The following is a 55,420-nucleotide window of genomic DNA, read 5'->3' as shown; positions in this document are numbered from 1 at the left end:
TGTTTGCAAAAAATGGCACTGAGGGGCGCCTGGGAGGCTCAGTCGGTTAAGCATCTGACTTCAGCTCAGGTCATGATCTCAAGATTCTTGAGTTTAAGCCCTGCATTGGGCTCTGTGCTGACAGCTCAGAGCCTGGAGCCTGCTACGGATTCTGTGTCTCCCTCTCTCTCTGCCCCTCCCTTGCTTGTGCTCTGTCTCTCCAAAAATAAACATTAAAAATTTTAAAATTAAAAAAAAAATGGCGCTGATAGACTTGTCCATCACAGAGTTGTCACAAACCTTCAGTTTGTAAAAAAGAAAAAAAAAAAAGCAGTATCTGTGACGTGCAATAAAGTGGCACACAATAAGATGAGGGGTGCCTCTAAATTTTAATTATAATGTATAAATCCTGGGATCCAAGGAATGATAGCAAAGCTGCAGCCTTTACCAGCATGACTCCATTCCCAGTAACTAACAGGTAGAAGGTTCAGCTGGCTCGGCCCTGAACTGGCCAGCCTCTGAGCCACCCTGGTGCCCTCACTCACTGGGCAAGGCTAAAGCAAAGCAGAGGGAAGAAGTGAGCTACTTTTACGGGCTACCTGCCTCAGCATGACCTGACTGACCCCTGGCTATCTGATGAAAATGTCTTCCCTATAAAAAAAAAAAAAAAAAATGGCAGAAATTTTTGGTGGCTGCATTGTTGTAAGATTCCTGGTAAAGCACATTCCTCAAAGCACACCTCAGAAAATTCTCACAGGAGTTAAAAACATTTTCACTTTTCCTCTATTGTTGTCTTCTCTTCATTCTTCTTGCAAAACATCCTACAGAGGACTTTACTCCTCAGGCCTGTAATCAGAGTAGGGGCACATGTCAAGACCAAGGTCTCTGGACAGAAAGATTAGACCAAAGAAAATAAGGCTGTAAATTTCATGGGATCTGACACTCGCAACAAACAGTAGCTATGGAGCTTTTGCATGAGGACTTCACCATCTGGTTTCAGAGACCTCAGTTTCCTATGCATGAAGGGAGGAAATTGTACTGCATGGCTTCCTATGACCCTTGCACCTTGAAAATCCTATGATTTTGATTCCTTATTCACAAAAGAGTAGGGTATGGGGTGCCCAGGTGACTCAGTCCGTTCAGCGTTCAACTCTTGATTTCAGCTTGGGTCATGATCTCACGGTTCATGAGCTAGAGCCCCAAATCAGGCTTCTCCACATTGACAGTGCAGAGCCTGCTTGGGATTCTCTCTCCCCACTCTCTGCCCCTCCCCACTCATGCTATCTCTCTCTCTGTCTCTCTCAAAATAAATAAACTTAAAAAAAAAAAAAGAGGAAGGTATGGATGCTGCAATTACCACGTCTTGGTAATCCTGGCAATATTTCAAATGTTTTCATTATTATCGTGTTTGTTATCATTATTCGTGATTAGCGATCTCATGCTTTAGACTAATTTTTAAAAGAAAAAAAGAAGCAGCGTCACTAAAAAGATGGAGACATTACCAAAGGAGAGTAGAAGGATTTTGTGGTAGATTCCTAAGGGAAGTGTTACAACATGAAATGATCCTGCAGGGAAATAGCTAAGACTTGCAAGTGCAAGAGACCAAGCCATTCCCAGGGAGTGGGTCCCACCGGGCAAGCAGAGACCTTCGTATCTCTCCCTGTTTCTGGCTCACTTTCCGCACTTCACATTCCCCCAGATTTGAGTGCAAAGCCCTGCTACAATGAGTGGAATATAGACTCCTTCCGTCTCTGTCTTTCTCTCTCACTCTCCAGATGAAACAAAACTCTTACTTCACACTGAAGATACCTCTTATAGTCTTGCATGAGATCAGGTGATGTATCAGTCTCCCAGGAAGCCAGAGATGGCTTGCCAAAATTACAATAATTCAAGGGGGCTTAATAAGGACGATAACAAGGATAGCGCAGGTAGCCCAGATTGGTTACAACAGAGCTTGTATCTGTGTTCCAAAGGAAGCAGTAGGGGAGGAATTGTGAACCCGGAAGGAAGAGTGGTTCAGCCCGGAGGCTGCCAGCCTGAACCAACAGTGAAGAGAGGGAGCCAAGGGAATAAATACGTTGGAAGCCAATATAGGCATGTTGAAAACATTTCAATTCTTGCCAGTTGAAGTACTTCCTGAAATAATTCTCTTAATGTCCCCAATCTGGTAAAAATGTATCCTTACTGAGGAAAAAGCCAGAGGTAGAAAATTTTTGTGCCAAAGCAATGCAGAATTTTTGGTATGGGATAGATATAAGTAGGCGAATCTGAAATGATTCCTTACTCCCAGAATAAGCTCTTCTACCTGAGATTAAAAACTCGTCAAAAAACAAAACAAAACAAAACAAAACAAAAAAAAAACAAGTTCTAAAAGTTTGCTACTTGTTATTCTTCGTAATTAAGTAAAAGAGAGACTGTTTTTTTTCCCTTTGGATACACTCAATCTGAATACAATTAACCAATGATTGATAACAGGGGGAAGTGACCCTTGAGCCTTCTCTTAAATATCCAACATTTGTTTCAGAAGGCCATTGGGATCCCACTTGTACAGTCTTAGCATAGAGCTAGTTCTGTCCAAGAATCTTCCTGTGTGTTGGATCTATGTTAATTGCATTTCAACCCCCCTCCCAGAGCATAAGCCAAATTCTCTGCAGTGTCTAACCTGGGGTAGCAAATATATGGCAAAGGGTTTCCACTTTTCACTCCCATACTCACAAGAGATGTGACTAATCAACCGTTTCTAGTTCCTGGAAACTGAAATATGATAGTGACTCTGTCAACAAATTCTCTTAACCAAAGGAATTAGCTTCTGCATCCTTCCTCTTTTAGTCCCTTCAGGCTTTTCAAAATGGTATTAGTACCTACTACAAAAGCCTTGTTACAGCCTATTGCAATGAGTCATTACTACATAATAATTGCTTACTCCCCTACAATTAACCTTCTGTTGACATGGCTCATAAATTATGCTTCTCTTTCTTATCTTCTCCTGTTAATCTTGTAACATCTCTGGGGGTAAGGAGTAATCCTAACTAATTAACATTTATTCTTCAGGTGAGCCATGCTATAAAGACTCCAGTAAACAATTTGTTTTCTTACCGGTTTGTCATTTACAACCCAAGCCAGAATTCTTCCACTTCAGAAAAAAACCAGAGTTTAATTAAAGCAAGGAGAACATCAGCTTAGGGGGATATAGCATTCCTTCTCTGTCTTATGCTTTAAGATCCATCAGATGAAATCCTGAAATACCAACGTTGGAGTGGGGGGATGAGGAAGCTTTCCTGATGCTGAAGACAGGTAATTTTTAAGGTAATGCAAGACACTTAAAAAACTTGTTATATACAATAAATAGGTAATAAATATAAACCAAGATTAGCTTCAAGGAAATGTAGATAATTACATGAGGATTTACTTTATGGTCCATTCATTTGTTCAACAAATGTTAATCATTACCAAGCCAAACACATGGCACTGCGTATAGGCTCTTCCTAAACTTTCGAAGTTGCCAGAAGGACAACTACCAGGTAACTTCACATACTACCCCTGGATCAGTCTGAAACAGGTGGGATTAGCGTGGCTAGATCATAGATCTGGCCCAATTTGGCCTTTCCTATAATCTTGCAGCATTTCTATTATAGATACTGATTTACTCAAACATATAAGAATAATACTACCTAATCCAAATCCTTTGATCTGAGGCATTATAAAGAATATGTATAAATAGACAAAAATAAACATTCCAACTGAACTCCTATCTGTTCATCTGATTAAAATTCTATTTTTTTGAAAGATGGATGCTTTGGTCAAATAGTTGACTTTTCTATCCTGTATAAAGGGCTAAATCAGTTTCTCTCATATCAAAAGTTTCCTTTTCCACCAACTTTATTCACTGTCCTGCTGCCCAAAGTCCTGGATCTAAAGATACCAGTCTGATACCACGCAATCCGATGATAATACACTGAATGCTTGCCAACAAGAAAGAATGCTCAAGGAATACAATGATTAGTGACTAAACCATTTTAAAATGCTATTGGTTTCCTTTGTCTCTAGAGGATATACACCCAGGAACAATAATAAAAGTTCAAAAAAGCCAAAATCCTTCTTCCCCCTTTCACCACATAAATTAACCTCCTCCTTTATAAACAAGTGATTATTTACAAAGTTGGTTAAAAGGAGTTTAGATTTAGGTTTCATTTAGAATTTCTCAGCCACACATTTCATTTTTCTCCTATTATTTAAAAATTATTTTATTGCACATGATATTCCAAGTACTTAAACTTTGGTGTGAGTTTTTAAAAACACAGTTAGAAAAACAACAGAGGGGAAAACATGGCACTGGTTATGAAAACGTTCTTGAAACCAAATTTATCTCAGGAAGAAAGGAAAACCAACAATGCAGCTTAAGCAAAAAGATTTTTCTAATATTGTACTTGTTGACTCTGGGGTGACTGACAGAAGAATAAACACATCCACCCTTTTCTACTATTCAAAACACCTTCCCTTTTAAACACATAATGCAGAATCTTACCTTACAGGGGATGATCACAGGCTACTATATTACAGCTCTTTTATTCAAACTAAAAACCATATCTTGGTGCATTTAAAAAGTTAAATCAAATCCAGACAGCCAGATAAGAGACAAATAGAGAAAAAAGAAGGAAACCAGATGTTTCTGAGGGCTTTTTTTTTTTTTTTTTTAAAAAAAAAAACCTCTTTGGCTCCAGCTAAGGTTGAGGTTAGCCTGAGCATTGCGTGCCATTCTTGAAGGACCCTAGGGCTGACTCATTTATTTTATCATTTCTTGTGAAAATGAGAGGTGGCAGCCATCACTGAAGAGTGAAGGGTGACTTGGTGACTGATCTCTTTACTAAAATGAGGAAAGCAATCACACGCGATGTTCAAAATCTCCCCACTCCCAGAGAAACCCAGCAGCTTTATAGAAAGGAAGTTATTTCTATCTAAGACAGGTGGCAACTGAAAATACAAATGAAGAAAAGAAGAATAAACATCTTTTTCAGATATGTATCAGCAGTTACAAATAATGAATATTATTCCAGTTTTCTTACCTGCATATTGCAAGTCAAAATAGACTTGATCACTGTGTTTTTAAAGTTCTATCTTTTTAAAGTTCCCTTTCTAAATGCATCACTTCACTCTTAACTGTCCAAAGGACCCGTTAGAGTCTACTTCCTCTAAAACAGGTGCAATTTTAATAGAATAGTGGGGGCAAAGGCCGCCCGCCCACCCAGAGTGTTGAGGAACAAGCATGGGCACAGTGAGCAGAGGAAGGTAGGAAGTGATAAGTGTCCCAAGAGAAGTCATGGCAAGGTCAAAGTTCCTTCTGTCCTGGGGCAGTGGGGCTGGACTTTTGATTGAGCTGAGCTGCAGGGACAGACACTAATGTGTTTCCCTGTGGATCTGGAAAGGAAACAGCAAGAACAACCTGGTTGAGCACTTAACTGGAGTGGGAGAGACAGACACTTTTTTTTTTAAGTTTATTTATTTGAGAGAGAGAGAGAGAGAGCACAAGCTGGAGAGGTCAGAGAGAAGGAGCAACAGAATCCCAAGCAGGCTCTGCACCATCAGCACAGAGCCCAAGGTGGGGCTTGAACTCACCAACCGTGAGATCGTTAGGGAGCTGAGATGAAGAGTTGGATGTTTAACAGGACTTCACCACACAGGCACCCCTGGGACAGACACTTTTCTGAATACTTTACAAGAATATCAATTTTAATCCTTAACACAACCTGGAGAAGTAAATATTGTTATCCCAGTTTTAGAGATGAGGAAGTTGAGACACCGAGTTGAAGGAGAAGGAGAGTAAAACTCCGACATCCAGGCAGACTCATCCCATCGCCATTCTGCAGTCTCGATGTTTCAAAACCACACCTGCGTTCTATGTGACTAATCAACATTTTTGTATTACTTCAACTAATGAAGCACATTCTCTTACATTATCTCAATTTATCTTCATTAAAGCACTGAAAAGATGCTCTTGTTAGTAAGCTTGTTACTCGGGTGAGAAAAATGAGTCTCAAGTTCATCCAGGAAATGGTAGAGCCCCGACCAGAAAACAAATTTTGTGCCCTCAATTCTTCTGCTCTTTCAGTCTAGCCTCTTGCCTTTCATCTCTGCTCCCCTCCTCTCCTTCTGATTCATGGGAAGGCTGTGATGTCTGTAAATTCCCACATCCACCTGCAGCCAAAATTGAAGCTTTAGCCCATCAGCTTTCCAGCTTCAATTCCTGTTAAAACATAAAGGCCCTTATGAGAAGGGGCACTTTAATCTTTCATCAGCCATTTGCACTTCAGTGAGACCAAGGGTCTGACCAGGGTGAGACCAAGGGTAAACATTTTAATGTTTATTAATTTTTGAGAGAGAGACAGAGCATGAGCAGAAGAGGGTCAGAGAAAGAGGGAGACACAGAATCAGAAGCAGGCTCCAGGCTCTGAGCCATCAGCACAGAGCTCATTGCAGGGCTCAAACTCATGAGCTGTGAGACCATGACCTGAGCTGAAGCCAGCTGCTTAACCGACTGAGCCACCCAAGTGCCCTTGAGATCAGGTTTTCTTTAATAAACGTTACTTCTTAGAGCAGTCTTGAATTCACAGCAAAATTGAAGGGGAGGTACAGAGATTTCCCATATGCCCCTTGCCCCTATACATGTACAGCCTCCCCCATCATTAATATCCCCTGCTAAAGCAGAACATTCATTAGAATTGATGGATGTACAGTAACACTTCATTATCACTCCAAACCCATAGTTCACATCAGGAATCACTCTTGGTGTTGCATATTTTATGGGTTTGGATGAATGCATGATGGCGTGTGTCCCCAACTACATTATCACACGGAATAGTCTCACTGCCCTAAAAATAGTTTGTGTTCTGCCTATTCATCCCTCCCTCCACCGTAATTCCTGGAAACCATTGATCTTATTTCTTTCTAAAATCAGTTTTTCATAGGAATAGATGAGCATAAAAACAACACAAAGGAACAAAAAACATAAAAATGAGGGCATTTAGTACCTAAGGTATACAGGGTGATGTGGGTCGGGAAATTGAAGATCTAAAGATTAACAAACTCTAGCAACCTTATAAGTGAGGTAGATACACACCTCTCTCTGCCTCACCCCTGCCCACATCTTACTGAGACTCGCCTCATTCAAACTTTTTAGCCATGAAAACCTACGTTGAAACAATATCTTACATTTATATACATAGAATATTAACTAAAAATGTGATTGTTAAGAGTTTGTTAGAATGAAAGTTTAACTATTTTAATAAAAGTTATATTGTTACATGTACCTCAGTATCAACTTCTGCTGGCAGCATTGGATCTATTCTTTTTAAATTTTTATTTATTGTATGGCATTGAAAAAATCCAATTCATAATAATAAATATCTGCAAATGGTTCTTTTTAAAAAAATTTTTACTGTTTATTTATTTTTGAAAGAGTGAGAGAGAGAGACAGAGCATGAGCAAGGGAGGGGCCAAGAGAGCAGGCGACAGAATCCAAAACAGACTCCAGGCTCAGGTCTGACAGCAGAGAGCCCAATGCAAGGCTTGAACTCATGAACCGTGAGATCATGACCTAGGCTGAAGTCTATGCTTAACCAACTGAGCCACCCAGGCAGCCCTGCAAGTGATTCTTTCAAAGAACTCAACTTGCAGTCTCGGACTATTTCCATTAAGCTGAATCAGAACTTTTAAAGAGCACTAATTTCTTGCATTCTTTAGTGTAAATACAAAAGTCTGACACATATCTAAAATGCACAGTTAGCATTAACACCATCTGTATAAAAATATCAAAATATGACCAAGTTATGTGCTCAATTGCTTCTATCTGAGTACTGATGTATGAGGAAAACAGTCACCAAAAGGCATTCCTGGGTATTGCCGGGACCACAATCATGTAAGCATTATCATGGTATACTTAGCGGTGTGCATTTATAGGCTTAAATCTTGCAAATGTGAAGCTATAAACTTTTTTAAACAAATCTCTTATCTGCAAGAGCAATGTATGAGCAGAGCCAGGGTAAACTCTGAAAGAAAAGACCATTGAAGAGGACTAGCCTTGCCAGATATTAGAAGATATTATAAAGCTCTAGTGATTAAACTGTGTGTTGAAATAGACAACCAATGAAAGAGAACAGGGTACAGAAATATATATATGAGATATGAATATGATAAAGTTGAGCACTTCAGTATAAAAAAGATGACTTTACCATTTCTTGGGGGAAAAAGCCATATGGAAAACAACAAAAAAAGAACCTGGATCTCTCTCCTCCCTTATGTCAAAATACATTTCTGGTGCAGTGATGTGCTAGACCTGGCATATACCAGCTGGCAGGAGCCCATTGCGCACATCTTTTCCTAACTAACTCTGTGTTCAGTTCACATTGATAGCTGATAATTGAGCAGGATGGGAATGTTTACACTTCAGTAATTGGCAAATACTACAGATCAGGGCTGCTGTTGTTTTTGTGTTTTGAGACCCAATTTTCCAGTCACCACTGCTGGTAGAAAAAAATCATACAAGATATGAACCAGAAGATAACATGAAGATTTTTCTTTTTACAACCTTAGAGGTGGTAGAGAAAGTTTTTTATACAATCCAAAATATTTTTTAAAAGATACACTGACAAAAAGCAAAAACCTACTCTGAAAAAATTCTATAAGTCATGTTAAAATTTAAATGTCAAAAGAGGGAAAAATAAACACACATATAAAAAAGGGCTCATTTTCTTATGCAGAGAGCTCTAACAAATTAATGGGGAAAAGCTGAGCAATTTAATATGAAGATGACAGACAGCAATTGACAGTTAACAGAAACATAAATATAAATGGCTAATAAGTACATGAAAAACATGCTCAACCTCATGCATAATGCGAAATCCAAAATGAAAAACATATATATATATTTTTTAATCTATAAAATGGCAAAAATCTAGTGTAGGCTGTGATGTTGAGGGTAGAAGTGATGTAGCCCATTCATTCACTGTGGGACATTGTTAAATTAAATTTAACGTTATTAAGTAAAATTTACAATTCACACTCTTTCCAACTCAGTAATTTTACATCTAGGAATTTGTTTTATAGGCTTTCACAGTCTCATAAAAATGAGCAGATGTGGATGACTGTTACGGTTCTGTGTGTGTAGTAGTTACCTATTACTACATAAGAAATGCCCCCAAGACTGAAAAGCTTGAAGTCATGTTAAACATTATTATCTTATACAATTTCTGTGTCTCGGGAGTTGGAAAGCCGCTTAGCTGGGTGAGTATTTTTCAGGAGATTGTAATCAAGGTGTGGGCGGAGGTGTCTGAAGGTCATTGACTGGGGCTGGAAGAGCCAGTTCCAGTGTGACTCACTCATATGGCTGACAAGTTGAAGGAAGCCTCAGTTCCTCACCCCCCAGACCTAAGTCGGATTGCTGGAGTGTCCCCATGACACAGTAACTGGCTTCTACCAGACTGAGTGACCCATGAGAGAACAAGGCAGAAGTCCCAATGCATTTTATAACCTACTCCCGGAAGTAATACATCACCATATCCATAATATCTTCTTGTTACACAGGTTAACCCAATCCAGTGAGGGATGAGAATATACCAAGGGCATGAATACCAGTGGATGAAAGTCACTGGAGGCCATCTTTTGAGGCTGATCTCAACAGCCACTAATAAGGTGCAGGTTAAATAAATTTCCTAACTTAATGAAATGTCGTAGAACCTTTGAAAAGAAGGAAGCGGGAGCAGCCTACATGCACTGCTATGGGGAAACTGCCCAAATTTGAAGCACACATTTATGTGTTTATAATACGAATCTCTGAGTATTCTTATAAATATAGGCATATATGCACAGTTGCATAATTATATGCATAAGGGTACACAATTTCTGCAACAATTTATAAGGAGTTTTATTAGTGGTTAGCGGTTAAAGATAGGTAACTTTTTTTATGCACTGGTAATGTTTGAAAAATGTTACTATGCACATATAATACATTCATAATTTTTAAAGCTAGTTTAAAAATATGCTTCACAGATATTCACAGGACAGATAAACAAAGGGAGATATCATTTTAGCCAAGGTCAGATGACAGACTTCCTCCTTACTCTAGCCCTTGCTCAGAGGAGCTGAGGGATAAGCAGGAAAAAACACAACAGGGTTTTCTGAATTGAGGGTTGAGTGCTATGAAGTCTCCCTGATCTCCAGGTCTCCAGACTCTGCAAAACTGGATTACATGAGACAGGAATTATCCCAAAGGAAAAATCTGCTGTGGTCGATTTCTCCCAATTCTGAGGCCACAGAGTCCAATGGAGGGTCTGGCAGCTGAGAACGTGCAGGAATGTCAAGGCTTGCAGTGGGTAGCAGTTACACAGGGTCATTCGACCATGGAAAGCCTCTCAACACCTTAGTGTTAGTGAAACTCAGTGCCCGTGGATTCCCTCATCATCTGCTGCTAGGAAAGCAGGGCATGTGAACCTGGGTCCTAGAAGATCCTCAGGGACTACCACTGCAAGAGTGATCACTCTTGGTGGATTATGATGATGGGGATGTGGACACAGAAAGCCCATGCTCAGTTTATTACGAGGTCAAGCTTGTGTTACAAGGTCAAGAAGAGCTCCGCTGGGTTGAGGGAGAAGACAGCTGAGAACTGTGTGCAGCAAGCATGAGCAAGATAGACTTATAGATTTTTAAGGAAGCTTCCTAATAGCTTGTATAAAAATGCCAAAAACACAATGATAATAATTATATTATCAGATGCAGCTGATATTTATTGAATGCTGATTATTCATTTACTAATTGTGCCCATTTTAAAGTTTAAAATGCTGAGAATAGGAGAAGCCAAGCAATCTTCCCAAGGATATTACATAACTTATTTTGGAATTTCAGTTTTAACAAATAATTCAAAAATGTAATTTAAAAACATTTTGAATCGAACATTTTAAAGTTTTATTTATTTATTTTGAGAGAGAGAGAGTGCATGCACAAGGGGGCAGGGGGCAGGCGGGGAGACAATTCCAAGCAGGCTCCACACTGCCAGTGCAGAGCCCAATGAGGGGCTCAAGCTCACAAACCATGAGATGATGACCTGAGCAGGGATCAAGAGTCAGATGCTTAACCAGCTGAGCCACCCAGGCACCCTTGAATCAAATATTTTAAAAGTAAGTACTCTCGCTCAAGAAATCTGAAAACTACTGCTTTGCTGATCCAACACTGAACCAGTGAGCAGAATTTACAGAAGGGTAAATTTCTGTTCAGTATAAACTTATTCATAATGGAAGTGTCAATCATGGAAGGACATTTCCTGAGATAGAAAGCTCCCCATGACTGGAAATGTTCAAGCAGAATCGCTACCACCACCTACCTGTTAGGTATCTTCTAGACAAGGGTGAGCAGCACCCCATTGGTTCCTTTCATAGCTAAGCTCTGATGTTACCACTGAGAATAGAGGCTTTACATCTGTTACCCTTCAGGTTGAACTGAGCTGAAGCTGCTGATTGCAGAAGACGTGATTAAATATATTTCCTAAGATTGGGGGGTTTTAGTGATAATAGCAAATACATACAAAGCACTTAATTATATGCCTGGCACTGTTTTAGGTGCTTTACATATATTAACATACGTGATCCTTTCTATCACCCTAATGAAGCATGTATTATTTACACAGAATTATCTAAGATCCTAACCTCAAAATCTGGCTACCAAATCCATGCTTTTCAACACTGTGATATTGCAGTGAGATAGTTGCAATTTATCCCTACAAAGGGAGAAGAGTTTAGCTAAAACACTGCAGATAAAAGAATAAACAGACACAGGAAGTGGTTTGTTATGTAATAGGGAGTTTCTGTCCATGTTTCTAGTTCTGTCTCCAAATCACAGGTTGATACTTCGAAAAAAATCAGTGCCTCGATATCAGTAACATTCCTTGTTTCTGAATTCAGTACAAGTCAGTTTAACCTAAAATTTTTAACTTAATGGAGAAAAAAAAAGATAAGGAGAAAATCATAAGAATAGCTTAGTAGAATAAGAGACTCTTAAAAACTGAGAACAAACTGAGGGTTGATGGGGGGTGGGAGGGAGGGGAGAGTGGGTGATGGGTATTGAGGAGGGCACCTTTTGGGATGAGCACTGGGTGTTGTATGGAAACCAATTTGACAATAAATTTTATATATTGAAAAATTAAAAAAAATTAAAAAAATAAAAAGAATAGCTTAGTAGAGTGTAAGTTCCCTAGCCTTTTTTTCTTTATCTTTTTGCATAACAATGGGATTTGTTTTCATAGATCAACAACCAGGCACATTTACAGGTCCCTTATTGAATGCAAACCATGGTTAAGTGCTGAAAGTGGCCCACTGTGAGGCAAAGTCTCTCCACTCCACTCGGAGGCGCTTTCCCACCTCAGTGATTCAGAGGCAGATGTGGCTCCACACAGGACTCCGTCCTGTGGGGCAAATACTCCCACCCCCCCCACCGCCCCACCCCCCCCACACCTCAGTTTTTCTCATACATGTAATGGGGATAATAGTACCTGTCTCATAGGAATATTTCTTTTCTTTTTTTAACGTTTATTCATTTTTGAGAGACAGAGCATGAGCTGGGGAGGGGCAGAGACAGGGAGACACAGAATCCGAAGCAGGCTCCAGGCTCTGAGCTGTCAGCACAGAGTCCGACGCAGGGCTCAAACTCACAAACTGTGAGATCATGACCTGAGCCGAAATCAGATGCCTAACTCACTGAGCCACCCAGGGACCCCCTCATAGGAATATTTTAATACTGAGTAACCTCATGTAATTTTAGAACAGTGCCTGGTACACGGTAAATTGCCAATTAGGTTAGCTATTAATGTTAGCTAGTGTGAGGAGAAATAGGGCATTTATTATTATTAATGTTTATTTACTTATTTATTTATTTATGAGAGAGAGAGAGAGACAGAGCATGAGCAGGGGAGGGGCAGAGAGAGAGGGTGAAGAATGTGAAGAAGACTCCAGGCTCTGAACTGTCATCACAGAGCCTGACGTGGGGCTCGAACTCACGAATGGTGAGGTCATGACCTGAGCTGAAGTTGGATGCTTAACTGACTGAGCCACCCAGGCGCCACAGAAATAGACCATTTAAATGTACATCTAGGTTTACGAAGACATAAATGATACTGCTGAGCAGTGTGTAAGAATCTGATGAGGTACAGATACTAAGTATGCCTGGGGTCAACATTGGGTGAGATGGATATGGAGAGAGGACTGGGGCTGGCTGTCAGGGTGGGGAGGCTCCTGCAGGGCCAGGAAATCAATTCTTTTGCCCACCTTTGATGTGGCATAGTTTCAAATGCTGTTAGGAGTCTGTGCTGCACACTGGACCATAAGGGAAAGAAACAAAATACAAAGAGAATTAGAAAGTTAAACAACAGATGGGAAACAGTGCTAAATAAAAGAAGACACACAGAGGTTAACATGTTATTTCCTTCTGCAATAAGTAAATAAATATATGTATGTATGTGTGTATATATTTGTATAGATATGTGTATATATACATATACAGTAAAACCTTGGTTTGCAAGCATCATTCGTTCAGAAAACACGCTTGTAATCCACAGCGCTTGTATATCAAAGCTGATTTCCCCATAAGAAATAACAGAAACTCAGATGATTTGCTCCACAACCCAGAAATATTCATATAAAAATGATTGCAATACTATAATATCATACAAAATAATAAAGAAAATACAAAATAGAAAGAAAAATAAACAAATGAACCTGCACTTACGTTTGAAAACCCTCCTGGCTGGTGTGTGGGAGACAAGAGAGAGGAGGGTTATTGTGTAGGATGACTTTCACTATCACTAAGAGAATCACTGCTAAATGGAATCTTTTTCTGCACGGGGGCCAGTATATACGCATACAGCCACACAGATGTTGACTACAGTACAGTATTGATAAACTCTTGTCATATACTGTATTTAATGTAACTGGCAATAAGGCAGCAGAGGAAAGGGTCTCTATCTGCAGGCAGCCTGAACTAAAATGAAGCAGAGCATTCCTAAGCTTACTCTTGTATGGAAAAGCAAAGGACTGTCCATAGGTGCTTTGAAGTGACAAAAAATACCCTAGTGCCAGTTGTGAACACCTTCCAATGTTCTGAAAATTCACTGATTTCTGCCAAACACCACAGGCTGAGACCAAGCATCTGATCATGGAAGACGATCATCCACAATCCCCAGAGAGAGAGAAAGAGAGAACTGTTGGGTCAGTTGTGATCATGTGATGTATGGCATCACATACCACTCGTATTGCAAGACACCACTCATTTATCAAGTTGAAATTTATTAGAAATGTTTGCTTGGCTTGCAGAACAAGTTACTCTCAATCCAAGGTTTTACTGTATATAAGTGTGTTTAATATTTTGATGTATGTGTAAATATATATTACTGAATTGTTTTTCACTTTTCCAGCTAAATTCCTCCTTCAGATGACTCAAATTTCTTAGTTTTAAAACTAACGATTATTTTTGACATTGACTAGAAAAAGTGAAAAGCAATTTACCAAAGCCTCTCTCTGTAAAATCTAAACACGTGTGGGCATTTATAGTTCCCACCTGGAGGGGATTCCTGATGAATCTCATCTACTCTTTCAAGTGTCAACTACTCATTCATCTACTTTTCTATCTCGTCACTTGTTTTAATGAGTTTGGTGTGGTTTTAACTGATTTTCTAGGTACCTAATAATGTTTGGACAATAACCAGGTTACTGAGCTCTTTCCCACACATTATGTCACAGTAATGTTGAGAGGGGCATATTACTCATTCTAGTCTACAGAGTAGGTAACTTGAGAAGACAGTCTATGTGACTTTCCCTAGATCACAAAGGGGTGACTGGTCTATGTGGGGCTGGATGGTATGGGAATCTTATAAAAGGTTTCAGAAATGGCATTTAAGGGTCCCCTGGTGTCTGGTTAAAAAAGGAAAAGTGGGGGCGATAATACAGAGTCTCTGCTTGTAATTTTGTTGTTGTTGCCATTTATTGGTCTTACTTTGATTTCGTTTTTGATCTGAAAGAAAGCTAAAGGGTTATTTTTTCCTCACAAGCTTCAGAACCCTGCCAGAGAGATGCAACTAATTTCCACAACCCCCTGACTGTGGTCTGGGGTCTCTATTCAGGGGAGCAAGAGGTGTAGTGATGGAACAGAATCCCCCTCCAGCAGCAGGGACACACTGTACTGCTGGGTCCAGGGAAACTCTTCCCAGAACTGCCCCATTGCCTCATCCTCATTAGGGATTAAAGTAAATTATTAAAGCCACAACCCTGTGAACTGGCTGCATTAGCACCTACAGCCTAGGTTGGTAAAGCTACTTCCTACTATGAAACACTTTGGCAGAAGTGGTGGTTCAAGACAGGCCTGTAACAATGTAAGGATTTTTACAAGAGCCTGGTGGGGTGGAGGGGTGGGAGGAGGGACATGGGAGGAGAGGTTGGCAGGAAGCCCAAGGTACCCCAGGAGCCTATTCATAAGCAGTCCTTGGCCACCAAAAAGGTGAGGAGCTTTACCCAATCCTGGAAATATGAACTTGTGGCCTGATGGCACTCTTGGAATTGAGTCTCTTTAGTGTAAGATGTCAGAAAATAAGGATTGAGAGAAGCTTCAAGGATTAGGGAAAATGGAAAGGGGGCATGTACAGAGGAAAACAAAGGCAGGTGGAGGGTAAAGGCAAGGAGCAGGCATTAGTGGTATGATGGTTAATTTTAAGTGTCTACTTGGCTGTGCCACAGTGCCCACATAGGTGGCCAAAAATTATTCTGGATGTTTCTGTGAGGGTGTTTTCAGTGAGATTGACATTTAAATCAGTGAACTTTGAGCAAAGCAGATTGCCCTCCATAAGGTGGGTGGGCCCCTACAGTCCTCTTGAGGAGGGACCATAAGGCAAGCTGAGGGCAAAGCACAAGCTAGCACAACTCCCCTTCCCCCAGATGGGATGTGTATGCTATTCCTCAGGCACTCCTGGATGCCCAAGAACAAAGGAAAGGGAAGAAAACAGATGGTTAACTGATAGAGATCACAGTCATGCAGGACAGGAGTCTTCACCAGTTTACAAATGTCTTAGTAAATTACAAGAAAAAGGCAATCTTATCAATAGCCTAATCTCTAGAAACCTATAGACTCAGTTTCCTGGAACCCCTAATATCACCCTCCCCGCCCCCCAGAGTGATGTGGAGAACAAAGGCAAGATGGAAATGACAGGTAAAATTAACTTTCTTTATAACTTGCAACCCATTGACAAATACTTGAGGCAAATACAGAGTATAACCCCCCTAGTGTCATCATGTTAATGGAGGGAAAACATTAAAGGAGGGAAAACAACCTTAACCTGACAATAGCAAGCCCCCTGGCATCTTATCAGTCCTCTTTAGCTTATGAAAGTCCTTCTAGAGGCCTCCCTTTTGTCTTTACTGCCTCCAACTCCATAGTATATAACCAGTCACTCCTCATAACCCCAGTGCAGCTCTTTCTGCCCACAGGTCCTGTCTCTTTGCTTTAATAAAATCACCTTTTTGCACCAAAGATATCTCAAGAATTCTTTCTTGGCTGTTGGCTCCAGACACCCACCACTCCAAAACCTGATCACTCTGAACGTTTGAAAAGAACAAAACACCCAACCCACCTCCCCTGAGCAAGAAGAAATTCTGCAGTACTTGGCCTTCATTTGGACTTGAACTGAGGCATCCACTCTTTCTTAGGTCTCCAGTCTGTGGGCCTTAAGAAGTGAACTGCAGGTTTTGGACTTGCCAGCCTCCATAACAGCATAATGCAATTCTTCAAAATAGGTCTCTTTAAGGGGCACCTAGGTGGCTCAGTTGGTTAGGTGGCTGACTTTGGCTCAGGTCATGATCTCGCGGTCTGTGGGTTTGAGCCCCAGGTCAGGCCCTGTTCTGGCAGCTCAGAGCCTGGAGCCTGCTTCCGATTCCGTGTCTCCCTCTCTCTGCCCCTCCCCTGCTTACTTTCTGTCTCTTTCTCAAATAATAAACATTAAAAAAATTTTTTTAAATAGATCTCTTTAATACATATATACATCTATATATTTCTAGATCTCTTTAATATATATATGTACCGATTTCGAATCCGAGAGACCACCAAGGAGCTGATACCGATGCAAACGCACGAGGGTTTTTATTTACAAGCTCGAGCTTGGGCCCAAGCTTGGGCCCAAGTATACCCGACACAGCGGAGCAGGGACTTGGACCCCTAGGTTAAGAGGCGTAGCAGTTTTATGGGGGCCAGTGGCCAATGAGATTGTAACACACACAGAAAGTTGCACATTCATGTCAGTCCACACGCAGGTGGCCAATTGAATTACAATTTACCCTATAGTAACTGTTTGAACTAGCCTATCACTCTGGTCAGAATTGGCGCGCAAGTTTGGCGGGCAAAAGGTGGGGTTTACATTCTTTGGCGGTTAGGGGTTCCGCCTTCCTAAATGAGCCGGTTTCCAGTAAGGGTGTGCTCAGAGGCTTGACTAGGGTGGGGGAGTGTCTTAAGCAATAAGTAGGTCATGTGGGGGTTATACATGAGATGGTGGGTGTAGCACAAAATGGAGTTAGTCTTGCTCTGCTTGTCCAGGGGTACGGGATTTTTGTTAAATTTCTTGAGTCCCACAATATATATACATCCTGTTGGTTTGACTTCTCTGGAGAACCCTGACTAATGCAAGTGAGTTGCAATCTTCAGGCTACAGGAAAGAAAATTGCAGCCGGTGAACAAAAACCAGGGATACAGCACCAAGAAGCCAAACTGTGGCTCTGTTTGGCAAGCATACAGATACTGACTACACTCTTGGCTTCTTAATTTCTCAACATCAGTTTCTCTTTGCTAACCTTTCTTATTTTTAATTGAATTGATCCCATCATATCTTATGTGTTATTATAAATTACCTTAATTCTTTTTTAGGATAAGTTAGAAGTATAAATAAATAAGTAGATTTCATCATTTGAAGTCATTATGTAAGGCTAGATTTATATTTCTACATATAAGGAAAGAACATATGAACTATCTAAATCGAAGAAGAAATGATGAGATATAGCTGATAAATTCCCAGAACTTAAAAAGATGTTCAATGAAGTCCTAGTGTGTGTGCAAGGAAAAATATTTTAGTAATAGAAAAGAAAGTGTTTTTTTAAGTTTATTTATCTTTGAGAGAGAGACAGAGAGAGACAGAGAGAGGGCGCACACCCTCACAAGCAGGGGAGGGGCAGAGAGAGAGGGACACAGAGAATCCCAAGCAGGCTCCGCACTGTCAGCAGCATGAGCCCAATGCAGGGCTCAAACTCACAAACCGGAGATCATGACCTGAGCCAAAATCAAGAATTGGATGCTTAACTGACTGAGTCACTCAGGTGCTCCCCAAAAAAGAAAGTATTGAAATTAATCCAGAGGACAAAACATCAAGCTACAGAGATGGGTTAAAGAACCAAAAACTCCACATTAAAAAAAATAAAGGACAGTTTACAAAAAGGGGAAAATGAGTTTGTGTGAGTTGATCTGCCTAAATTTTTATGAGATTTATGGAATTAAAAATATTTTATGGTGGGAGAAAATTAAAAGTTTCAAGGAAAAGACATATATATGAGTAATGAAACATTGTGCTATATTGTCTCTGTACATCTGTTTTTCAAATGTGTATACTTCTAACTATAAAATATTTTTCTAAGTTAATAATAATTCAGGTACAATTTCATGCTATGCCATCAGGAGGAGTCTGAGGCATTCATGAGTTTATGTAAGATTATAGCAAGGCACTGAAAAATTCTGAAGAGCAAGCAACTGTGAGAGACTGTCCCACCACAAAAGGGTAATAAGATAAGAGTGAGGACTCCAGCCCACCTGTCCACATGAGAACCTGGCCAGCATGCAAACCCAACCCTGTAACAGCATTGCAGGAAAGCCCAAAGGTTTCAGAAAGAAGCATTCTTCAGCTTATAACTCATTTCTCCTAAACAAAAAGTGTCCTTCAATCTCATCTCTCTGCTCACTTGTGTTGTATCTCATACCAATCCGACCACAAAGTAATGGCATTATGGTGGCTGCACATGAATTGTGTGACAGTCCAGGGAGGAAGCCAGATATTTTCTCTAAGACCTTGGGTTGGCTCATTTCCTCCATACAGCTTCCTCTGATTTGGTGGGAATCAAGGGGGAGCATGAGGAGTTGTGGGTTTTTGTTCTTTAATTGGGTAACTTTCCCTTCATTTCCCCATTCTAGTGATTGCCAAGGAAACCATGTGGAGGTTTTTCAACCATTGGTAGCCAGCCCTTCAAGTGTCATTAAAATATAGTTTGAAGAAAACATAAAGTAAAGCTATAAAAACTGAATATGAGGGGGTTTTTTAGGTTTCTTTCTTTACAAACACAAATATGCTCAAGTTCCTCTATAACTCATGACATGCCTTTGTGGTTGAGCCTGAAGGCTACTGCATTAAGAAAACATAACCCAGAAACTGTGGTCAAGTTGTTAGATGGTCATTGATTTCAATGTAACTTCTAATCTCCCAAGCTTAAACTTTAAAGAGGTCACGTATCTGGGGCATTGTCCAGCATTCAACCTCTGAAATACCTTCCCCACATACCTTCATGTGTATGAATCGTGTATGAAATCTGTGACTATACAGTTTGAATTTTATGAACAATAATTTTACTTAAAGCATATTAGCATATATAGAAAAGATACTTGAGTGCCAGACAGAAAGTTCTATGAATCCTGAAGAATTATTAGAACCTGTTAAATAATTCTTTTTTTTTTTCTAACCATATCTGATCTCTTAAAGTTAGAAATAGTTAGAACATAACATGCATTTAATTAATCTTAACAGTGAGGTTAAAAACAGGAAGAGGTCTTTCAAAAGCACCGATAATGACAAAAAAATTAATGTATCAGAATGGAAAGTTCTTTCTGATAAGAAAAACCTACATGATGGAAAAATATGCATAAAGAAATGATGGTTTGAGACGTTAAAAAAATCCATGGCTTTTACTGTTTAATATTTGTATTAATCTAATAAACAAATGTCTGCAGTTTAAAAAATTGAATATAAATAAAGGCTTATAATGAAAAACAGCCTTTTTCTATTCCATTTCTATCCACCCCTGGTCCTGCTCTCCAAAAGCAACCACTTTTATTTTTATGTTTTTTTATTAAAAAATTTTTTTAAACCATGAGAGAAGAGAGAAAAGAAAGAAAAGGGAGAAAACATGAGTGCTGGAGGGTCAGAGAGAAAGGGAGACACAGAATTTGAGGCATGCTCCAGGCTCTGAGCCCTCAGCACAGAGCCCGACACGGGGCTTGAACCCATGAACTGCAAGATCATGACCCAAGCCAAAGTTGGACGCTTAACCAACTGAACCACCCAGGTGCCCCCCTGAAGTAACGACTTTTAAATCTCTTACGTGTATTTTCTGTTTGCCTCCACATTTCTAAATAATAAATTTAAGCTCTTATCTATCTGAGGATATTTGCACTACAGGTATGTTTGTCTATTGTTTCTGCTTATTTTTCTCTCTCTTTCTCATATTTGGAGATTTCCCCCAAATATCTGATGATCCCTTCCTTTAAAGAGCACTAAAAACTGGATTGGAAGCTCTGGGAGTAGAGGGTTGGTGGTGGGAGGCAGGGCGGGGGCGGGGGGGAGGGAGACACAAAGGATAGAGCTAATCATTTTGTGATGAAAACACCAATGCTCCCAGTGGTGAAGTATTATTTTTTTCCTTAGAACTGCACTAGAAAATAGTTTTCTATAAAACAGCCCTTGAATCTTCTGCCCAGCTGGAAGCCAAATTCTCTGGGAGAAAGAGGGTGAGCCATGGCTTTGAGCCCCCTGCAAATAGCTCACTTTCAAGAAACCCATTTTCATCTCAGCCTATCCTCTGCCCTTGAAAGTCTAAAATAACAGCGGGAAATACTTAAGACATAAAGGGGAAAAATCAGGATACAAAATTATATACACATTATGATTTAACTATATTCAAATGTGTGTGAGATAGCTAAAAAGAAATACACCAGAATATTGAGTGGTTATGACTATTTCTGAGGAGTGCTATAAAATGTGATTGCTATTCCCTTCTTGCTATTTTTGCTTATTTTACAAAATTTTTCTACAAAGCATTGGCATTCATTTAAATATTAGGGAAAAAATTTGGTTTTTAAAGAACACGTATCAAGATGTCAACAAGAAAACCCACAGAGGTGTATGTTGATATCAGAGAAAAAAAGTTTCTTGGCTCCTAGCTTAAAAGATTTACGAGTAAATATTTAATATGTATTAACATTAAGAAATACGAGTAAGATGCTAAGAAATTTCCTATCGATATGCTGATATATTAAAATGGCCACTTGAGAACTTGGAAGCCCTGCATAAACCCTGACTCAATCCTTCACCTGAATTTGTGTTTATCATTGGTTTTTCATTAGTTTTACCATTTAAAAACAGTCTATGTGAAAATTACAGCGTGGGACATATAGTCTGTAGTATTCTAATAATGTTATATGATGGCAGATGATGACCACATTTACTGTGGTGGGCAATGAGTAACATATAGAATTATTCAATCGAATTGCTATGTTTTACACTTGAAACTAACACTGTATGTCAACTAAACTTCAATAATAAGAAAAAAAGTCTGTGGTCTAGCTTTGTATCTTTTGAATTTTATGCAAATGAAATCATACTGTATGCCTTATTCTACAGGGATTTTTTTCGTTCCATGTTTATGAGTTTTGTGAATAATTGTGGTATTTATATTTCTATTCTAGTGAATACCTCCATTATCACATCTTTATTGAACATCTTAGCTCTCCATTTCTTTATTTTTATTTATTTATTTATTTATTTATTTATTTATTTATTTATTTATTTAGAGAGAATGAGTGAGCAGGGGAGGGGCAGAGAGAGAGGAGAGAGAGAGAATCTGCACTGCCAGTGGAGAGCCCGATGTGGGGGCTCGCACTCACGAACTGTGAGATCATGACCTGAGCTGAAATCCAGAATCAGACACTTAACTGACCGAGCCAGTCAGGTTCCCCTTCATTTCTTTGGACAGTATCCATTAGTTCCCTTTAAAATCAATGAGAAATTAGCATATTTACATTTTCTCCCCTGTAACTCCAACCGGAAGTCAAGATGCATTGTTATTGTTTTCTTTCTTTGATTTATCAATATATTCTGCTGATTTCTCCACTTTCATGTTTAGTCCTTAAAAATGTAAAAATACACACCATTTATATGCATAAGCGAATTTTGAAATTTTTTAATTATGTGCCACTAATTTTATACCCCTAAAATATTCTTGCTTATTTATAAATTAAATATATGCATTAATGTACTAATTTATTGTGGACAAATCATTAAGTCACACACAAAAATAGAACTTTTGAAGGGATAAAAAAATGTTTTCTTACCTCTCTTCACTGAATATCATGCACTTCCCCTGAGGTATAGGTGCTTTCCTGATTTAGATGAACTGTCCTCAGTCTTTTCAGGATCATGTATCCTTTTGAACATCAAATTAGCATTATGGACTCTCAGAAAAATGCACACATTTCACATGGTTTCAGGCAAACCACAACTCAGGAGCTCCCTAGGAATTCAACCTTGTTGGGTTTATAGACATTGCCGACTCCAGAATCTGTAATAAAGAGAAAAATGAAACATAGTGGAGCCATTTGACAAGACACAAGCATCCTAGTTAAACTAACCCTCTGTGATTAAATATGTAATACAACTTGTTTAAGATAATCTCTCCAATAGTCCCATAGTTGAATGAAGTAGAGATCTCACAGTTCTCTTATCTTCTCTCCTGTCTCCCTCTTCTTTCCTGTTATCCCTCTCTCACCTTCCTCCTCTCCCTCTCTCCTTCTCTCTCTCTTCTTGTTTACTTCCCTTTACTTTTTCTTCCTTCTCCTCCCACCCCAAAATAAACCCTCCAAAACCCAGGATTAGATTTTCTTCAACAAATGTGCTCCACCTACTGGTACTTTAAAGAATTTCGTATTTAAATACAATTTGGGGGCGCCTGGTTGGCTCAGTCGGTTGAGCGTCAGACTTCAACTCAGGTCACAATCTCACGGTCCGTGGGTTCGAGCCCCGCGTCGGGCTCTGGGCTGATGGCTCAGAGCCTGGAGCCTGCTTCGGATTCTGTGTCTCCCTCTCTCTCTGCCCCTCCCCCGTTCATGCTCTGTCTCTCTCTGTCTCAAAAATAAACTTTAAAAAAAATTAAAAAAAAATACAATTTGGGAAACTGGAAACACTATCTGACACGTTAATGGAAATTATTTTATCACCTAAATTTTAGTACCTTAGAAGATCTTGGTAATTTAGGGTCTTAGATCATTTTTAAAAATCTAAACTTAATATGTGATTTATCAAACTTATTTACATAGAACATGTATTATTTTAATGTCTTCTCATATGTGGAAACATAGTCACTGTATAATGTTTTAAACCTCATTACAATCACATCCAACTTGTCCCTTTTGATTTCCTTCTTCCCTGTTCCATTTGCTCCAGGAGCTGCTTCTCTTCCTCCTTCCCTGACCCCTCTTCTCAAGCTCATTTCTCTGTCCCCAGTTCAGTCTCTGACTTTGCTTTCTTATGACACTGCATGCACTTCCTTGGATGACTCCCCTTCTTCCACTTTTTCAATTATCAATACAAATAATTGGTAAATATTTGTTTCTAGACTGGACTTCTCTACTGAGCCTTAGACCTGCATCTCTAAATACTGGCTTGAAGGCACGTCAAGACCATCAAAACTGCTCTCCTCTTTTGTTAATGGCATCTAACCCGTTCCAGTGTCCACTGCACTTGAAGAAGCCACCCCAAATTTAATGACATAAAACAGCAACCATTGTATATGTTCACAGATTCCATGAGTCAAGAGTTCTGACGCAGCATGTCTCTGCTCCACAAGCCTGGGCGTTCTCTGAGAAGACTGTCTTGCCTTACAAGGAAGATACCATATTTCCTTCACATTACTACAAAGGAGAGAGAGAGGTAATGATGAAAAGTGGGTCCTTATTCTTTGTTTCCTCGAAATATTCACATTATTTAAGTAGTACACTGTTAAATGGCATAGAAGATCAAGTTCATAATAAAGAATAAAAACTACTCCCAGCAAAAGTTAATTTGTAATGATACAACTTAAACGTTCTTTGAGACTATCTACTGAAATTTTTAAATAAACTGCAACTTTAACTGCAAGAAATTGATAAGCTGGGTTGAAATTGTGTATATTAAACTTATTAGAAGGATGTCAAACAGCAGGCATGGAACATTCTGAAAGTCTCAGGCTGCCTCACCAAATCAGCAAAAGGGAAGCAACTTTGACCAAACCTGCATTTTATCTACAGATGCATTATTCCCTTGTTGTTAAATACAGGCATCCAACTGGTGCAAATTTATTTATAAACTTGAATTTGATACCTCCCTAACCATTTCATAAGCAAACGTGTCCATGATGGAGTCAATGTTGCAACTCTAAACAACTGCAAAGCCTAAATGACTTTCCTAAATGACCCTGTTTGTGTCAGCTCATTGAAACCAACGAGGATTGAACTGTGCCAACTTCTGTGCAAGCATGTTTTGAAGTACGGACTGAATTAATAGGTGAAGCATTCTTTATAATACTGATTACTGATGAATGAGTTTAACTTCTAGAATAAAAACCAAGTACATTGATTGGAAGGTGAAAGGCAGTTTAATTACCTTACTCAGCTGGTATGCTAGTGTGTATCTGGTATTAACGACCTGTAGAAACAGGTCTGTGAGGTTTTATGCTGTATGGCCTGACTTGGTTTCAGGCAACAATACCAAATCTACTCAGCTATTTGTAAATATCTAAGCTTCTCTACTTAAATGTGCTAATTTAGGTTTCTTATGAAATTGGAATTTTACACGAGTGTTTCTTTAGGAAGAAGGATCAATTTTTTTAAATATGGGATTTCAAATACATAGTACTTGTGGCAGGGATAATAGAATACATCCCTGAGAACCATTTTTTTTTAATATGAAATTTATTGTCACATTGGTTTCCATACAACACCCAGTGCTCATCCCAAAGGGTGCCCTCCTCCATGCCCATCACCCACCCTCCCCTCCCTCCCACCCCCCATCAATCCTCACCTGAGAACCATTTCTAAATGGGTTCTAAGAGATGCATACAGGGAACTTCTGTCTTCACAGACTAGGAATAAGACAATTACATAGAAAGCCAAGCAATACCAAGCCTGATTACACAATATGTTGCAAAACAGCGTTGGAAGGGTTAACAAATCACCCACAACGTAGTAGGCAGGCATTATAAATAAGGGAAGAGCCACCTTAAATATTTTCTGTGGTGAAAGCAATGCTAAAGATAAAATGTGCTGAAGGGGTGGAGATTGATTCCAAGGAAAGTTCTTGGAAGTCTGAACTGGCTATGGAAGGATGGACAGAGCATAAGAGATTGCAAACAGGGGTTGTAGCAGCCTGACTAAAGGCCAGATGGGAGAGATTTAGAAACTGTTCAGAATAATGAGTAGGGTGCATGAAGGCTGAGGCTGAAGGGCAGGGGAGAACTGCAGAGGAAAAGGCAGAAAGGAAGGACTGGGGTCAAATGAATAGCCTTGAATATCAGGTTTTTCGCATCTTTTCTGTAGAAGTGGAGGATGACTAGAATATTTGAGGAAAGCAACAGTCTTGGGATTTGGGGAAGTTATTGTGAAGGGAAAGAATGGAGGTCCAAGTGTCCAGAGACAGGTAGGGTGTTGGAAAAAGTTCAAGTGAAAGAGAAGAGTAGAGTGCTGACAGCAGACAGATTAGGAAACCAAGAAATATTTCAAAGGGATACTCAACAGGATTTAATTAGGGCAATAAAAGAGGGAAAGCCAAATCTACTTTGTGGTTTGGGATCTAATGCCCTTCCCCCTTGAATCTGAAGCTGGCCTTAATGATACACTGTAACCAGTGCACTTTAGAGGACGTGATACTACATAACCTCTGGGACTAGATGAGAAAGAAGAAACCACGCTGCCTCTGCCTTGTTTGGTGGAATACCTGTTCTCAACCACCTGTACGTTACAGACCGAGCTGAACCTAGTCTTTGAAGTTGTCCCAGCCTAGGCATACAGGTGTCAGATGATTCCTGTCTGGATGAACTGTAACAGCAATAGACACATGGAAGGATAGATTGTAAGGGAACAGTGTTTGACCTAATATGATGCTCTTTAGCATGCAGAAGTTTTTCTCTCATTGAACATTCAGTTGAATATGTGGGTAAGCAGAATTTAGTGATGGATATAAAATAGTGGTTAGAAATTTGCTCCAAAGCATTTACACGCCATTCCTCAAATTTCCACCCCTTATGACCACTAATATGCATGTATAAGACACCAGCAGTTAGGTGTTCTGGCCATTTGGAGGTACACCCTGGGCCTCTAGGAGACTCAGAATAGACATCAATATGGATTTAAAAGAGAAATTCATTTTGAGGAACAGCAGAATGATCTATTTTCCAATAGTTATGCAATTCTGCCTTTTCTCCCATAGTCTCATCTGTAAGAGGAATACATGCTTATTGAAGAGTATGAAGAACTGATGCCCTGAAATTTTGAAATTTCATCTTAGTCGAATGCCCAGACCCCAACAGCCCTAAACACAACTAAACAGACTAGCAGATCTTTATAAGGCAATTTTTATCGTACAAGGTAAACTGAGGTTTATTTGAACATTTGTTCCTATATGCCTGTATATTTTTTTTCACTGAATCAGCTTTATTGAAGTATAAATCATATACACAATAAAAGTCCATGTTTTTCAGTGCCCCAGTCAATAAGTTTTGATAAATGTAAACAGTCTGGTAACCACTGCCACCATCAATAGGTAGACCATTTCCATCCCCTCAAAATACTCCTTGGTTCCCTTCCACAATCAATTCCCCAGCTCTAGCCCCAGCAACTACTGATGTGCTTTCCCTTGTTCATATTTTGGCTTTTCTCGGTTTTCACATACTGTAGTCATACAGTGAGTCTTCTTCTGTGTCTGGCTTCATTCCCTTGGCACAATGCTGTTCTGCTATTCACCAGAGTGGTTGTTCGTTTTCACTGATGAGTAGTATTTTCACATACTGGTAAATCATCCTTTGTTTATCCAGTCATCTGTTGATGGGTATCAGTGTTGTTTCTAAGTTTGGGCTATTGCGAAAAAAGCTGCTATGGAAATCTGAGTGCAAAACTTCTATTTTTCTTGGGTAAAATACCTAGGGCTGAGGAATGATGGCTTTAGTGCTAAAAAATATTTATCTTCCCTATATCAATTACCCCTAAAAAAATGAAAAATAGAAACATCTCTTAGTCATATTTCATAAAATTTATCAGCAGATCTGTTGTAAGATAGTTGAAGAGTCCATACATTTCCCAGCCCTAAAGAGTCACATACACAATCACATACATTTAACATATTCCAAGATAATGCTCAATAATATGAAGATACTATTCCTTACAAACTTCAACATATTATGAGTAAAATACACTCACATTATTATATGAACAAAGAAGACACACTATTCTATTGTGATTTACTACACAACCTCTAATTTAAAAAGAGGGCAACTTTAGTCCATCTTACAAAGAAATATATTTATAAAATGCCTACATGCTTTTCACACTAGTTATGTTGACTTTAATTAAGGAAGGAAAGTATTTCTCATTTCCCAAATGAGAAACATTTCCTAACTCAAACATGCCCAGTTCTTAATCTAAATTTGCATATAGAAATGTCTGGAATAGAAAATTTTAAATATCAGACTCCAGGGTTATAAGCTTTCACATTCAAAAGTGCAGAGAATCCAACATTAACAAATTATAGCTCTACAAAAATCAGAATTACATCTCAGATGTCCCTTATTTAAATAACAGTGATGTCACTTTAGAGTTAACAACTACAGGGAATTATTGAATTGTTAACACATGCGGATATTTAGGAAATTTCAAGTGTTCCTAAATGTCATTATAAAAATGAACATTTTACAATATTATTATCTCTAGAGAAAGATATATAAAGGTTATGATCAACGAAACTTCTGTCATGACAAAGTAAATGTTTTACCTTCATTTCAAATTGCTTTCTGAAATTGTTATGAAGTTGCAACCTCACTGAATTAATGAAAATAAAATTTATCCCACCACCGATTTTTGGTGGCAGAAGCTAAAACTTTAAAAAATACATAAAACAAAAAGAGCATGAAAAGTTTCCTGATGCAAGTTATATTTAGATTCCCTTAACTCAACACTTGGAAACTCAATTTTGTATTTTGTAAACTAGTCATATAAAATGATTCGGAAAGTATAAATGAGGTTTTTATCAACCAATTGACTCTGACAAGCTGCCATATCACCACCTGTCACTGGCAGCATCCTATGGAAACTTGTAGTACTTAAAACACACTCTGTGTCTGCCAAGGAAGCAGACTGCAGAGTGGAGAAGACTGGAGCTTAACACACAGGTTATTCACTGCCACACAGTGGCAACGCTGCGGGCCGGTGGAATGGGGCACTCATTCTGTGTCCCCCAAGCCCCAGGCAGGCCACTCCGCCTGCATTAATGCACCCAGTCTCTCGGATGGCGCAGAACTTCCAGAATTTCCGCTTCTTTGGAGTTCTCTGGGGGTGAATGCATGTACTCCCATCTATACAGGTCCAAAACAAAAGCAAAACATGCAATAATAATAAAAATAATAATAAACAACACACATACCTCTTAAAATAAATGAAAATTAAAATTCTAAGAGTAAAAAATTTCTTGTATCTCCTTGTCTCCAATGTACTTAATATGCCTTTTACCCACTAGGCTTTTAAAAAATATTTGCTGCTAAAGAAATAAAATATTTTAATAATTCCTGAGCATCCTTTGGCTAATATTAATATCTCAGAGCTAAAATACACTTTTACTAGAAACCAGGTTTCACAAAATGTAGAACCACAGAGGATCCACAGGCAAACTTTTTTTAGCTTGGCATTTATGCATTTATTTTAATGTGTTACTTTCTATTTATAGCAATAATATCGGTTTGCCTTTTTAAACAAATTCTCTCTCAGAAAAAATAAGAGTATAAAATGTAAGTGAATACCTCAGATAATATACAAATATAGTCAAAATGGTTAAGCTGTAGTATGAAGTCTGGCAAAACCTCGTTTAGACCAGGGGTTAGCAAACCTTTCCTACAAAGGGTCACATTAATAAATACTCTATTTTTACTTTTTTTATTAAAAAACTTTCTTTTAATGTTTATTTATTTTTGAGAGAGAGAGAGAGACAGAGTGCGAGCAGGGGAGGGCAGAGGGAGAGGGAGACACTGGATCCGAAGCAGGCTCCAGGCTCTGAGCTGTGAGCACAGAGCCCGATGTGGGGCTTGAACTCACAAATTGCAAGATCATCACCTGAGCTGAAGTTGGATGCTTAACTGACTGAGCCACCCAGGTGTCCCATATAAATACTTTAATTTAGGCTTTGTGGGGCCACATACAATAAAAAAAAAAAAATACAACATTCTTTTTTGTTTTTAATAATCCTTTAAAAATGTAAAATTCATTCTTAGCTCAAGGGCTGTACAAAAACACATCACAGGCGGACTTGGATTCATCTTGCAGCCTCAAGTTTGCACGCACTTGGTATAGACTAGAAGAAGCTAAAAGTGACCTGTTATGTGAACTATGCAAATGAGCAAGGGATTGATTTATAATCCACCCATATCTGCAGCTTACAATGTACCTTATAATCAGGGGCCAGCAGTAATCAGGAGGACTACCTGAAGCCCTTAACTTATCTCTAGTTTTGGGGCACCTGGGCAGTTCAGTTGGCTCAGCTCCTGACTCTTGATTTTGGCTTAGGTCATGATCTCACCGTTCATGAGTTCAAGCCCCATGTCAGGCTCCACACTGACAGTGCAGAGCCTGTTTGAGATTCTCTCTGCCCTGCCCCTACTCATGCGCATGCACGCATAGGCTCTCTCAAAAATAAGTTAAAAAAAAAAAAAAAAAAGAACTTATCTCTACATCTTATTCACATCTCACCTCTAGGGTGTCAGGAACACCTAACAGCGACATATATGAGCTTTTGCTACAGACATGAGATCCCAAGAACAACAGTTATACAAGGACAGAGACAATGCCATTTTGAAGACAGTGACAACTATATGGGCTACTAATCTCACCAGGCTAGATCTGGATGGCAGAATGAGGCAAGGCAGACCTTTAGTGCCATCCAGCAGTCCATTCTTTTTTTTTTTTTTTTTTTAATGTTTATTTATTTTTGAGACAGAGAGAGAGAGCATGAATGGGGGAGGGTCAGAGAGAGAGGGAGGCACAGAGTCTAAAGCAGGCTCCAGGCTCTGAGCTGTCAGCACAGAGCCCGACGCGGGGCTCAAACTCACAGACCATGAGATCACGACCTGAGCCAAAGTCGGCAGTCCATTCTTATTTGGACATCTACCCTCAAGGAGAAATGAAGATTCTAGTGCTTATAAAACAAGCAATGGTAATTTTTTTTTAATCTTTTCTATTTAGTCTGGACACACATCATTCTCACTTTCTTATACACAAAAAGTCAATTGTAGATCTTTATTAACCTAATAGCACCAACAGAAATTTCTTTCTTTCTTTCTTCCTTTCTTTCTTCCTTTCTTTCTTTCTCTTTCTTTTTCTTTCCCTTTCTTCCTTTCTTTCTTCCTTCCTTCTTTTCTTTTCTTTTCTTTTCTTTTCTTTTCTTTTCCTTCCTTCCTTTCTTTTTCTCTTTCTTTCTTTCTTTCTTTCTTTCTTTCTTTCTTTCTTTCTTTCTTTCTTTCTTTCTTTCTGTCTTTCTGTCTTTCTTTCTTATATATCTGTCTTTAAAATCCCCCTCCACCCCATTTTCAAGTAACCTTTCTGGAAGCTCACCACAGCATCATGTAAAGCACAGAGAGAACATGGAGCATGTGCAACAATCCCTCATACTTTCACACATGTTTGATATTTCATAGTGGAGAGGAAGACTTCCTCACAGGTGTAAAAATTACTAACAAAATTAAGTTGAAAAACCTGACATACGCCAACAAATTTGCTTCGCCCACAGCTCTTCCTAGAAAATCACTGAGTGGGCAAGGTCATTCTGGGCCCCTACACACCATCATCCACCCTATCTTCTTATTCCCTCTATACTTTCTCACCCTTCCCCCACAGAGCCATATCATTCATCCTGCCATTCATTCGTTAAAAAAAATAATAATTTTCCGGGGTGCCTGCATGGCTCGGTCAGTTAAGTGTCCAACTCTTGATCTCGGCTCAGATCATGAACTTATGGTTCGTGAGATTGAGCCCCATGTCGGGCTCTGCACTAGCAGCACAGAGCCTGCTTGGGATTCTCTCTTCCCTTTCTCTTTCTGCTACTCCCCAGCTCGCTCGCTCTCTCTCTCTCTCAAAATACATAAACAAACATGAAAAAAAAATTTAATAAAATTAATTTTCCTTAATTATTTGACTGTGATTTTATTATAAAATCAGCAATATCAAAACCATTGAAGTCGTTAGGTAAGACACTGGAGTGTTCATATTTTCACATTTTGTACGGGTTAGCAGATTGGGAGTGGAGGAATAATTACTATAATGAGTTATTCTTACCGAGCAGTTAGAGGTAAAGACATCAAGATGCTTTCAATCCTGGATCCTGGAGTGAAGAGGCCAAACTTTGTACCTCGATCATACACAAGGTTAAATTCTACATACCTGACGTCAAGACAACAAATAACATTAAGGGCCAGTTGAGTAAAATGTTTCTTGGCCCATAACAAGTACCTCAAGGGCTTGGGGTGGGGAGGGGCCTCTTTCTGCCCATTGCCCCTCTCCCTCCCAATCAGCTGAACTGGCACAGGGAACACCAATCTACAGTCAGTTCAGTCTTGCCCATCTGGACAGGCATAAATAAAAGGGTATCCTACCCAACAAACAACAGGATATAGATTTGGCCCCAACATGGCACAGTTACAAAACAAGAAGATTATGTTTTCCAATAAGAAAACAGAATGGACACAAAAATGAGAACTTCAAGGCAAAAAAACAAGAAAAAGAAACGACATCCTGTATTAGGATAGAACAGCTCTTTCTGGTATTCCCCCATGAACTGAGATGTTTCAGAAGACCTCATTTCACTACCTAACTTCCATTTACTAAGATAGTGCAAAACGTTCGTAATTGAAAGGCCAGGCACAGCTAACAGCAGTCTATTAATAATTACTAATATATCCTAGATATTCCCTTTTCTTAAAGTAGTTGATAGCACTGAAACACAGTCATATAATCCAGTCTTCCTGCAGATTAATGGCAATCAAAATAAAAAGCATTGGTTGGGTTGCAGGGCTAAATTTTATGTTTCTAAGAAGACCATCCTTAGCATCAACTGAAATTTGGTTTGATAAATTTGTTTTCCACTAACTGCCACATGGTGTCAGATCTAAACTCTGTCTAGCTGAAAAAATCTGTGATTGGCTTTAACATCATGGGATCTCTTGTAAAAGGTCATTTAAACTCCAAAGATAATTTTTACTACTCCTAAGAATTTAGAACAAAGCTGAAAATTCAATGAATAGACACCCTTTCAGATCATTTCTCAACTTATTCAGAAACTACTTTCTTGGTCTAAACTTCCCTCAGGGGGCACCTGGGTGGCTCAGTCAGTTAAGCGTCTGACTTCGGCTCAGGTCATGATCTCATGGTACGTGAGTTCAAGCCCCGTGTTGGGCTCTGTGCTGACAGCTCAGAGCCTGAAGCCTGCTCATTTGTTTACCCACTGGTTAGTCTTTAATCACACCTGGAGGAAGATATTCTCTAGAATTCCACAGTGCATCAATTTTTAGAAAACACCCTTCTGTGTGCAAACTTGCCAAAGGCCTTGAAAAAATTTAAATATATCCATGAATCCCTTTTTAGTCCTCAGCATTCATTTATCATGGATTGAATTTTATGCATTAATAACTATTTAACACCTTCTTATAAGCCTGTTTCAAAAGATAATGTAAGTGAAACTTCTTAATTTCTTCCTCGCTAAGAGCACGGAAAAGAATTTGTCTCTCAGCCACCTTTTTCACCCCAATGCTGACTTTCTAAAACATGGTATTTAAGGGATGGCTGGGATTCTCTAGTTTGTACTAATGTCTCTTTCAAAGACTCCTGTATGGAACTCCCTATATGAATTTGTTGTAAGAATCCTTGAACTGCTTTCTTTTTTTGAGTGAAGGATGCCCCTTTCCTGACATTAGGCTGACTCCTGTAAGGTTTCACTTAGTTCTGATCTTTCTTTTTTTAAAAAAAATTTTTTTTAACATTTATTTTTGAGACAGAGAGAGACAGAGCATGAACGGGGGAGGGTCAGAGAGAGGGAGACACAGAATCTGAAACGGGCTCCAGGCTCTGAGCTGTCAGCACAGAGCCCGACGCGGGGCTTGAACTCACGGACCGCGAGATCATGACCTGAGCCAAAGTCGGCCGCTTAACCGACTGAGCCACCCAGGCGCCCCAGTTCTGATCTTTCTGATCCTTCCCATACATTTATCCTCTCTGAAGTGCCTGTAAACCATGAATGAACTTTAGCCATTCCCTTCAATTTAACAGATGCCTAAATTTTATCTTGTTTCCCTTCCCTAAAATACAGCAAAACAACAGTAAGTTAAAGATCTTTTGTTTCCTGGGCACCTAGCTGGCTCAGTCGGAAGAGCATGTGACTGTTGACCTTGGGGTTGAGAGTTTGAGTCCCATGTTGGGTGTAGAGATTAATACATACATACATAAACTTTTTTTTAAAAAATTCTAATAAAAAAAAAAGATCTTTAGTTTCTGTTCTCCTGTGAAAAAGAAGACTGCAAGAGTGAAGTTCAAGGTCTGGGGAGAGAATAGAAGTAGGTAAGAGACTAAAGGAAATTCCCAAGTAAGGGACTCAAGTCGAAAAGGAAGCAGCCTGACCACAGCAAGGGAAACTCCTACTTGGAGGGGAAGGAAAGGAGCGAGGTATAACGTGTGAAGGATGCAGATAGGGCTGTGAGTGCAGTGTGTAAAAAGGGGAAGACAATGCTGACAACTGTAGTCAGGACCTGTGGTTATCTGAAGGCTCAGAGTTTACTGCCATCTTAAGGCCCAGAGATACAGGGGGTAGGAGGTTCTCAGTGAGAAACGCTCCCATGTCGCATCACAGAAAATTCATCTAACACCCCACACTTATACGTAACTCAAAAAATACCTGATGTGCAAGGATTCACACAAATGGAATTTTCAAAATGTCTTGTCATTACATAATGAAAAAGCAGAAAACAAAAGAACGCAAAACATTGTTCCTATGTCTAAGAAGTTTTAAGGCTTCACCTCATTAGTATTCACAAAATCTGCCAGCTTACACATCAAATCCTGGGCAAAACTAGAATATTGTACTTTCCAGAGGGTTTTTTGCAAATTTTCATTGGCTATTTAATGTATAATCAACAGTGCTATGTTGGTTTCAGGTGTACAATATAGTGATTTAACGATTCTATACATTACTCAGTGCTCACCACCACAAGTGTGCTCTTAATCCCCTTCCCCTATTTCAGCCATGCCCCCATCACCTCCCTTACAGTAACCCCTAGTTCGTTCTCCGTATGTGTTTTTCTTGTTTGTTTCTTTTTGACTTTGTTCGTTTGTTTTATTTCTTAAATTGTACATGTTATTCAGCCATAAAAAAAGAACGTGTCTTGCCACATGCAACCACATGGATGGAGCTGGTGGGTATCATACTCCATGAGTTAAGTCGGTCAGAGAAGGACAAATACCATATGATTTCACTCAAACGTGGAATTTAAGAAATAAAACCGCACGGAGTTTTAAATCATCCTCTTAGGTATACCTTCCCCACTAAACCATGAGCTTCTTTTCACAGATGCATGTTATACTCACCACTGTAGCCGGGACAGTGCCTAGCCATAAGGGTTGCATAATAAATATCAAGGAAATGAAAAAAGGAAGGAATAGTAAAAGTATTATTTGAGAAATCATGGGACCAAAGAAAGAGTCCCAAAACAGATGCACTAAGAAACTTCTAACAAGAAAACTTAATCAACTTCCATTTTCCCAAATTTCTGAATTAAAGGACCAGATAACACAGGCAGCCACAAGAAAGAATAAACACAGATATTTCTCTTTAAACTTGAAACATTATTTAAGTTGACCTCTTCAGGGACTAACTTTGCCTCCTCAAATACTAAAAGTTTTATTTGCCTGAGACAGAATTGACATGAATGAGAAAATCCATGTTACAGCCATGGACCAGTACTACAAATGAAATTAAGACAGCAGTGAGAAATTGATGTGAGCTGGCAGGGTGGATCATTGGAGCTGATCTGCAAATATACCTCGTGTGAAGACGACCTCAATGTGGTCACCCAACTGGGCTCTAAGCTCAATGCACAGAACAGGGTGGCTGAGGTTGAGTATCTAGTAAGAAATCCAAACCTGCTTCAACTACTTAACTTCCTTTGTGTATGGGAAAGACTACCAGTTTTGAGGTCACGGTGACCTGCTTCTACATCTGGGATCTTTTATTTACTAATTGTAATCCTGGGCAAGAGACTTACTTTTTGGGGAGGAAGTTTTATCACCTGTAAAATAATGATAATTACACCAGTCTCACAGGTTTGTAAAGAAAACTAGATGCAATCTGTCTAACACTGGCTGGCACACAGTAAAGACTCCATCATTAATAAGTATTACCATTAAGTGTAAATAATTTCTGAAATGGTTATTTCCATTATAACAACTTCCATGAAACCTTAAAATGGATGGAAAAGTGTGGGCTTCCAAATCTACAAAGCAGCAAAAACATTAAGTGATGCCCATATCTTGGCGTAAGGCTGCAAGGAACTGCTAGAAGACTAAAAGAAATCAGCTGAATTAAATTCAGCAAGTACTAATACATGGCTCCTACGAATCTCTCACATACAGACAAATGAGGTAACCTCTGCTGTTTTTACAACGCTATTTCAGACAACTCTTAATATTCATTTGATATTCACCTAGTTACCAAAAGAAGTTCCAGTTAGTACTAATACAACTCTAACAAAGTACCTGCCCAAGGCAACACATCACCCTCCATTCATTCACCCACCACAGCTGCTCCACCCTCCCCCGCCCCAAGTCTTGCAATGAGATGGTCTATTCTCCTGTCGCTCGCTCACTCGTTCACTCACCGTCCTCTCCGCAGCTGCTGCCACAGCTTCTCCTGGGGGGTGAATGAATCATCACAGTGCTTCTTCACAAGAGGAATGTATGAAGGAACCACAGCCTGGGCGCAGCTCTGCACGAAGCGAAACACTTCTTCCTTGGATGGAGAGTCAAGGTCATCAAAAAAGATGCCCCCGATGCCCCTCCGCTCCCCACGATGGACTATAAAAAAGTAATCATCACACCTGGAAGACACAGCAAGGCCATGTCAGGGATCAAAGGGGGAACAAAAGGCATGAACATCAATGTGAGCATTTCAGCTTATCCTTGACTAATGCCAAAGCAATGTCCTTACTTTTCTGCCCAACTATGAAAATGAAACTAGGGCTTTAGACACATTTCCTGTAAGTAGCACCCATGTAGAAAATGCTTATGCTTTCATCTGCAAAGCAAGGAATAGAACACATATCTAAAGGATGTGGAACTGTAAGAACTTTAGTGAAAAACAAACAGAGTCCAGTATTAAGAGTGTGTTTTTTATTTACTTATTTTGAGAGAGAGAAAGAGAGTGCATGTGCTCTCGAGCATGAGTCGGGGAGGGGCAGAGAGAGAGAGGGAGAGAGAATCTTAAGCAGGCTCCACGCTCAGCATGGAGCTGGATGCAGGGCTCGATCCCATGACCCTGGGATCACGACCTGAGCTGGAATCAAGAGTTGGATGCTTAACTGACTGAGCACTCCCAGGCGCCCCAACAGTGTATTTCTTAAAACAAGTGATGCTGCTGCCTTCAGCAGCACTGGGGCTTTTGCAAGAGGCAGGGCAGGAATCCTCCACCAACAACACCAACCAGGTCTGACTGGGTGCCAACCCTTCGGCTCTCAAGTCAGGTCCTTTATTCACCAAAGGAAGGCACAGCAAATAATCTCTAAGGTTCCTTTCATCAATACAATACAGAGTCTCCATAGCGGGCATGACTGAGGGAAGGGCTGGTGGAAGGAGACGTTCAGAGAACGTCTAGGGACGTATGAAAGCTTACCCCTGTGAGCCAGCACATGAAACTATCCATCTGCTCCTGAGGCTTTCCCCTCTGTGCCCACTAGAACAGCTTTCCTAAAAAGTCATTTCCTAAATGCTCAATTTGTAGAAAATAGTTTACATTGTGGAAACAACTTTTTAGATGATCTCTATAAACAGAAAAACCTGTACAAACAAAAACTAAAAGCTATTTAAAAGGTTCCATTAAAAATAGCCTTAATAGCTTAAACCAACGAAACAAAACAACAAAAAACAAAACCAGTAGCAGATGCAAATCCCTAGAACTGATGCAATGGTATAATTCACCTTGACTTGTGACTTGTTGGCTGTCCTTTACAGGCACATTTTATTAACATAGTTGAAGACCATCCTGGGCAAGGCTGTGAAGTCAGCTTTAACCAAATCACACTATTTCAAAATCACCAGAAAATTAAGAAGTTTGCTAAATGCTTATACTAAAAACTTCTTTTTTAACTAGCCTGCATCCTAGATGTCTTAGTAACTAATATCACTCAGATAAAGTCATCTCAATAATGGCAATAAGAGGAAACCAAAAAAAGAGAATGTCACCCAAACCAGTCCTCTTCCTGGAAGGAGGATGATTTGTGTGTGTGTGTGTGTGTGTGTGTGTGTGTGTGTGTGTGTGAGAGAGAGAGAGAGACAGAGAGAGAGAGAGGGAAAATCCCTCCATCTTACATTCATGCTTCCATAGCTGTGCAATTTTCATTGGTAATATCAATCAAAAGGAGAATATATCTTTTCTGAGAATTTTAAAGCTGAACTCCATACCCTTACATAAATAATATCAACATCCCACAATTATTAGCTCTAAAAACAATGCAAAACAACAACAACAACAAAAACACCAAAACCTTTCCTGTTCTTCCTTTTTCAAGAATGTCAATTAGCTCTAGGCAGAGTTGAGTACTTTATTCTTATTCCAAACAATTTATGCTTATACTCCATTTCACTTCTGCCAAATATCCTGGATCTCCTCACAACTCATTTGTTTCCCTTTTCTTTACCATTAGAGTTTCCTTAACCAAAGTTTCCAATCCCAGTCTTCTTCTTGTCCAAATCTCTGGTATATCTGTATCTTTCCTAACAGTTCTCTGACTCTTCCCATGTCTGAATATTCCCATGGCAACAAACATTCTCATCTGGGATGAGAAGTTAAAAGCCTACCCCAGGATTAAAAAGCCTCTGATTCTCAGGCATAGATCACCTTAAAATTTATATTCTAAATCATTTGGGATCAAAAAATACACTGCTACCCAATTATTCAAATATTCCTAAATAAACAACATAATAAAACCACTTCAGACTAGCATTCTACTTCTGGTGCCAAAAAAAACCCAGATCAATCTTCATAAGCTGAAAAACATATTCAGTGACATAATATTGCCTTCAGGATCTACAGGAGGAAGCAACAGAATATATTTTAGGTGTTATGACATCTTTACCTACCATTTTTTAAATTTAGGGTAGAGATCAGGACCATGCTGGTCACAAGCCTCCTTTAGGGTTCTGTGGAAATGGACAGCATCTTCTTGGTTCAAGTATGTTGGAGTGAGGTCACATCCACCACCAAACCACCACAGCTTGTTACCTACAAAATCGAGACGTGTGATTTTCATGCAGACTTCGGACTTTGAGATGTAGCACACTACTCACTGTATTAGCAAACTTAATTTATCAGCTTAGTTTAACATGAAGTGGGTGACAATCAAAAAATATTTAGGGGCATCTGGGTGGCTCAGTAGGTTAAGCATCCAACTTTGGCTCAGGTCATGATCTCATGGTTCATGCGTTCAAGCCCCGCATCGGACTCTGTGCTGACAGCTCAGAGCCTGGAGCCTGCATCTCCCTCCCTCTGTCCCTCTCCTGCTCATGCTCTGTCTCTCTCTCTCAAATGTAAATAAACATTAATATATATATATATATATATATATATATATATATATAAATATATATATTATATAAATTTATATAACATTTATATATATAATTCAACTAAATTTAGCTCTGAATGGCCAGTAAAGCCTAGGCAGGAAAGAAAAGGTAAAAGAAGTATGAAATCAAAAAGGGACAGAGTAGATCCAGGCAGGAAAATGATATGCAAGGCAGAGAATGATGAAACACCACATGGGTGGACCAGGAAGTAGATCTCAACTCTGGCTGCATATCAGAATCACACGAGGAGCATAAAATGCCTCTGCTGGGTCACAATTAAAAAACAAACAAGCAAACAAAAAACAAACAACAAGCAAATCTCTGGCCCAGGTATCTGCAGTTTATAAAAATTCCCCAGGAGATTCTGATGTTCCCTGTATTAAAAACCACTGCCCGTCCCACCTTAAGCCCAGAAAGGGCAAAAACACAGAGGGACACAACTTACCATTTGAGAATAACTATTACATGTGTTTAGTCGGGTCTATAGGCTGTCAGTACCAGTTACCAACTTCTAACATTAAAAGGTTGAACCAAACTAAATGTCTTCAAAATGAAAGTTAAATACATCGACTTTAAATACCACCACCTCCAGAGAGACCACCAGCCACAGAGCGGCACTGCACAGACGCTCCACAGGGTGGTAACAGTAGGTCCGGCTAATTTGGAGACATGGGCTGAACTACACGTCCTTAATGAGGCATGATCAACTCCACCCTATCTTAAACCCACTGATAACACGCTGGTGACTAGCAGAGCAATACACTTGGAAGATATTTTCACATAAGCAAGTTCTCCATTTCGACTTAACCTTATACGTGAGGTTTTCCTTTGGATTTTCTTTCCTGTGCAAAGAACCCTGTGTGCACTTTGAAGCTGAGATTCATTAAATCATTCCTTCTGCGTTGGAGGAAATATGGGGAAGTTCAGAGCCCAGCCAATGCTATTTCCACTTTTCACCTCTCGTGCATAATCCATTGCACCTGCCAAGGAATAAGGCTTAATACGCCTCCTGAAAACCTTGTTAAGATTTATATATTCTTTCTCGCATTCTTAAATTATGCCCCCTGGCTTGTTTTAAAATTCATATTTGCACAATAATATTTTGCAAGCTCCAGGGATGCTTACCATCAGCTTCTTCTACTTCAAAGTATCTGTAGTTGAAATGGATAGTAGGAGCATGAGGATTCTTGGGGTGGATAACAGAGCTCACGCCCATAGCAGAAAACGGCAATTTACCTGGAAAGCAAAACACGTGGTGAGCTCCACTTAATCATCGGGCTTAAATCACTCCAACTTGGTTTCGGGACCAATTTTCAAAAGCTCCTTTTTGTCTCTTAAAATACAATTTTTAAAAAGTAAATGTGAACATGCTTCTTTGGCATGTGCACCCTAAATTTTTTTTTTCCACAGAAGCAATATTTATTGTACAAATAGAACTCATGGGGAATAAAGGTTTGCAGGGACTTTTAAAGGCTGTCGAGACTGCCTGATTTACCATCTTTCGTCTTCAGAATTTTCCCTCTGCTTCTCATTTGTTTCGCTGCTTCCTCAGAAAGATTTCCATGAACAACAGAAACGCTCACCCCGGCCTTTTCAAAAACATGCCCATCTTGAAGTACGCAGCTGATGCCACCACCTCCTGTTTAGAGAAATACAACATGAGGAGAGAAGGTAAGGGTGTATGCAAAATCGAAAACAACCCTTGCATGAAGGTGGTGGGATTGGGAGTGACTTTCCTCCTCTACTGTCCAAATCTTCTAGACCATCAGGATATTTAGCATTTTAAAGTACGATAAAATTAGATAACTAGCGTAGCTTGATGACACTGCGACTGCCTAGTGGGCAAATATTCTATCTTTCCCACAGCACTAAACTGCGTATTTCTTCTACATCTAAAATAAATCACTGGACGGGCGCCTGGGTGGCTCAGTCAGTTAAGCATCCGACTTGATTTCTGCTCAGGTCATGATCTCAAGGTTTGTGAGATGGAGCCCCCACCCAAAGGGCTCCGTGCTAATAGCTCAGAACCTGCTTGGGACTCTCTCACTGCCTTTCTATCTGCTCCTCCCCTGGGCAAGTTTGCTCGCTCAAAATAAATAAATAAACTTTAAAAATAAAATAAATCACTGGAATATTTTCCCTTCAAATACTACTGTTCACAATGGCATCCATTGGTTATGATACATGAGAGAAGTCCAAAGTTAAAAACAGGTATGGGTGGGGCGCCTGGGTGGCGCAGTCGGTTAAGCGTCCGACTTCAGCCAGGTCAGGATCTCGCGGTCCGTGAGTTCGAGCCCCGCGTCAGGCTCTGCGCTGATGGCTCGGAGCCTGGAGCCTGTTTCCGATTCTGTGTCTCCCTCTCTCTCTGCCCCTCCCCCGTTCATGCTCTGTCTCTCTCTGTCCCAAAAATAAATAAAAAAAAAAAAAAAAAAAAAAAACAAACAGGTATGGGTATGTTTGAGGAATGTTCTGCTATTACCAAGTTTAAGAGCTCTGTATTAATTGTTTTTTCTGTGTGCTGTGTACCATTTAATTTTGTTTATAGGCACTTAAAAAACAGTAGACATTTGAACTCTTCAGGGATTTGGGACTTTAAACTGAATAAGATACACATTAATATTTAGGTAGATGAGATTTACTACTAATAGGTTTTTTTTTTCTTAAGACACTAGAGTTACCACAAAGGCAACCGTTCATAGAGGTACTTGTTTGTCTTTATTTCTAAGAATTTTTAGAGCTGGATGGGACGTAAGACTATCCAGTGCAACCCCTGTACATTTCGAGTGAGAAAATGAGGCCCAGAAAGACAAAACACTTTATCCAACATCACACAGCTGGCAAGTGGTCCAATTTGTTTTAGTGCTTTCTATGCATCAGACAATATTTTAAGCACTTCATATATCATCATCCCTACAATCCCCTCATATAGTATCTAATCTCATTTCAGAGAAGAGGACACAGAGGCACATCAAAAATTAAGTAACTTCTGAAGGCCACACAGTTACTCTAGTACTTGTGGTTGGGTCCTTGTTCAATGGTCTTCACTTGAAAACATTATAAGATAGATAACACTGCAAAAGATCAGATTTAACCTCACTTAATAGAGATGAGGCAGCATCACAGCTCAAAAGCTGCTGAGGAGAAGGATGCTGTAGTATTCCTAGCTAAGAAGCCAAGAATTCTTCAAGTTTATGACCAAGATGTGGGCTTTCCCTACATAGGCAATAACAAGGTCATAAATACATGATTCTATAAAAACTAGATTTTTCTTTACTGAAGTACAATCGACACATAACATTATATTAGTTTCGGGTGTACAACACAATGATTCTATATTTGTATACATTGCAAAATAAGTCTAGTTACCATCCAACACCACAGAGAGTTACAAATTTTTTTTTTCTCACGATGAGAATTTTCAAGATCTACTCTCTCAGCAATATATGCAATACGATATTTTTGGCTGTAGTCACCATGCAGTACATTACATACTTATGACTTATTTATTTTATAACTGGAAGTTTGTACCTTCACCCATTTTGCCCATTCTCCTCACCCCCCTCCTATCTGGTAACTACTAATCTGAAGAACTGGGTTTTGCCACTGGAAGGGAAGATTGTCCTAGCAGGAAGTCTGAGGGGTGCTTTTGGTAGAACTACTGACAAGCCAAATATTTCTTGTGCAACTTGGGAAAAAGACATAAGGACACAATGACAGCCTCAGGAGGAGTCTGGCCAACACTTAACAAATAGGAGGCAAGTTAATCTTTCCATCTCTAAAGAAGGAGGAGAAGGGGGAAATGCACCCAGAGAAGCGGATGAAATGTGAAGAAAATCGATGCTCAATTACAAATATGGACACCCAAGCCTGTTGGCCGAAAATAACCCTAAAACTATTACGAAAAGCGCCATTAAAAAATCGCATAGACTTTGAAACGTCCAGGATTAGAGTAACAGATCTGCATCAAGAGGTCTGCAAACATAAGCCTGATGACCCTTACAGTCTCAATCTTCCTGAAGGTGTCCCTTCTAACCTAGCAGCCGCTCTGTAGGTACCCCTTTCCTACTCCCAGCCCCTATTCTCCGTCATCTGCTGCCAGCAACCTAAATCTCGATGTCTAACCACCAACCCCCCCCACCCGCCCCCGTCTCCACCTCCCGCTAGGCGCTGGCCTCCTCACCTTCCTTCCTCTCCCACCGGTCCACGGAGAAGCGGGCGCCCCCGTCTACCTGTGCCAGAGCCTGGCACACCTGGGCCTGGGTCTCCAGGATCAGCAGCTCCATCTTGGTCTTCATGTCGCTCGGTCTCCCACGCAGCTCGCGCAGGTCGGTCACAGGCAAGGCCATGAAGCAGCTGCAGCGACGGGCCAGCTCGTCCTCCTCCTCAGGCTTCCCCGATGAAGAGCTCCGCGCCCCCGAGCTCTTCGGCACCATCTCCGCCCGCTGTACGTGCCCGAAGGCGGCGGCGGCCAGCCCCGCCAGCCCGGCCAGCCCCGCCAGCGCCGTGGTCAGCCCGGTCCCCAACCGGGAGGCTCCTCCCGCGGTCCGGCCGTGCCCCAGCCCGCGGCACTGCTCGGTGCCAGCGGAGCCCGGGGGCCGGCAGATGCGTCCCGCGGAGCAGCGCCCCGGCCAGGCGCACAGCGCTCCGCGGCCGCCCCGCGCAGCTTGCCAGCAGGAGCCCGCGCTCAGCCTGCCCAGGTGCAAGGCCATACTGCCGCGCTGTCACCTCTAGCAATGCCCTCGTCCCGGAGATCGGTCCCTGAGCTTCTGGATGTCCCAAGCTGGGGAGCAGCTCTGGGAGTGGAAACCTTGGCGGGGAAGAGCTACTACCGGGTCGGCTCTCGGGCGGCGGGCGGAGGGGCGGGGGATGCTGGGAGCTGTAGTCCGGCTCCTGTCGCCGCCTGCAGGGGCGCGCCGGGGAGATAAAGAATCCAGTCCCCAGAAGGGCGGGTGCCAAGACATGGGACCTGGATGCCGAACGTGCGAGAGGGCTGTGTAAGTAATGAGATAAGAGGCTTTCTGGTCACGTACAACCTCTGGTCTGCTATCCAATCAACCACAGGGTGTAGACAAAGTACACTGAGGACGCTGAGGACCAATGGAGCAGAAAATATGGCCCGAGTCCTTCCCCATTTACATTTACAATTTACAAGTTACATTTTCAAACAGAGTTGCAAATCCTGGCTCTGAGTGTATAGGAGGCCCCTTCGTGCCCCGTTTCCAGTCCAGGAGACCTTCTAGAATTTGTAGGAGGGGCTTGGGGCGGAGCCTGAGAGACTCCTTCGGTGCCAACAGTTTTTAAAGCGAGTCCGCAAGGTAGTAAAGGGATGCTAAGAAAATCCTAGTAAAAGACTTTAGGAGAGTTCATCATTGCAGTCTTTCCAGTTCTTGATCCTGCACTAACCAGTTGATTCTTTTAGAAATAGGAAAAGCAAAGTGATCATTTTACTAAACACGAGTAAAAGTAATGCCCTGGTGTGTTTGGGTGATCAAGGAATAACATTAGACTTAAAAATACACATCACCCTACAATTGTGGCGTGCTGCCAAGTATTTCTCACCTTTTAGTACTTTCAACAACTCATGTAAGCTAGGCGGGGCAAACATTTGCCCTGCTTTCTCCCTGCTACTACCAACACACACACACACACACACACACACACACACACACACACACACTTCAAAAAAGATGTAAGAAGCTAACATAGATTTGACAGATTTTTGTTCTTATTGTTCCTGTAACATACCACAGTTTTGTGTTGTCTGAACATGAAAGTGTTAGAAAGACTGTCATGGAATGATTTTAATTTCCAGTAGTAGATAATAATTTAAGCCACTTGTGGTGGTCTCTACAAGTTTTTAGTGGCTAGATGCAGTGATGGAACTTCATGGCTATGGGTCAGACAAGCTGTTCAAACCAGTGTATCTTATCCATCCACAATTGCATCTGGCAACTCTCAAAGTGGGACACAACATTAGCTGGGTAGGTATGCTTGACTCACTAGCAGATTCAATAAAAGGTAAAGGTTTGGATTGAGAAGTGAATAGACTACTTTGGGGGAAGAATACCATTGGATTTTAGCCATAGTGTAACATGCTGGGAGGCTGAGTTGCAGGAGGAAAGGGAAGATAAGAACTATCACTGCAGTAAGAGTTGTTTGCCTCTCCTAGATGCCTGTGATAGGGTTTGGCTGGGCCTGGGGATAGCAATTGAACCTCATTAATGGAAAGAACCTCTCTAGCGCATTTTTCTATAAGAACCCCATTCATTTTTGCTCTGATTCTGAGAATACTCATAAAGCTAGGGAAAGATAAGCAGACACAGGCCGCTTTGAACATATGCACAGTCAGATAGTCTGCTCTTGAGCTAACTGTGTACTAATTTGCAGGTTTCCATCCCTCCCCATTCTTGGCCTCTCTTTGCAAAGAGCTTGCTCTCCTTTCTTCTGGTTTCCAGAGACTTCCATACCCTTACCTTATTATGCTATGCTAAAGAAAGGCCTTTATAACTTTCAAACTTAAAAATAAAATAGCTAGTTATTTAATCAGCAAAAATGAGTTTATCTGGGCATAGCGGAAGAATTGTAACTCCAGACATGCAAACTACACCACACCATAGGCAAGAACAACAATACAGAGGAACAAAGAAAAGGAGCTTCCTTTTATAGAAGAGAGAGTTGGGAAGGGTTGTTTGGAAGAAAATTTCATAGGAGGAGAAAGAGAGTTCAGAGTTGTGGTGGCTTCCCATTGGCTGAGTTGTGACAGTTTCTCATTGGCTGGGTTGTTGCTGGGTGAAGAGTAAATCTTCCTCCTTCCTGAAGGGGTATGCAAAGTAAGATGTAACTGATACTGAATGAGAACCATCCCTTAATTTTTTCCTGACCTGATTTTGAATTGGGTTTCATTTATTCATTTTCACACTGGTTAGTGTGAATGTAAATTACCTTCCTGTGGCTACAAATAGTCTCCAAGAGATGTAAGACCTATTTGTCAGCATGGAATAAAAAAACATCCCCTATTCAAGCAATTTCAAGCTTTTTAAAGCTAGTGAGGACAAATAATAAGTTTATAATAAGGTACAAAACATAAAATGTAAGGCTTCTCATCCTTTTTTGAGCCTGGTTTCCTGCACTGCTTTATGTTCTATATGATCCTGCAAAACAAAAAGATTTTGAATAGCCTTGTACAAACTCATGAGGCATATATATATATATACATATATACATACATGTATATACATGTATATATGTATATATATATAGTGGTTATGTATATATGTATATACCACTATATATATAGTGGTAGTGAGATAGCAAAGAAGTGGACTTTTTGATATTTTTACTCAATTTTTTAGAATTTATATTTTAAATGTTTAGGTCTTTATATAATTTTATTTTAGAGGGAGATCGTGTGTGTGAGTTGGGGAGAGGGGCAGAGGTAGAGAGAGACAAAGAATCTTAAGCAGGCTCCATGCTCAGTGTGGAGCCCAGTGCAGGGCTCAGTCTCACAAACCATAAGATCATGACCTGAGTGGAAATCAATATTTGGATGCTTAACCCAACTGAGCCACCCAGGTGTCCAGAAATGTTTAGGTCTTTAGAGGCAAATATTTACATATTTCATTAAAGTAATTGGTTCTTATAGTTAAATGTAGGTTAAATATCCAATGCAATTTGTTGTTACTGACTTGCTTTTTCTTTATCTGAAGTAATTTTAAGATTAGTTTCTCATAGAGGTATAGATACCACCCAAATAGTCAAGAAAAGTTTTATGAAAGGGAGGAATCATGGTGCCTGCTCCTTAGTCCTTCACCTTTTGCCTTTAGCCCCTCCATATTTCTTCTCTATAGTAATATGCATGTGATATCTGGAGTTGCAGCAACCATTTGTGATGAAGACTATAAAAATGACATGAAAAAATTTGCAGAGCAGTAAGATAGAAGGAGCCTGGATCCTGATACTTCCTTGAGCAAATGGAACTCCTGGGCTAGAGTTCTTGTTATATGAGAAAAATAAATAAATTAAGGTACTATTTGTCAGATTTTCAGTACCTTCAGCTTAAGTCTTTCTAATATCCTAATTATCCCATCTTGATTCGATGTCTACCCTGGAGCCAACCAACAATGGCCAGGGGGAGAGGATGGAATCATGTTACAACATGATGACCTCCAGAGATGCCTGGGTGGCTCAGTCGGTTAAGTGTCCAACTCTTGATTTTGGCTCAGGTCATGATTTCATGGTTCGTGGATTTGAGCCCTGTGAGGGGATCCATGCTGGCAGTGCGGAACCTGCTTGGGATTCTCTGTCTCCCTCTCTCTGCCCCTCCCCTGCGCTCTCTCTCTCTCTCTCTCTCTCAAAATAAATAAACAAACATTAAAAAAAAAAAAAAGAACATGATGACCTCCCACTATAATTGAGGGGAATGGTCAGTATGGGATATCGTTTCCAGAAAAAAGGGAAATATGGTAAGCAGATAATACAGTTGATGCCCAGGATAGAGATAAATTTTTGAAGATAATTCCGGGTATTGAGCTTATGAATCTAAGATGAACACAAATATGGAATTCAGAAAGAACTAACAAGTTAGGTGTGACAGAAGGTAATAGGTTTAACCTAGACAGTTATTAAAAGTTATTTCTACCGGTTCAGCCAAAGCTATCCAGCTGTTCCATTTGCCTTAGGTACAATAGTTTCCTGACCACCCTGCCCCTTCACCATATAATGCTCTCAGCAACCATTCTAGGAGGCTTTAGAACACTATGGGTCAACTGAAAGGGAGAGTCGTTTGGGAAGATGTTGGGGACAGCGTGTTTGGGTATATGCAGGTATCTCTTCTGTTTAGGCAATCAAGGGACAATGGGCATGGGGCAATAAAGACATCAGACAGCAGTAAGAAAGACATTTAACCAATGTCATGTGTATCTGCCTCCTTGGTGTTTTCGTGGCACTTTCAACTAATATTATTTGCTCAAGAGATGCAAAGCTGCTTTCACTCACATCATGGCAAATTCATCTCATCTGGTGAACTAGAATGCTTTCTTGGAAAACACACATCTAAGGCTTTTTAACTTAAGCCCATATGAACATCTTTTTAAACTTAGGAGTCAAGAATTATTTCCCTTTGTTCTCTACGTCTATCTAAACATTTTCTTCCATGTCTAACAGTTTAGCAAAGAGCAGGACCTGCTTCTAGAGGTTGAATGAGTACAGAGGGAGAAAAAGGCACTTTTGAAATATTTTCTTTTATTGCAAGACATGCTGAGATGCTGGTGGGTTACAAATGGAAATATGAATCCTGAGGAGTGAGGGCTGGAAGGGTAAAGATTTGTGAGATACCCACCATGCTGGAATGATGGAAAGTTCATAGAGGAACCTTTAGAAGAAAAGGATAAAGGGTTCAAAGTCAGAACACAGCGCATAAGACACATTTAGGGACAAGGGAAACAAGAAGTCGTAGGGCCTTTGGTGCCATGTCACAGAAGTATGAAGGGGAGAAGTCATCAAAGAGGAGAGTGTGGTCCGTGGGCAGAGATCTGCACTCTCTGCTCAGAGAACACAAGGGCTGAGTACCAGATTATTAAAATTATAAAGTCATTGGCTGCCTTTGAGACAGAGCTTCAGAGAACTGGATGAGGTGGATGCTAAATTGAAAGGATATATAGAACAATAGTAACTCAGAGTGGGTAGTTATAAGATTGATCTTTAGTTTGAGGTGGAAAACTTGAGCATGTTTTTTGCTGAAAGGAGTGAAGCAACTGAGCAAGACTAAAAATTCAAGAATATGCACCACTAGGAGACCTTATGGCCAGAACCAAGCTTTGTTTTCTCTGCTACTTTCCCCAAACTGAACCATTTAATCTCCATTCAGATAGCACAAAGATTAGGGGGCATGGGAATGAGGGCTGGGCCAGAAGATTCAATGCTCCTGGTCCTAACATATGTACCTTCAAGGGATCTGGACTTCTTACTCCAGATGTTTGCCCCCACCCTCACTCTCACCCTAACCAGCAGCCTTACTATTCTAGGCTCAACTGTAATAGAAGGGCTATGAGAACTTTGTAGGGGTGACTATTCTTGGTCAAACTAAGTCCTGTATCATTCATTTTTCCTGTAGACATTTATTTAACACTTTCATGTGCTATGTTAAAAACAACCACATAAAGTGGATGGAAACACTGGTATTGCCCTTACCTGCTGGATCAGGAAACTGAAGCTTATGTTTAGGCATAGACCAAGTTTCTAACGTGGACCTTGTTTCTAATGCTCTTTTAACATCATTCCACTGTTCTTTATCTTATCCAGAGTTGTTTTCCACTAAAACAATGAAAGCAGTATTATCTAACACCTACACCTTACCAGGAACCAGGGTACACAAAAAAATTACCTCCCTTTTCCTATCCTCTCAGAAATGGATATTCCATTTGAGCCACCAGATAATCTCTTCCAGTGAAATACTATACAGGCAGTTCCCACCTTGCCGGGTACTGTGAAAATCACTGTGAAAACAGTGGACCATAAAAATCACTGTGAAAACAGAAGCCAAACAAATCAATCTTAATAATCAATGTGAAACAATTATGATTGTTCTGTGACCTTTAAAACTTTCCACCAAAACACTAAGAATTCAGTTACTGTAGGTTAGAAATGAAAAAAAAATATCAAAATTCATATTTATTTGGTACACTACAATTTAAAGGCTTAGAAATATTCAGAATTCAAGTGTCTTATTTCTCTGTACTTATCAAGAATAGTTTGAAAAGTGCTGGGCTTCTCTTCTTATTCTGTAATTTCTGACCCAGAGTGAGCATCTTTTCTATACCTTAGTGAAGTGTCATGCTCTTTCTAAGTTTAAATTACCTTCCAACATTTTGTTCCTTGTGCCTTCAAAGTTGTGGAATATTCCAAGAGTTCCTTTCAGTTTTTATTTAGGTAATCTCTACAGCCAATGCGGGGCTTGAACTCACAACCTTGAGATCAAGAGTCATGTGCTCTCCTGACTGAGCCAGCCAGGTGCCCCTCCCACACCCCCAAGAGTTCCTTTAATGTGAAATTGTTGTTGTTTTATCAGTATCACTTCTGGCTTGCCATAACCACTTTATTCCTTTATATTAATATGTTTTCCTTCACCAAGTTCCTCTGATACTTTATGTCTTAACTTGGTTGGGGCCATGGTGCCCAGATATTTGGTCAACATCAGCTTTTCCCTGGGTTTCCAGCATGCTGGCTCACTCTGCAGATTTCTGACTTGCCAGCCTTCAAAATCATGAGCCAGTTCCTTAAAGTAAATGTCTCTTTACACACACACACACACACACACACACACACCCCTAATTGGCTCTGTTTCTCTGGAGAACCCTCACTAATACGGTTCCTATGGCTGAATATCTGTCTCAAAATGTGGGAGGAATGAAATTTCCATGGTCAGCTATTTCTTCTATAATTTCATGTACATTCAATTAGGATTTCACTTCCAGCGTTACCACTTTTTGTTTCTTTACTACACTTTCATCTTTGTTGCCCAATTACCACTTTCCTTAATCCATTTTGGTAAAATGTCATGTGGACTTATCACTGAGAAACGAGGAAGCAACATAGCTACACACTTTGCTCTCTGTGCATAAACTGAATAACAGACATTTGGTGACCAATCACTAACAGACTTGCAGAAAAATAACGTGATTGGTCAGTGAACATTGTGTGCACCTGTTATTTATGTTGTTATTTGTGGACTCAAGAGGTAGCACAAAGTGTGTACTTCATGCAAGTACCCATAGTTATATGATGTGGTAACTGAAATTTGAACTGTGTTGTTGGAGACCTGGTGGTATTTAACTAAGCCACAGTAACTAACTGTAATTTGTGCATATTGAAACCATGCAATGCAAGGACTGCCTGTATTTACTTTTAAACCAGTTATCTAGATCTATAATTTAGAAACCTTTATCATTAAGGACCGTAAAGCAAAGGAAACAAGGTTCTCAACTGAATCAGCAGCATCTCTATAAAAATTCTATCATTTTATTAACTGGAATTCTTGAGATACCTGATACTTATTTTCTTTACTATTTTCTGTGAATAACTGGCTGCTTAGAGAATCACATAAGAAATGTACAAATCTAGGAAGTGGTTTGCGGTAGAGACAACTACTAAGAATCTATTTTCCCTTTCTCCCTTTAATGATGGTACTCCAGGTTTAGTGGGGATATAGCTGCCTCACTAAGGACCACAGTCCCATCTTTTCTTAAAGCTTTTGGCCAGATTCTGGCCAGTGGGTTGTGAGCAAAGCTGTTGAATGCCACTTCTGGGTTTGTCCTTAAAAGGAATGGATGTTCTCTTCCCTGGCCTTTTCTCCACTGGCTGGTATACAGATGCAAGACCAGGAAGTGGAACAGACACTTTGAACCCAGAAATTGAATCTGTGTGTTGAGTGGGGGTGTCAGAAATCCCCTATATAGACTACTATTTCTGGACAGTTATATCAGAGAGAATAAATGTCAACTTTGTTTAGCCATTACATTGTAGGGTCTTTTGTTACAGACATTTAACTCTAACCTAAAAAAAAAAAACACATGGATGGATTCCTGTTTGGGAATAAGTAATAGCCTATCATAGTAATACAGGGGATTTGTACACATCATACTAAATAGTTAATGGATTCTCCCCCCTTCTAACTTTAAGAAGCTCAGAAGGGAGATACTTCTGCAAGTAGTTAGAAGGCACAAGAGAAAAACAGATGGATCTTGGTCCAATCCCCTTCTGACATAACAAATTGAGTAGGACCTACTGAGGACAATTAATGATGTGATGAAACCACCACAGATAAGACGAGCAAAATCTGCCTCTTGCACAGAGAGGTTTTGGTGTTTACCATAAACACTTACTGTGCACTAAGGATATGAGCCTCCATTCCTAACAGCAAGACTTGTGGGATTGGAGCCTTCCAGTATTTAAATTGAATTCCCAGGAGCTATTGAGGTATGATGAGAGAGACAGTTATCTGGCAATATTTATATAATACTTCCGTGACAAAAATCAGTTTAAGATAGTATTAATAAGTTAAGACATTGACATGTAAATAATTTATCCTAATACAGTCCTTAAAATTTGTACATCATGAAATTTGGCTATTTTGTACAAAATTGATAAAAGATCAGATCCAACACCAACAAGTGTGTTAATGCTCATATGTATACACTAGAGGGCACTCATCTACTATTTTCTGTTTGAACAAAATTTACAGTAATGGTTTTCAAATCAGTGCGTAGAAGAATCATCTTGGAATCTTGTTTAAAATGTATACCTTTGGACTGTGGAGAGGCCTGAGAATCTGCATTTTTAATGAGAGGCTATAGGAGAGCACGGTAAAGAGCATGACTTGTGGAGCCTGACTGCCAGGGTTTGAAACCTGGTTTTGCTACTTGTAAGCGTAAATAATTATTTAACAAACCTCTGTGCTCAGTTTCTCATCCATCAGATTAAGTTAGAAATAGCACTTACCTCTTAGGATTGTTGTAATGATTAAATGAGCCAACTTAAAACATACAACCTAGTGCCTGGCCATAAATATTCACTCTATTTTACAAGCATTATTTTTAGTAAAGATATTCACTGATTTTGTTGTGGGAAGATTTGAGAAACACATGACTACTTTTAAAAGGAAAAAAGATATATTCTTGATAGTCTGTGCAGCCAGGCTAAGACTTCAGGTTCTGCCCCTCAGCTGAGTGATAATGGAACGGCAGGAACCGAAGGAGCAGGATGCATGAGGCAAAACAAGGCTGACGTTCATTCACATGTTCTGCCAAAGAACTGGTACTGTATTCAGGAGTCAGTGGAAATCCTGTGAAGGCACTGAGGCAGAAGGTGGCACGATCAGATTTACATTTGAGATAGATCATTCTGTAAGCAGAATGGAGGATGGAATGTGAGGGGGAGGCTGGAGACAGGTGGATAGAAGAGCTCAGGAAGATGCAAGGCTGCTCCCTTTTGTTCCCAAGGGAGAGTCTCTAGAAAGCATTGGGGTTATTCACACAAGTGACTCTAATAATAACAATTTGAATCTCGTAAGTCCTTTCTTTTTAGGAGCTCAAAATAGAGTCAAGTTTGTGATAAAACACTCTCTCTCCACTCCCCCGTGCTGACTTACATGCACTGTATACTATACAGTACCCAGTAGGCATGCTCTCTAGGTTTTGAAGCCCCAGATCCTGCAAATAGGACTCATGGAAGCTCTGCAGTCACCAAGGAAAAACCGGACTGCTCACCACAGCACCAGAAGCTCAGAAGGGAGACGATACTTCTGCATCTCACTTGGTAATCTTGTAGATGGCGGGGTAGATTTCCAGGAACCATGGCAACTTTGAAGCGTCTGACCTAAGAGGAACAAACTTTAGTTCTGCTCCCTCACGTCCCAAGCCAGTGTGGGAGGAGCTGCGCAGGGGAGGAGAGGACAGGGGAGGATGGGAGAGCTAAGGTCACAGTCTCCACCTTGGCTCTGCCTGTAATTCACCAGCAGGGTTCTGCTACCGTCAAATTAGCAGGGTCAACAGTGCCAGGGAAAATAGCTACCTGAAGAGTGACTGTATGACTTAATGAGGAAGGAATTTATCCCTGGGGGCTGCTCTGCTGTATCAGTTCCTGCTTGTGCACTCAGCCAAGCTTCATATCTAGTCTCTGTGTCTCTTAGAAACATATCTGTTTTTAAGTCTCTGAAAACATGCAAAATGTAATTAGCTAAAAGAGCTCTTCCCTCTGTTACAGTTTTGAAGATTGCAGAATCATAAGCCATTATCTTAGACTGAGCTAGAACCTAATCCAGTGGCTTTCAAATTGTTTTGGTATCAGATTCCTTGAAATGAAATCGTGTGAAAAAGTCCAATTAAGATGGCAACAGAAAGAGCTATTTCTATTGAAGGTGGTTTCTGGCTGGCAGTTGCCTCTCCTGGTTGTCAGACTTCCCACATCATATCATGTGACTTCATTCTTCAAACCCCTTGGAACTAGAGAGAAGCAAAGGTCCCGATTAAACCAATTCTCCCATTTTACAGAGGACAAAAAAGGGGCCCAAAGAGATACTGATTATTTGGGTAGAGTGTAACGGCAATTGGGGGCATGCATAGAAATAAAACTGAAGTTACTATTCAAATTCATGGTAGAGAACAGAATTTGGAAAGGATTTTCTTAATGGTTTCTTTGGAGTTGGATCAGTATGTCAAGAAGAACAAGACAAATTGGAATGTACGAGGAGTGAGGACAAGATTTGACTTAGATCCAGAAGAGGATTTCCAATAGGAAGAGATATAAACTTTGGAACTTTGTTGTCTCCTGCCTAGAATTTGTTTAATGTAGCAAAGCTACTTATCTGTCTGGAGAGAATCAAAGCAAGCTATGAATTATAGTCTTGCATTGAAGTGGAGACCTTTAGCTCTCCCAACCATTAGTCAGCATCGTCCTTGGCATTATCAAACATGCATTAAAGGTCTTTACCAGTTAAACACAAAGGTGCTTTTCCCACCAGACACTGTGAAGGTCAGTAATTTAGACAGAAAACAACAGGGCAATTTCTTGATAATTCATGGGAGAAACATTCCCTAGTTCCAACCTATAGAGGCTGCTTTTAGGCAACAGGGTTGAGCAGTGGAAACTTCAGCAAGGAAAAGGGCCCACGACAACCACACTGCTGAGTGCAAACAGGCTCCTTAAGCAACACACCTCTAAATCGCCATAGGCCCTAAGTGACCAGTGACAACGAGGCACAGTTCCTCAAATTACCAAAAAAAGGAGAATTCCATACATCCCCATACTCCTTCACACCATCCTTCAACTATGGCCCCTCATCACCGCCTTGTGGCAGACAGTCTCTCCTTTGCTGTCCTGCCCACCATTCCCTTGCAGTGTATTCAACAAAATTCTATCTCTTTTGTTCTGTCTTGGGCGAATTCTTTCACTGGCTCATGCCACTAGCCCACACCCAGTTGGAATGCCCCACATTTGGTGCCCCCCCCCCCATCCAAGTGAAGCACACCACATAATCTTTCTCACTTTTTTATCTATGTTCAAAATCAAACTCAAAACTTACCTGGTCCAGGAAATGTGTACCCACTTGATTCAATTCATTATTGTTCTTAGCAACTTCTATTCTTTTTTTTTTTTAATTCTAAGGTGCTGTTTTATTTACTTATATTTATTTATTTATTTATTTATTTATTTATTTATTTATTTCTCAAGTTAG

At 40.1% G+C, this 55,420-nt stretch overlaps 1 protein-coding gene across 1 annotated transcript; it reads right to left on the bottom strand.

The window, feature by feature from the left end:
- Window positions 1–27,346: 27,346 nt before the first annotated feature.
- Window positions 27,347–44,782, bottom strand: CPOX (coproporphyrinogen oxidase). The gene is made up of 7 exons (XM_058731642.1): window positions 43,373–44,782; window positions 40,688–40,831; window positions 40,318–40,428; window positions 38,707–38,848; window positions 36,231–36,449; window positions 31,645–31,749; window positions 27,347–28,679 (listed from the first exon to the last, which is right to left on the bottom strand). The coding sequence occupies exons 1-7, from the start codon at window positions 43,899–43,901 to the stop codon at window positions 28,592–28,594; spliced, it is 1,338 nt and encodes a 445-aa protein (XP_058587625.1). The 5' UTR covers window positions 43,902–44,782; the 3' UTR covers window positions 27,347–28,591.
- Between the last annotated feature and the right edge of the window lie 10,638 nt (window positions 44,783–55,420).

The sequence above is a fragment of the Neofelis nebulosa genome, chromosome 5, assembly GCF_028018385.1.
Source record: "Neofelis nebulosa isolate mNeoNeb1 chromosome 5, mNeoNeb1.pri, whole genome shotgun sequence".
NCBI lineage: Eukaryota > Metazoa > Chordata > Mammalia > Carnivora > Felidae > Neofelis > Neofelis nebulosa.
The sequence above is the reverse complement of the archived record's forward strand: the minus strand, read 5'-3'. Positions and strand labels throughout refer to the sequence as shown.

What these genes read in the sequence shown, in the direction of transcription:
- CPOX (XM_058731642.1), bottom strand. Translation starts at nt 43,901, where the DNA reads ATGGCCTTGCACCTGGGCAGGCTGAGCGCGGGCTCCTGCTGGCAAGCT. An exon ending in CCGGTGGGAGAGGAAGGAAG is followed by an intron (nt 40,832 to 43,372) that starts GTGAGGAGGCCA and finishes TTCTCTAAACAG; the next exon opens with GAGGTGGTGGCATCAGCTGC. An exon ending in TCTTTACCTCTAACTGCTCG is followed by an intron (nt 28,680 to 31,644) that starts GTAAGAATAACT and finishes GGACCTGTATAG; the next exon opens with ATGGGAGTACATGCATTCAC.